This window comes from Pristiophorus japonicus, chromosome 1, assembly GCF_044704955.1.
Source record: "Pristiophorus japonicus isolate sPriJap1 chromosome 1, sPriJap1.hap1, whole genome shotgun sequence".
NCBI classification, from domain to species: Eukaryota; Metazoa; Chordata; class Chondrichthyes; family Pristiophoridae; genus Pristiophorus; species Pristiophorus japonicus.
In genome coordinates, this window is record NC_091977.1 from 259,861,712 (window position 1) to 259,933,800 (window position 72,089).

Genomic DNA, 72,089 nt, shown 5'->3' on the forward strand with positions numbered 1-72,089 from the left:
ACATCCATAGTGAAGAGGAGACAGTTGGGGCCAGGAATCTGGAAACTGGTAAAGTGGTGGAGGGCGTGAGAAGAGTCGCAGATGTAGGTGGGAAGGGACTGGACAAGGGGAGAAAAAATAAAGTTGAGATAGGAAGTAATCAGTTCTGTTGGACAAGAACAGGCTGAAATGATAGGCCAATCAGGGCAATTGTTTGTGGATCTAGAGAAGTAGGTAGAAGTGGGCTATGTGGGGTTGGGGGCTATGCGGTTTGAGGTGGTGGAGGGAAAATCTCCAGAGGAGATGAGGTCAGTGACAGTCTTGGAAAATTACCTGATGTTCGGTAGTGGGGTCATGGTCCAAGGGGAAGGAGGAGGAGGTGTCAGGGAGTTGGCGTTAAGCCTCCACCAGGTAGAGGCTAGTTCACTAAACACCAACAGTGCCACCCTTGTTGGCAGGGTTAATGACAATATTGGGGTTGGATCAAAGACAGCGGGGTGCTGCAAGTTCAGAGAGAGGCAGGTTAGAGTGAGTGAGGGGAGCAGAGAAATTGAGACAACTGATGTCCTGTCGGCAGTTTGCCATGAAGAGATCGAGAGAGGGGAAGTGACCAAAGGGAGGGGTCCAGGTAGAGCGAAAATTCTGAAAATAGGAGAGAGGATCAGCTGTGCGGCGGTAAGATTCCTTGCCAAAGAATAAGGCATGGAGACAAAGGCAATGGAAGAAGAGCTCAGCATCGTGCCGAGCTCAAAATTTATTGAGGTGGTGGTGAAGCTCAAGCCTTTGCTGAGGACTGATTGTTCAGAGTCAGAGAGGAGAAGGTCAGAGGGGATAGTAAAAACATGGCAAAGGGTGAGATTGGAGTGAAGAAGGTATGGGGCCAGAGGAATGTGAAGGGGAAGAAGGTTCCGGAGGGGCTTTGGTGTCCAAGGATCGTTGAAGGTTTGATCCTTGACACCTGGATTTGCCTGTTTGGTGCTGAAATTAGTATATCATCTAAATAACATACTACCCCTTCAATACCTTGCTCAAATCTGGTTCATCACCTCTTAAATATGGCGGGGGCAGAAGACACTCCAAATGGTAGCCTATTAGATTGATATAGGCCGAGATGAATATTTATAGTTAAGCATGAATTGGACTCCTCATCTAGTTCAAGTTGTAAGTAGGCATTTGTAAGATCCAACTTTGAGAAGATCTGACCACCTGTCAGTGATGTGAACAAATCTTCTACATTTAGCAATGTATTGGGGAGACTAACCTCTAGAACCTGGTTTACGGTTACTTTATAATCACCACACAACCTTACCTTACCATCGGACTTAGGTACAAGAACAATGGGTATAGCCCAATTACATAGATTTATCTTAGAGTTAATGTTCTCAGTCTCTAGTCTTTTTAGTTCTTGCTCAACTTTCTCCTTGAATGCATATGGTATGGGACGTGGCATACAGTAAACTGGTCTTGCGTCCTTCTGTACCATGACACTCGCATTGAAGCCTTGGATCGGACTGCCTGTTTCACAGAACACCTTTGGATACTTCTTGATGACATCATCCTTCGATGCAAATCTCGTTTCAACCATGAAAAGTCTCACTCCAATCCAGCTACAGTGACCCAGCCAATTTCTTTCTAGTATGGCTGGCTTGTCTCCTGCCACTACGAAGAGAGGCAAGCTCTGAAATTGCTCCTTATATTTCACCGGTACGGTGATTCGACCTCCCACAGGAATTTGCTCACCTGAGTAGCCTCGCAGCTCTATCTTGGATTTCTCCAATGGGAAATCACGCAATTTGTCGAGATATAGCCATTCTGGTACTACGCTCACAGATGCACCAGTGTTGATTTCCATGGGTATCCTGGTTCCTGCAACATCTACTTGGATGATGATACTTTTCGAATCGTTGTTAGATACCCTCGTGCTCCTGATGATGTGTAGTTCCTAACCCTGTTGCTTTTCTTCCATGCTGTGTAGTCTCTGGGATTCCTAATTATAGCCTTGAAAGTTGGTTTACTCTTCAGTCGGCATGACTTTGCAAGATGCCCAGTTTTCCTGCAGAAGAAACACTCTACCTTCACATGTGGACAACTTTGAGCAATGTGTTGTCCCAGGCACCGATAGCATGACTTCAATGTATTTTTACTTTGGCCAGTTGCTGAGGCCTTGGGGCCCAACTGCCTTATTCTTTTAACCTGCAGGCGATTCACCTTGGTTGTCTGATAACTGGAAATAGCTCGAAATTCACGGGAATATTGGTCGACCATGTCCATTGACATAGTTGTCTGGCAAGCTAAATCCAAAGTCAAGTTAGGAGTTGTTAACAACTTTGTTCTGATTGCTTCATTTTTCATCCCACAAACAAAGTGGTCACGCAATGCTCGGTCCTGAAAGTTTCAGAAATGACAATGAGTGGATAGCTATTTTAATGCTACAGTGTACTCACTGATACTCTCATCAGGTAATTGATTTCATATTCCAAAATGTTAACTTTCAGCAATTTCCAGGGGCTCAGGACTGTAGTGCTGTTAGAACCTGCTTAAGTGATGTATCCTTTGGCTTGACGGGATCAAGAACATTTTTCAGGGTTTCTTACACCTCGTGGCCTGCTTCTTTCAAGAAAATAGCCTGTTTTCTTTCTAACACCACCCATTACTGTTTTCATCATCGGGGACTTCGATGATAATATTTGCGGCGAAAAACATTTCTAGCCGCTCCACATATACTCCGAAAGTCTCTCGGTTGCGTTGAAATGCATCCAAGCAGCCTATTATTCCCATAGGCGCAGCCATCTGGACTCTTCAGTTTAGCCAAGTGTGCTTGTAATTTACATTGGATTTTTTGCTGTTCTGCCAGCAAAGGATCTCACTAGTCTCTCTGTTGTTTGGCTGGAATCAGCCACCAACAAAAATTACAGCTAGGGAATCCGATTCTCCTATCCTCATCGCCAATGTGATATATTCTTTACGCCATCACAGCACACAGACTTTACAAGATGGCTCTTAACACAGGTGCTTGTCAGGTGACCTGACCTTTTTATTGTAAACATCAATGGTTGCATTACTACAGTAGTCCACTAGGTGGAGCAGTCATCCACTAGATGGAGCTATATATTACAGGTAAGTCCTGCACACTCCCTGGGCTAGGTTGGGGCAATGTCATGTAGTGTCTCTGGACTGGATATCATGGAGTAGCGGCAGTCCTTCAAATGAGCATATGCTATGCGACCTTCCTCATGTCACCCTTCCCCTTCCCCTGCTGCTAACCACTCATTTGTTGCATTCTACTTCTAGATGACCAGCCACAACCACAGCATCCCTTAAGGCAACACTCCACGTCAGGCCATCGTCTGGAGCAGGAGGAGGAGGAGGATACCGATCAGCCGACTCCGGCACAGATGCAATCCAGCCCCGTTCTACCATCGGCACGCAGCTCCTCTGAGGACGATGTGACATTCTCAGGGTTTGACAACTCCGAGTCTCCTGGGACCAGTGGCGTGCAACGCAGTTCTGAGGTCGAATCCCGTATGCTATCTCTCCGGAGAGTGATTCGGCAAAGTCGGTCTGCTGACAGACAGGCAGATGTGGAACTGGACATGGTGGGACTGTCCAGGGAGAGAATCCATCTCACCCGTCAGCTCCTTGATGTCTTGGGTAGGATTCCCGCGAGCATTGAGAATCTCACTGCGACCATTACAGAGGTAGGTAAGGTTGCAGTTTGTCGGAGCAAGCCGTGAAACCTGCGAGGCTATCACTACCCACATGAGGCTGGTGGCCTCCAGCAGTGACAGTGGAGTCCAGGAGAGTGTGGCGTGAACCCTTGCCGAATATGATGCATCACAGGCACAGCTCTGCTTCAGCTTGGACAGGTGATGCAGTTCATAAACCCTCCCGCCATACTCTCTGTGTTCCCCACTGGCACACCCAGACTCACACCACCAGTGACTGGCGACGCCAATGAAGAGGCTCGCCAGTCAGAAGCCGGGCTTTCCATGCCACGAGCTGGTTCAGTCTGTCTCCAGGCGACATCTCCATTGTCTCTTCCCTCCAACACAGCAGTGCTTTGGCAACTTTGCTGCACGCCATCTTGGTGCCACTTGGGTAGGAGCAGCAAGCAAGGGAGGGGAAGGGGAAAAGCCGGTGGTAAAAAATATTGGGGCAGGGGTTGTTGCATTATGTTGTTGATGCTGGATGCATCCTATTGTGTTGTTGATAATGTTGCTGTTGTTGTTGAATGATCACACTGCTGGATGCAGCTAACTTCAAGTAAAGTGTTCAATTATGAGCTAGTGACATAAGGCTTTTGCAGCGGTGAAATTTCCACGATGCCTCCCCTGTGGTTGTGGGGAGGGTGGTGGTTGCACGGATTCCTCGCCAGGCTCCTCTTCCTTGTCTTCCTCCTCTTCCTTCCCACTCCCGACCCCCACCCCCCACAATCCACCCCACTCTCTTGAGGTGGTTCTGCAATCCCCATTGGCAAATCCTGTCCCTTCATGATGGCTAAGTTGTGTAGCATGCAGCACACTACAATGAACTCAGAGACCTGCTGAGGGGAGTATTGTAGGCAGCCTCCAGAGTGGTCCAGGCATCGGAAGCACAGCTTGAGCACTTCAATTGTCTGTTTGACGATGTTGCATGTGGCTGCATGGCTCTCATGATAGCGATGCTCGGCTTCTGTCTGAGGGTACCGGAGGGGGGTCATGAGCCAGGTGGCGAGGTCGTAATCTTTGTCCCCAAACATCCAGCTCTGGCCTTGCGGTTGACCCTGGAACATGCTTGAGACACTGCTCTCACGCAAGATGAAAGCATCATGGATGCTCTCTAGATATTGAGCATTTACTGCCATGATGCATTGAATATGGTCGCAGTCGATCTGTATGTTCAAGAAGTGAAATCCCTTTCAGTTTCGGTGAACCTCTGGACTCTTTAAAGGTGATCACACGCTGATAGGTGTACAGTCAAGGGCACCCTGAATCTTGGAGAAGCCAGCTAACTGTCCAAAGCCTATAGCTCTCTGATTTTGGGTCTCATTGGTCTTTAGGAAGTTTATGAAGTCCATCCTGCGTGCGTACAGTGCAGTAGTCACCTGACGAATGCAGCAATGTGTAGCGTGCTGCAAGATGGAGCATATGTCCCCCGCTAATGCATAGAAGGCAAGTGCCGCAGTCACCTTCACCTCGACGGGCAATGCAGTCCTGTTGCTGCTGGTAGGCTGTAGGTCTGCCTGTATGAGCTGGCATATCTCTGTGACCAGCACTTTTTGGAAACAGAGCCTTCTAACGCACTGTGCCTTAGAGATCTGCAGGTATGAGTGATGTTCCCTGTAAACTCGTGGTTGGTAAGGCCTCCTCCCCATAGGTCTGCGACCCTTTGATTACTTTGAAAACGATCATTGATAATCCTTCTTCCAGCTTGATGCCATATGAAAATAGCAGCCAGGATTATTGACACCCATAGCATGGCCCCATCTTTTAAAATGTCCTTAAATGTCCTTTAAAACAAAGTAGAAATTCACATAAACCTCACAATCAAAAGTATGCAGCAACACAGCGTTCTACTCCCAATGCTTTTAATCACTCACAACTGTGACTTTCTCCTCCGTTTTCAAGATGGCGCCGTTAGCGCTTGGTGCGCCCTGAGTCCGACTGTTGTTTCTTGGCGGGTTCCCAGGCAGACGCTAAATCGAGCAAAATGCTCGAAAGATCCGCCCGGGATGCTAGTGCACGCCAATGATTTATATCATCCAAATGATCAATACATCGGCGAGGCGCTAAGTTTTAGTGCCGCTGCATAACCATTGGTGAAAATTGCGCCCGGGCGCAAAATCTTGTGCAACTTGTTTCACGCCAAAAAAATCATTTTTGCGCCCCACCGAGGCGCTAAGTGGGGCACTAGTGAGCCGAAACTTGAACTCCCGGAGTACTGTTAGCAGTTCTGGGCACCACACCTTAGGAAGGATATATTGGCGTTGGATAGAGTGCAGCCAAGGTTTACCAGAATGATACTCGGACTTCAGGGTTTAAATTATGAGGCAAGATTACACAAATTATGGTTTTATTTCCTTGAATTTAGAGGTTAAGGATTAGTCTGATTGAAGTTTTCAAGATATTTAGAGGAACAGATAAGGTAGATCGAGAGAAAATATTTCTGCTGGTTAGGGAGTCTCGGACTAAGGGACACCGTCTAAATATTAGAGCCAGACCTTTCAGGAGTGAAGTGAGGAAACACTTCTACACACAATGGGCTCAAAATTGCCCAGGAGTTGCTCTTTTTTTTGGAGCAACTTGATTTTTCTGGAGTATCTTAAAAATCCCCATTTTGCACATTCAATTTGTGCCAGTGTAAGTGAGATAGTTAGGATTTGTTTAGTTTAGTTTAGTTTTTTTCAAAGGGGGCGTTACCAGCCACTTACGCCCGTTTTGACCTGATAGACCACTTTGGATAGCTAATAGTTGTTCCAAACTAACTTAGGCAAGCGTATGTGGCCACTTGTGGCCACACAGAAAACCCTTGCGGAGAGTTAAGAAACCAGCTCAGGTAGGTACTAATGACTTGAGTAAAGAATGTGAATAGGATCAAACAGCTATACAGGTCATCATATGACAAACTTTGTAAAGTTAATTTACTATACAACAAAAGCATCCATGGAAGCTTAAACTACAAAAATAAAAGAAGTAAAAAGAAAAAACATATTTACATAATTTTTTCAAAATATCCAACTGAAAAATAGAAGTACCTCCTGCTCGTAATTCGTATGTTCTTATGTAGGAAAGTATTTTCATCAACAGGGTTAAGGAAAGTCTTGAGTAAGCTCATTAAATTTACTGATATCACACAGAAATCACACCCGGTATTAAGGGATATTGCTCACAGGCGGGTATATGGAGTTAGATCGCAGATCAGCCATGATCTCATTGAATGGTGGAACAGGCTCGAGGGGCTGAATGACCGACTCTGTTCCTATGTTCCTGCGTTTCGAAGATGAACAAGGTGAAAGAGACAAATGGAAATCCCATTGGAGAGAAGAGCAGAACATCTTCAAGGTAGACATTTCTATTTTTTGTTACTTGTCCCACTACCGTCTCCTTTTGCCTTGCACCATCATCGCTTTTGTCATTTCATCTCCTGCCTTCCACCCTGTCACAGATCTTCGCTTTTGTTTTTTCATCCCCTCCCTCCTTTCCCAGCCTCTTAACTTGCTTAAAATCTGTCACATCTCTTACTTTTTCCAGTTCTGCCTTTACACTTCCCTCCTGAATCCAGCATCATTACCTAACTAACACCCCGCAGTTGGAGACCTTCACGTGAGGCCTCTGATACCGCCCCCCCGCCTCCAATTCTCCCCCCAGGTCTCCGATCCCTCCCCTCCCTCCAGGACTCCAATCCCCCCATTAGACCTTCTCCCACCATGCTCTTTCTGCCCCTCTGATATCATCTGCCTCCCCCCCGCCCTGCCCCATTCTCCTCCTCACCCTCCCGTGCTCCTCCAGCCCCAGCCCCAATCTGGTGCTCTGGCCCACCAACGTTGCCGACTCCACCCTGCTCATCCATCCCTCTCGCTTCTTCCCCAACCCCCCTCTGGTCCCCAATCGTTCCCACTCTCGCCCCCCACCACACCCCCCTACCGTGCTGCTCCTGGCCCCCGATTGTTCAGACCTACTTCCCATGCTTCTACTCAACCACCCCCTGGCCTCCACTAAATTCGACAGGGCTTGCGGGAAACCCATTCCCCGGGATTCTCGATTCAGAGTCCAGCCACCCCACCCCCCTCCCACCGCACTCCTGCTCCCAACCCCCTTCCCTATTAAAATTCAAGCCATTTTTACACCAAATAAAACATATTTTGTGCCTAAGAGATGGAAGTTATTCAGATGATTGAGACAATGCTGCACTATTTTGTGGATTTGTGCCTCATTAATTGACACAGGAAATCTGGTTTTAGCAATGTAAATGTAGGAAGTGACAGACTTTGGTCTCCTGTGAATCAAACTAGAGAAGTGTTATATATAAAAGCCGCTTATTGGAAATGTTGGCTTGCCCAGTGTATTTTCTCCAAGTCTTGCTGTGCTCCCAGCAGCAACCAGTGTCAAAGTTTGTGTGACATCTGTATTTCTTGCATTTTCATCCAGCCATGTAACATTAAAATAAAAACATAAAGTATACACCCTTTTCCAAATGTAGACAAATTGAAATAAAAAAGCAAAATACGTCATAATTTATGGCTTATCTTTGGGCTTCAAGTTCCTTTTCTAGCTGTTACTGATAACGTGTACAATTAGGAGGTTATGAACACCATTGTGGTGACTTATTTCTTGAACTATTATTGCCTTGTTTACTGTAATGGATAGTTGCTCTGAGATTATTGAGGACAATCTTTAACACATTGCTTTTCAATCAAAGGGAAAAGACATCCCAAATAAGAGAGGGAATGCCTCAACACAAAAGTGAAATACTGCGGATGCTGGAAATCTGAAACAAAAACAGAAAATGCTGGAAATACTCAGCAGGTCAGGCAGCATCTGTGGTAACGTTTCAGGCTGATCGCCTTTTGTCATTAAATATTATAAAGAGACCTGAACAGTACTGAGGGAGTGCTACGCTGTCAGAGGTGCTGTCTTTCAGATGAAACGTTAAACCGAGGCCGTATCTTCTCTCTGAAGTGGATGTAAAATATCTACTATTTGAAGAAGAGTAGGGGAGTTATCCCCGGTGTCCTGGCCAATAATAATCCCTCAAGCAATGTCACTAAAACAGATTACCTGCTCATTATCTCTGCATTTTTTGGGCCTAATTTTGCTCAAATTAGCTACCGCATTTCCAACAGTGACTATACTTCAAAAGTACTTCATTGGCCATGGAGCGCTTTGAGACGTCCTGAAGTTGTGAACGGTGCTATATAAATGCAAATCTGTCTTTCTTGTTCTGCAAAAGTCCTTGGGCCCAAAAGCTAAGTTCCGCTCAAGTACCGCCCAAAGGACTGCTGAGATCCTGACGGTACTTTAGGCGGAAGTTTCATGGAAAAATCTTGGAAAGACCGCCCATTGGCAAAAATGGGACTTGCATGCTGAATCTAGGCAGCAGCAGGCAGTAGCTCCCATTCTCGACAGCAAATGCAATCCTCGGCAAAGTATCACCGAGGATTGATCGGGTCCAGGGAGGGGGGAACTGATGAAATTAAAACATTTGAAAAAAAAACACTCGAAATCTTTCAGGGGATCTCTTCCACCTGAAGACCTGCAAAAAAATAAAGAAAATAAGTGCACTAACATTTTTTTGCAGGTTTTCATAATTCCCGTTAAGGTTAGACCTCCCTCCACGTGGCGGTCTTTTCCCCTGCTGGAGCGGAGGACCGCCCAGACTAAACTGGCAATTCAGCGGGCGGGAGCATTCTTGTGGGCGATGCACGCTGGCACATGCCAGCGCAGGTCAGTGGGCGGTACCCAGCGGTCTTCTCTCCCTGCCGGCGGGAGGCCGCCATCAAACTCGCTCGGAGGGGAGACCGCACAGAAAACTCGGCAGCAGCGGACGGTAAGTCCACCAATTTCAGCCCCCTTGGTTATCTATGAGTTTCTGCAGCCCGTAATTGCCAACAACCGCCTGTGTTCAATTTTGAAATGATGTTGTAATTATTGTCACTTTTGTTGCCATTGAGGCTTCCAACCATAAGAACAAAAGAAATAGGAGCAGGAGTAGGCCATTTGGCCACTCGAGCCTGTTCTGGCATTCAATAAGATCATGGCTGATCTGATCATGGCCTCAACTCCACTTTCCCGCCCACTCCCCATAACCCTTGACTCCCCTATCATTCTAAACTCTGGGGTAGAGAACTCCAAAGATTCACAATCCTCTGAGAGAAGAAATTTCTCCCCATCTCCGTTTTAAATCGGCGACCCCTTATTCTGAAACTATGCCACCTAGTTCTAGATTCCCCCATGAGGGGAAACATCCTCTCTGCATCTACCCTGTCAAGCCCCCTCAGAATCTTATACGTCTCAATAAGATCACCTCTCATTCTTCTAAACTCCAACCTTTCTTCATAACACAACCCCTTCATCTCAGGAATCAACCTAGTTAACCTTTTCTGAACTGCCTCCAATGCAATTATATCCCTCCTTAAATAAGGAGACCAAAACTGTACGCTGTACTCCAGGTTTGGTCTCACCAATGCCCTGTACAGTTGTAGTAAGGCTTCCCTACTTTTTTACTCCACCCCCTTGCAATAAAGGCCAACATTCCATTTGCCTTCCTAATTACTTGCTGTACCTGCATACTAACTTTTTGTGTTACAAGTTACAAGGCCTCCTGCAGCTTTAGGAGTTGTAAGCCTGTAGAATTCTGCCTCGGCTCAGAAAACATCATAAATCATAAGAGCTGAACGAATATTCCCTGGACCCAAAGGTTAAACCATAACCTTGGACCATAAGCACCTGATAGTTTTTAATATATATGTATATATATCAATTTTATTTGCTATAAAGGAAGAACAAATTAATAATGATCATTATGGTTGTGTGGTGGATGTTCAGTGATTCAGAAGAGAATATAATGAAAGAGCTATTTTAAAGTTCCAATGAAAAATTTCAGAGTTATTAAGAGCCTAATATGTGCACTACACCAATTGTTTTCGCAATGTTTGGGACCTCGGATAATCTAACACAAGACTACTTAAACTTGCACTGTGTATTCACTTTCAAAACGCTGTTCATTACAATAATATATTAGTGCATAAATCTGGATTATGCTGGACTTGTATGTGTTGAGCAACCTCCTTTCTCCTCTGGTTCACAACTTACGTTTCGAGTAAGTGCGAGACTTCATGGTGGAGTGTATGGAACAGAATTTATTGGTATACAGTAAGGTGATCAGTAAAGGTGATCGGTCTTTAACTGCATACAGAGAGTGACTTTACAGCTTTCTGTATCTATTGAGTAAACTCTGACAAACTGGTGAAACCTTACACCTTTATACACAATGGACCTGAAATCGTGGCCATTGATGCTTTACAAGTTCCGGGTTTAGGCATGTACTGTACTTGCACCTAAACCTAGCACTTGTGATCTGTCAAAATGTCCAAAATGTCTTTTGACAGATCGCACGCATTCCCGGGAGAAGGGCATTTGTGGGCAGAGATTTGGGCTATTTACCCAACTCCTGCCCTTCAAATTCTTACACAAGAACGTAACAACATAAAAAATAGGAACAGGAGTAGGCCATACGGCCCCTCGAGCCTGCTCTGCCATTCAATAAGATCACGGCTGATCTGATCATGGACTCAGCTCCACTTCCCTGTCTGCCCCCCCATAACCCCTTATCCCCTTACCGTTTAAGAAACTGTCTATTTCTGTCTTAAATGTATTCAATGTCCCAGCTTCCACAGCTCTCTGAGGCAGCGAATTCCACAGATTTACAACCCTCTGAGAGAAGAAATTTCTCCTCATCTCTGTTTTAAATGGGCGGCACCTTATTCTAAAATCATGCCCCCTTCAGTGGAAACATCCTCTCTGCATCCACCTTATCAAGCCCGCTCATAATCTTATACGTTTCGATAAAATCACTTCTCATTCTTCTGAATTCCAATGAGTAGAGGCCCAACCTATTCAACCTTTCCTCATAATTCAACCCCTTCATCCCCGGAATCAACCTAGTGAACCTTCTCTGAACTGCCTCTAAAGCAAGTATATCCTTTCTTAAATATGGAAACCAAAACTGCACACAGTATTCCAGGTATGGCCTCACCAATACCTTATATAGCTGTAGCAAGACTTCCCTGCTTTTATACTCCATCCCCTTTGCAATAAAGGCCAAGATACCATTGGCCTTCCTGATCACTTGCTGTACTTGCATACTAACCTTTTGTGTGTCATGCACAAGTACACCCAGGTCTCGCTGTACTGGAGCACTTTGCAAACTTTCTCCATTTAAATGATAACTTGCTCTTTAATTTTTTTCTGCCAAAGTGAATGACCTCACACTTTCCGACATCTGCCAAATTTTTGCCTACTCACTTAGCCAGTGTATGTCCGTTTGCAGATTTTTTGTGTCCTCCTCTGACTTTGCTTTTGCTCCCATCTTTGTATCGTCGGGAAACTTGGCTATGTTGCACTCAGTCCCTTCTTCCAAGTGCTTAATATAGATTGTAATTAGTTGGGGTCCCAGCACTGATCCCTTAGGCACCCCACTAGTTACTGGTTGCCAACCAGAGAATGAACCATTTATCCCGACTCTCTATTCTCTGTTAGTTAGCCAATCCTTTATCCATACTAATATATTACCCCCAACCCTGTGAACTCTTAGCTTGTGCAGTAACCTTTTATGTGGCACCTTTCAAATGCCTTCTGGAAGTCCAAATACACCACATCCACTGGTTCCCCTTTATCCACCCTGTTCCTACATCCTGAAAGAACTCCAGCAAATTTGTCAAACCTGACTTCCCCTTCATAAATCCATGCTGATCTGCCTGACCGAGTTTTGCTTTTCCAAATGTCTGCTACTGCTTCTTTAATAATGGACTGCAACATTTTCCCAACCACAGATGTAAGGCTAACTGGTCTATAGTTTCCTGCTTTTTGTCTGCCTCCTTTTTTAAATAGGGATAATACATTTGCAGTTTTCAAATCTGCTGGTACCTCCCCAGAATCCAGGGAATTTTGGTAAATTACAACCAATGCATCCACAATCCCTGCTGCTACTTCTCTTAAGACCCTAGGATGCAAGCCATCAGGTCCAGGGGATTTATCTGCCTACAGTCCCATTATCTTACTGAGTACCACCTCCTTAGTGATTGTGATTGTGTTAAGTTCCTCTCCCACTATAATCCCTTGACTATCCACTGTCGGAATATTGTTCGTGTCCTCTACCGCAAAGACTGATACAAAATATTTGTTCAGTGTTTCTGCCATCTTCATGCACCTGGTAAAAGCAAACGTAAGGCCTGTTTTTACCAGTATAAGAGTTTTAAAAGATAGGAAAATAAAATGTTATCAATAATTTTTCTGTTAAAAACCCTGTCCATTAAGGTAAGTTTATTTTTATCCCAATTAAAACATATAAAAAAAAATTCAAAAAAATACATTTTGGGTGAAAACATTCAAGTCAATTTCAATTAATTTTAAAAATGTGAAGTGTTTTTCTTATTTATTTTAAATGTTTATGTCTTTTAGGGGGTAACCCATTCATAGAAATGGTGATCTCCATACAAATGGAACTCACCAGTCATTGGAATGGGAATATGCAGTTTTCAATGGTTGCTCCAGCCCACGTGATCCCAGGTTGCACATACACTCCTGGGCTACACATGGAGGCCTCGTAGCGCAACTATTCATTCCTCCGGGACCACCAGGTACATTCGTAAATATGTTTGTGATCAGAGGCATCCATCCGCAGGAAGTCTCCGACCACAATTTCAAGGCCCAAATTATGACTACATCAAAGGAAAATGTCAAAATGACGTACCTATTTCCAAAATCCTCTTAAAACAGTCTATCTATGTAATCAGTTTGCAATTGTTTACCTCAGAACCATTTCCCCAACACCAGACTTCCTGACATGACATTTTGTAGCATCTTTGGCCAATTGTTATCTGTACCCAATAATATCGACCTCGCATGTTTATTACCCTCAAACTAAACATTAAGTATTCATGAGTGATGTCAGCACTAAAACTTAGGGGGAGAAATTTGCATAGTTTGTGCCTCCCATTAATACCCTCGGGGGATGGGGCTGCTACCGCTTCTTGCAAAATTCCACAGGACTTTAGTAGTGGCTCTAACTGGTAGCACCCCACTCCTGCTGATTGTGTGCCGAGCTGCTGCATTGGTGATGACAACGTCACCACCGTGCGTAGTGACCCGTTTTAATCCTGGAGTGAAAATTATGAAGCGCCCCTTGAGCAATTTCCGCGCCAGCTTCACAGGCCACGAACCAGGCTTCAGTCCACTTGTGGAGCGAAAATTAAAGGGGAAATGGCCAACTTACCGGTCGCGGCATCGCTCTCTTGAAATCACGGAGTCCGTGGCGTGATGTTGCAGCCCGGCTCGCCCCGATGCACAAGGGGAGTGCCCTGTGCTCCCGCCAGCACTACACGCCTCTCTGTGTCGCGCTGGACAATTCCCACGGTTAACGCCCTAATCCCGCCCCTGAGAGGAAGTGAATTGCGCGACATTGCGTTCCACTTCCTCTCGGGGGTGGTAATCCCAAATTAGCTGCCGGGGCGGGACTTCTGCGCGGATGCAGGAAGACCCACTCTGTACCGAACATTGGGCCCTCATTCCCTTATTTCCTTACACAAGTACTTTACATTTCAGAAAACAAGTAGTGCCCTCTCCTCAGACATTTCAATATCATCCTGCTTATATTGGAAAGCCTGACAATGCATTCCTTTTACGACACTTCCAGGAAAACCAGTTGCTTTAAGATAAAAAGTAGTTTGACTGTTAAACTTTTAACTTTCACGATCTCCAACAGTATGAAGGGCCAGTAAGGGAATGGCTGAATGGCCACTGTGACTACACTTGCCCTATCCATGTAATCAATGCCCAGTTTCTGACACTAAATTCCACAGAAGCAGTAGCAATGGAGAAACAGTTGTACTTGAACACACTTGCAGTTGTTTCAAAATTGCTCTTATGTGACTGCTCAGATCACCCACAGTGAGCAGAAATGGTACCTTGAAAAATCAACAACTGAGGCAGTTCTTGCGTGCTCCTTTAGCAATAGGACCTCACTAATTGTGACAATGCCATTCAAGTATGTAAACTCTCAACCTTCCTTTCGCAAATGAAAAGATCCACTTTTGAGTTGTCCTCATAACGTAAGTTCTAGAAGTTATTCTTGTTGTTAGGGCTAAGGAATAATTTATTTCAGTTACTGCTGGTCATGTCAGGATTTTGTGACAATGTGCATTTTGTTGTCTGACATCTATGTAAAATATCTTCAATCTTTGAATCATGGAGTGAAACTCTATGCCGGGATTTTCCATTGGAAATCCATCTGATTTTCAGCAGATTTGGGAAATTGATGAGAGAACTGTCTTGCCAGCCTCCCAGTGGCTGCCATAATTTCCAGGATTTTCCAGTGGAAACAACAGTGGCCGTTGAGGATATGGTAGCATAGAGGTTGTGTTACTGGACTAGTAATCCAAAGGCCTGGACTAATAATCCAGAGGCATGAGTTCAAATCCCACCCCAGCAGCTGGGGAATTTAAAATAATTAAATAAATCTGGAATAAAAACCTACTATCAGTAATGGTGACAATGAAACGACCGGATTGTTGTAAAAGCCCATCTGGTTCACTAATGCCCTCTAGGGAAGGAAACTTGCCATCCTTACCCGGTCTGCCCTATATGTGACTCCAGAGTCACAGCAATGTGGTTGACTCTTAACAGCCCTCTGAAATGGCCGAGCAAGCCACGCAGTTGTACTCAAGAAGGCGGCTCACCACCACCTTCTCGAGGGCGATTATGGATGGGCAATAAATGCTGGCCTTGCCGGTGATGACCACATCCCGAGAATGAATAAAACAATTATGGACAGGTGTACTTAAATGACATCACTAAAAATGTCATACACAAAATATTTCTCATCATTAACGTCATAGCATTGTTGGATCCTCTGAACACCAATTTCTGGCATATGGCATTGCTATGGCAGATGTAGAGATTTAAAATTGAAATTATCCCCCCTTTTAATCACAAGGCAATCAGCTAATGTTAACCCTATATATTTCACTCCACAGATGCTCGCTGACCTGCTCAGCATTTTCTGCTTTTTTTTCCAATACTTGAACCACTCTGGGGGAATGGGAGAGGGGGGAAGGGGTGGGGGTAAGCTGCAATATGCTCCAGGATCTATCTGAATGTCTCTGCACCTAAATTCCTCCTATGTGTCCTCCTTGTCGAAAGCTCTGTGTTGGGAGTGCTACTTGAAAGTATCTATTCTTCCTTATAAAAGCGGTAAATGAAACAAATACTGCAATAATTAAATTAAATAACAAACGTTGGTTGCAGTAACAATGAGTGCTTGTGTTGTACATAGTTAGATGCCCCACTGTGTTATCACCTCATAACTGATCATGCATTCTGTACTGTGAAATACATTGACATGTATTTTTCACAGAAGGAATAAATGTGGATGGTGCCTGCAAGTTTTTCTGTGTATAGCTTTGAGATTCTGCTAGCACCTGACCTTCTGGTGCTAAAGACCCAGCAGATGTGCCAGGAATGTTCTGTGTTGCTGGAACAGCACTGGTTTCAGGGCCACCTTGTGTCACTTATGCTGAGCTTGGTGCTGGCACAGTCCTTGCATCATAATAAGACGCAGATGCCTCTTTTTGTGTTGTTGCACACACAGCGCTGCTTGAAGCCGAGTCCTCGTGATGCCCAGTATTTGTTTCAATCATAACACACTTTACATGTACAAAATCTTTGACTCCCAAGGTGATAGTTGCTTTCAACTTGTCTCCAAGCTCAGTAAAGCTAGCCACTGGAGAGTTTTGGATCCAATGCCTCAATAATAGCAGAGAGGTCACCCGTGAGTAATACCTCTTCTGCGCATTAAAGGTCAGACTGCAGATTCCATGGATGTTGCCAAATGCTCATTAGTACTGTGCAGGGTAGATAGCTGCTCTGCCAAGCACTACCAGTGTTATTTATAACAGCACAGATGTAGCCACTGAACTCCTACACATGCCTCTGACCAGCATGAAGCATTTGGCATGTAGAGACAAGCAACTGCTTGGTCTGTTGGTGTTCATACAGCATTTTCCTTTGAGTTCCTGTAAGTGCTCTTCTCCACCAGAGTCTCCATCCCATAATGTTTGATCTGTTCACAGTTTATAGCGCTTCCTCTTCATACATGGTGTATTACAGTGATCCCCATCTCAATGCATTAATGCTTGCAGAATACAATGTGGTCACTGTGTGATGTGATTGCAGGTGCACCAATGGTAGGGTTTCCCTACCGCATCCATGGATTCAGCTTGCTCTGTGTGATGAAAAGAGAGCACAGAGTGACTACATATGCAGGTTTATGGAAACATCTGCAGCTTATACATTGCTTGCAATAGTCACCACTGCTGTTGACACTGTCTGCATGTCCATGATACATTCCTATCATGTCAGCTGTGGCTCAGTGGGTAGCACACTCACCTCTGAGTCAGAAGGTTGTAGCTTCAAGTCCCACTCCAGGCACTTGAGCACAAATGTCCAGGCTGATACTCCAGTGCAGCACTGAGGGAGTGCTGCACTGTTGGAGGTGCTGTCTTTCAGATGAGACATTAAAATAAGGCTCCTCTCTTACGTCTGCCCTCTCAGGTGGACGTCAAAGATCCCATGGTATTATTTCAAAGAAGAGCAGGGGCGTTATCCCCTGTGTCCTGGCCAATATTTATCCCTCAATCAACATTACTAAAACAGACTATCTGGTCATTATCACATTGCTATTTGTGGGAGCTTGCTGTGCGAAAATTGGCTGCTATGTTTCCCACATTACAACAGTGACTACACTCCAAAAGTACTTAATTGGCTGCAAACGGTTTTGAGATGTCCGGTGGTCATGAAAGGTGCTATATAAATCCAAGTCTTTCTTTCTTTTCTTTTATTAAAGTATGTGCGTAAAGTGGTCCAAACCAAGGGTTTTTGCACTGGCCCAATTTCTGCCTCCTGCATTCTTTTCAAGACCTCAGTATTAGGAATATGCACAATCATGTCCTAATAGGGGAACAGTGCACACGATTGCACTGCAGTTGTTCTCTTTTCTATGGAATGCTTGCTGCCACTGCAGAGATCGGAAGTGCCAGCATTTATTATGTATTCATCATGCTACTACCAAGGATGGCTTCGTCCTTGTGCTTGTGTTGGGCCCAAGTTTCAAATGTCCTCCCAGTACGGCACACACCGAGAGGCCCGTGTGCGTACGCAGTAGCTCCTGGCCCTCCCAGCGCGTCCTGTCTCCAGGCGACCCTATCCCTAGCTGAAGGGACGTTGCCCCTATCCTGGGCCGAGTGGCCTGCCTGCCCTTACCTCCTCAGTGGCGGGGCCCACCCATCCAGCAGCTCTTCGGTGGCGGGTCCCGTCTGAACTCTTCCCTGGTGGCGGGCCCGGCCCGAACACCTCCCTGGTGGCGGGTCCCGCCTGAACACCTCCTCGGTGGCGGGTCCCACCCGAACACCTCCCCAGTGGCGGGGCCCGAACTCCTCGTTGGCGGTGAGGCTCGCCTCAGCACCTCGTTGGTGGCGGGGTCCGTCCGACCTGCTCTTCAGCACGCTGTTGGAGGGCTCCCGGTGCTGCAGTAGGTGAGTAGAAATTTTTAATTTTTTATTTGATAGAAACATAGAAACATAGAAAATAGATGCAGGAGTAGGCCATTCGGCCCTTCAAGCCTGCACCGCCATTCAATGAGTTCATGGCTGAACATGCAACCTCAGTAACCATTCCTGCTTTCTCGCCATACCCCTTGATCCCCCAAGTCGTAAGGACTATATCTAACTCCTTTTTGAATATATTTAGTGAATTGGCCTCAACAACTTTCTGTGGTAGAGAATTCCACAGGTTCACCACTCTCTGGGTGAAGAGGTTTCTCCTCATCTCGGTCCTAAATGGCTTACCCCTTATCCTTAGACTGTGACCGCTGGTTCTGGACTTCCCCAACATTGGGAACATTCTTCCTGCATCTAACCTGTCTAAACCCGTCAGAATTTTAAACGTTTCTATGAGATCCCCTCTCATTCTTCTGAACTCCAGTGAATACAAGCCCAGTTGATCCAGTCTTTCTTGATAGGTCAGTCCCGCCATCCCGGGAATCAGTCTGGTGAACCTTCGTTGCACTCCCTCAATCGCAAGAATGTCCTTCCTCAAGTTAGGAGACCAAAACTGTACACAATACTCCAGGTGTGGCCTCACCAAGGCCCTGCACAACTGCAGCAATACCCCCCCGCCACCGTACTCAAATCCCCCCGCTATGAAGGCCAACATGCCATTTGCTTTCTTAACCACCTGCTGTACCTGCATGCCAACCTTCAATGACAGATGTACCATGACACCCAGGTCTCGTTGCACCTCCCCTTTTCCGAATCTGTCACCATTCAAATAATAGTCTGTCTCTCTGTTTTTACCACCAAAGTGGATAACCTCACATTTATCCACATTATACTTCATCTGCCATGCATTTTCCCACTCACCTAACCTATCCAAGTCACTCTTCAGCCTCATAGCATCCTCCTCGCAGCTCACACTGCCACCCAACTTAGTGTCATCCGCAAATTTGGAGATACTACATTTAATCCCCTCGTCCAAATCATTAATGTAGAATGTAAACAGCTGGGGCCCCAGCACAGAACCTTGCGGTACCCCATTAGTCATTGCCTGCCATTCTGAAAAGTACCCATTTACTCCTACTCTTTACTTCCTGTCTGACAACCAGTTCTCAATCCATGTCAGCACACTACCCCCAATCCCATGTGCTTTAACTTTGCACATTAATCTCTTGTGTGGGACCTTGTCGAAAGCCTTCTGAAAGTCCAAATATACCACATCAACTGGTTCTCCCTTGTCCACTCTACTGGAAACATCCTCAAAAAATTCCAGAAGATTTGTCAAGCATGATTTCCCTTTCATAAATCCATGCTGACTTGGACCTATCATGTCACCTCTTTCCAAATGCGCTGCTATGACATTCTTTATAATTGATTCCATCATTTTACCCACTACTGATGTCAAGCTGACTGGTCTATAATTCCCTGTTTTCTCTCTCCCTCCTTTTTTAAAAAGTGGGGTTTCATTGGCTACCCTCCACTCCATAGGAACTGATCCAGAGTCTATGGAATTTTGGAAAATGACTGTCAATGCATCCGCTATTTCCAAGGCCATCTCCTTAAGTACTCTGGGATACAGTCCATCATGCCCTGGGGATTTATCGGCCTTCAATCCCATCAATTTCCCCAACACAATTTCCCGACTAATAAGGATTTCCCTCAGTTCCTCCTTCTTACTAGACCCTCTGACCCCTTTTATATCCGGAAGGTTGTTTGTGTCCTCCTTAGTGAATACCGAACCAAAGTACTTGTTCAATTGGTCTGGCATTTCTTTGTTCCCCATTATGACTTCCCCTGATTCTGACTGCAGAGGACCTACGTTTGTCTTTACTAACCTTTTTCTCTTTACATATCTATAGAAACTTTTGCAGTCCATCTTAATGTTTCCTGCAAGCTTCCTCTCAAACTCTATTTTCCCTGCCCTAATCAAACCCTTTGTCCTCCTCTGCTGAGTTCTAAATTTCTCCCAGTCCCCAAGTTCACTGCTAGTTCTGGCCAATTTGTATGCCACTTCCTTGGCTTTAATACTATCCCTGATTTCCCTTGATAGCCACGGTTGAGCCACCTTCCCTTTTTTATTTTTATGCCAGACAGGGATGTACAATTGTTGTAGTTCATCCATGCGGTCTCTAAATGTCTGCCATTGCCCATCCACTGTCAACCCCTTAAGTATCATTTGCCAATCTATCCTAGCCAATTCACGCCTCATACTTTCAAAGTTACCCTTCTTTAAGTTCTGGACCATGGTCTCTGAATTAATTGTTTCAATCGCCATCCTCATGTAGAATTCCACCATATTATGGTCACTCTGCCCCAAGGGGCCTCGCACAATGAGATTACTAATTAATCCTCTCTCATTACACAGCACCCAGTCTAAGATGGCCTCCCCCCTAGTTGGTTCCTCGACATATTGGTCTAGAAAACCCTTATGCACTCCAGGAAATCCTCCTCCACCGTATTGCTTCCAGTTTGGTTAGCCCAATCTATATGCATATTAAAGTCACCCATGATACCTGCTGTACCTTTATTACATGCACCCCTAATTTCCTGTTCGATGCTTTCCCCAACATCACTACTACTGTTTGGAGGTCTGTACACAACACCCACTAACGTTTTTTGCCCTTTGGTGTTCTGCAGCTCTACCAAAATAGATTCCACATCATCCAAGCTAATGTCCTTCCTAACTATTGCATTAATCTCCTCTTTAACCAGCAATGCTACTCCACCTCCTTTTCTTTTTATTCTATCCTTCCTGAATGTTGAATACCCATGGATGTTGAGTTCCCCGCCCTGATCATCCTGGAGCCACGTCTCCGTAACCCCAATCACATCATATCCGTTAACATCTATTTGCACAGTTAATTCATCCACTTTATTATGGATACTCCTTGCATTAAGACACAAAGCCATCAGGCTTGTTTTTTTAACACCCTTTGTCCTTTTAGAATTATGATGTAGTGTGGCCCTTTTTGTTTCTTGCCTTTGTTTACTCAGTCTTCCACTATTGCTTTTTACCTTTCTACCATCTGTTTCTGACTCCATATTACTTCGCCCTATCTCGCTGCATAGGTTCCCATCCCCCTGCCATATTAGTTTAAACACTCCCGAACTGCATTAGCAAATGTTATCCCTAGGACATCAGTTCCAGTCCTGCCCAAGTGCAGACCGTCCCTTTTGTACAGGTCCCACTTCCTTAGAACTGGTTCCAATGTCCCAGGAATTTGAATCCCTCGATTGATTTTTTATTATTTTTTTATTTTTTATTTTTAAATTTTTTTTTGATTGATTGATTTATTGGTTGTTTTATTGATTTATTTATCATTTATTATTGATGATGGCTCTTTATTGGTAAAAGTGAAGTGTTTAATGCTTTGTAAAGTCCTCTAACTTCCCTTCTCCCCCATCTCTCGCTACCTGCGCCTAATTTATAAAGTGTCGTCAAGGTTTTTCTGAGCAAACAAAAATTGACACTTACTCCATTCTAAGTTAGTTTGGAGTAACTTTTCGCTGCCTTAACTTGAAAAACAGGCGTAAGTGGCACGCCCCTGTTTGAAAAAAATGGTATTAAAACAAAACTATTCTAACTGACTAGAACTGGAGCAAACTAAATGCCGAGAATTGCAATTTCTAAGAAACTTCATACTAAATTAGTTGCTCCAAAAAAAAGGAGCAACTCGAGCCGAAACTTGGGCCCAGAAACTTGCTCCTGTACACTTATCCTGACCTTACCTTCCTCATTTCAATTGGGATCTTGTCCAGTCTCCTCTCATGAGGAGTTCTGAAAGTCATACATGCACCTTGGCACCCTGAATAGGCATATCATTTGCATACACTGTTATAGACGTTCTCACTAGTTTAGCTGACAGAAGAAACAGGTGCTGCTGTAATTCACCTTCGTACCACCAGCTGGACATTTAAAATGACATTTGTAGCCTTGACTCAGTTTCCTTACAGTTACCTTTGCCGGATGCTTGTTTTGCCTGTGGCAAATTATCCTTGACCCACTAACAGCTGAGTTGGCACAGCCCAGGATAGTATGACCTGGAGTTTCCTCTGCATTTGAGCCCAGAGAGATGTGTAATCTGTGAGCAAATCAATTACGTGGCTTGAAAGATCGTGGAATTTGGGGTGTAAGTGAGTCACTTGGGTAACTACGATACGCCCATGTCGCCTTTGATCTTTTACATCTGTCCATCAATCCCTTCATCTGAATGAATTTCCACCCATAAAACTGGCTATGCCCCAACTCTCAAATATGAGTATCTCCAATCGCACTTGTTCAGGGTGCTTTTTAATATGGTGAGTGGATTTTCAGGGGCAGCGGAATAGAATATCATCCTGCTGGTGTTTGATTGCAATTTTTTGAGCATATTTTTCTTAATTTATCCTCATTGCATCCTGCTCTGTATTTTCTGTTTCTGGATTTTGATTACATCAGTAGAAGTCACTTTAAAAAATGGAAAAGTTTTCCCGATTGCAGGTTCCTCAACATTCTGTACCTGTTTGCATGTATGATGATTAAATGGCATGAAATTTCAATTTTCATCCTTACAGAAAAAATATATGTTGTGCGTTTGGCAATTTCATTGGCCTCCTATTATTTACATTGATTTCTGCCCATTTTTAATTCAAAAGGATAGATTTTCCGGTCCTTTGCGCTCCGAGTTTCTCCCCGGAGTGGCATGAAAGGCAGCATTGAGGTTTCCTGCGTCCCATTGCGAACCTCTGATCGGGTTTTGCGGCGGTGATGCTTCGCAGCACCGCCCGGAACAGCTGCGCCAGATGTGCAATGCCCCTAGTTGTGACACGTCTGTGACTTTTGACTCTTGCCCGACCAGTCCGTCCGGACGTGCGCCCGCCATGTCCACCTGGGAAATCAGTGCGATCCAGCATAGTCAGCGGCACAGAGTAAGACAAAGTGCTGTAAAGGTAAGTGTGAGTGTTTGTTCTTTAATTCTTTCAGCGATTTATATTGTGGTGGCCTGGGCAATGTTTTGGGAATGTTTTTGTGGGGTTTTTTAAGGTTTCCCCCCACCCCAGGTCTCTCCCGGAGCACACACAGTTTAGTTTGCGAGTTTCCAATCCTTGCACCACGAAAAGTGTACAACACCTCCCTTAGTGCTGTGCCCCCTGACGCAGGGCCCAGATGCCCAAACTTACATATTAAAGCGCAAACTATTCTCGCCCGATAATTTTCCATTTTTGTCCGAGAACAGAAAAGCCTAATATTTGGGCCTAACTTGCTTTCGGTAAAATGGGCACAACATTGAGTGCATGTTTGGGTCTTCTGAGCTGCAACCAGGAAGTTAACTCATGGCCCATATGTTTTACATATTTCTCCTTTATATCAATTGTAAGGAATTACCTGGGTGTGCTTTTTTTTCTCACTTCAGCCCAAGTACCCTGCGCTATTTACACTAACAGTGACAGCCCCTCTTGCTTAGCAGCTGTACGGTGACATTGTCATCTAGCCAGCTGGACCCAACATATCAATTCTATGTTGGATCATCATGGCTGTAATTCTCTTGAGTGCTTCATCTGTGAACTGTGCTGTGCATTGCTGCCTAGCAGCTGCTATTGCTGATCATCGCTACTCCTCAGCCATTGTCAGGAACTTTCTGCCTTTGAGTGTCAATAAAATGCATGATTTTAGCTGGAACAGGTAGTTTTGTGATGTTAATGCAGCCTATGCACACCGTCCATTGAAAATGTTGTGACCAGCAATGGACTGCACTGAATGTTCTACCAGCAAAGTGAAAAGCAGGTACTAACTTGAGGACTACAAGAAACAATTTCACTTTGAAACAGCTATTTTGTGAGTGAAGCCTAATTTCCTTTGAGTCAGAGGCTTATGGCTTTCAGCCTCACTGCAGACAACCCCAGTGAGTGGAGACGGGTGTTCTGGTTTTTGAATACTGGGTTCAGAGCCAGCAAGGTACCCACATCTGATGGAAGGGGGATGGCGAACTACCACATCGCATCCAGCTGGTTCTTCTGTTGGGGATTTGTGTCAGGCCAACAACAGAAAGAAGAAAGGAAAGAAAGAACGAAAGACTTGCATTAATATAGCACCTTTCATGGCCACCGGATGTCTCAAAGCGCTTTACAACCAATGAAGTACTTTTTTTTTTGAAGTACAGTCACTGTTGCATGGTAGGAAACTCGCCAGCCAATTTGTGCACAGCAAGCACCCACAAACAGCAATAAGATAATGAGCAGATAATCTGTTTTTGTTATGTAGATTTAGGGATAAATATTGGCACAGGACACCGGGGATAACTCCCCTGCTCTTCTTTGAAATAGTGCCATGGGATCCTTTACATCCACCTGAGATGGGCCTTGGTTTAACATCTCTGAAAGATGGTACCTCTGACAGTGTAGCGCTCCCTCAGCACTGCACTGGAGTGTCAGCCTAAATTTATGTGCTCAAGTCCCTGGAGTAGAACTTGAACCCACAACCTTCTGACCCAGAGGCGAGAGTGCTACCCACTGAGCCATGGAACGTCATTACGGAAAAAACTCTTCAGCCTGATCTGCTGGATATAAAGAAGTGGAACCATTGCGTTGCCTCATGTGTTGCTGGATCACCTTAGTGGATATTAGAGAACATCAGACACATTCATCGGAAGGGATCAGAGCCTAGAAACTATATAATCTTTTCTGCAGGCGAAAATGTATGAGAGTAGCCCAAAATATCAAGAGTGCATTCTATTGCATTCTAGCTTCTGCGTGTTCAGACATTGCAGGGTGTTGTGTGCTACTGGAGTTAGGACATGTGTCAGCCTTGCACCAGCTACTGCTGTGATAATTGCTCATAAGGAGCTAGGGCATCAAGTTAGTCTTCATGCAGCCCGTGTCCAATGGCCTCATATTGCTCAAATGAAAAGACAATGCAGTTGAGCCAATGTCTTGCCTGATGGGAAACTGAAGGCAATTGCTGGGTGCAAAATTGGGATCAGTAGTGCCCATTTTTTGGATCCGCACTTTTGGGGCGAATCGAGCCATATTGGTGAGGGCTTTAGGGCACGCACACTGAACATCTGTCGGAAGTATGCAAGCAGGCAGATCACAGTGTCAATTAGCATGCAATGCTGATTTGACGCCAGCGGTGCCATTTTGCTGCTCAACACTTCAGTGAATATCCTCTCTTAACCTCCCACAGCTGAACACACATTTAGCAGCAGGAAGAACCCCCACCAGCGCTATTTAAATAAATCAACAACTACTTACAGGTTAGTAGCTAGTTGATTTCTTCTAGCTGTAGGTACGATTGTTCAAGTGTTTGGTGCTTTCAAATAGTTGTTTCAAATTGCAGAGGTCTGCAGGGAGTGGTGTACCAGGTGCTGAAGGAGTTTGTCCTGACATCTGTATATACCCGTTGTTCCGAGACCTGGGTGCACTAGTAGGAATTCCCCTTGGAATGCAGCATGATTTGGAAAATGAACAGAAGGAATGCAGGGCAGGGTAAGCTTCTGTAAGAGAGAGGAGGAGGAAGGGGAGAAGGGCTCTCAGCAAGAGGTCATATCTGCCCAGGGTGTTCAGGGAGAAATTCAGGTTCCTACCTGAGCCTCAGCAAGGAACAATGTGTGAGAAATCTGCACTTCAGTAAGGAGGTCCTCAACGAAATCTGCCACATTGCTGCAGTCACAACTCCAACCTCAGAGCGGGGCAAGGACCACATTGCCAGTGGCTGTGAAGGTGACTGTGGTGATGAACTTTTACATGTCTGTTCCTTCCAGGCTGGAGCTGGAGATAGTTGCAATATCTCCCAGTTTGCCGTACACTGCTGCGTAAGGAAGGTTGCGTAAGGATGGGCACTAAGCTCTCTGAAAACCTCTGTGCCAAGTTGGTCTGACCAAGGTTCGATACAGGTTTAGCATAATTAAAGTGCAGTATTAGGCAACACAGTGTCTGTCTACCATTTTTGCATAAAATTAATATTTACCTATGTCTTCTTGACTATAAACAAAACATGGCAAGTATGAAGTAGAAACATTGAATTCTTATGTACAGGAGCCATTTATATTCTAAGTTATTGATATGTAAAGTTGACTACATTTTACCTGATGACTGAGTAAAGCACTAAGAAGATAATTGATCATGGCCCATTGACGTGGATTATCTAGCTTGTGCTTGTCGCACGCTGCAGTGAGCACATTGCACTGACAGCTACTTGTCCTGGGAGACCAAACAATTTTGCTCAATTGCTTCAATGTCAATAATTTCAGTTTGCTGCTTATTAGCAATTCATTATTGTGCGTCGAGGTGCGGTTAAGAGTAATGAAGTGCGTAATTTCTTTGATACTAAATATTGAAGCTAAAAAGATGCAAATCTACTTCAGGGGCTGAAGCACTGTGGAAAAAAAAAGTGGAAGGCCAAATGCTGGAGAATTCTATTGGCCTAGAAATGCCAGCAGAGTTGTCCACAGGGCATTTGGAAAGCACTTCAGTCTGTCAGCATTACCGTCAAGAGTTTCTTGCAGCATTAAATCCAGGAACAGTCGTGGAATTTTTAAATATCACATTCATAACAGATCTGGATTCCCATTTAGAGATAAATGAATCCCTGAGTTAAATTGTCTAATTGAAATGCGGTACTTAAAAAAGTCTAAAATATAACAAATCATTCTATGCCAACTTCAAGTATTCCAGGCTCGCTAATTGTGGAGTGTGTGTGTGAAAATGGATTCATTTTAGCACGGATCTCTTTTTTTGCATTCTTTGACTGAATATTCCATGTGGATTGATGGGATGAGACAAAATGGTTTCAGTACATTGGACTGTGAAACTGATTGCATCTAAAAATAACCCAGAATATTGAACTGTGTTCTGTAAAATGTCTTCCATTCACCACAACTTTAAACATTGGTAAAGGGAGAGGAATTGCCCTGGTTGTTATGTGTAGTGACACCCTAAGCATGTTATATTTTTAATGTATTTACAATGTCACTGTGCAAAGCAGCCAGAGCAAGTTTTTTCTCCAAGTTGGGACCTTGATTATTCCCATCACCTATGAAACGTATTAACTACAACAACAACTTGTATTTATATAGCACCTTTAATGTACTGAAACGTCCCAAGGCGCTTCACAGGAGTATTATGAGATAAAAATTTGACACCGAGCCGCATAAGTAAAAATTAGCGCAGGTGACCAAAAGCTTGGTCGAACAAGTAAGTTTTAAGGAGTGTCTTGAAGGAGGAAAGAGAGATGGAGAGGTGGAGAGGTTTAGGCAGGGAGTTCCAGAGTTTGGGGCGTAGGCAACAGAAGGCAAGGCCACCAATGGTTGAGCGATTATAATCAGGGATGCTCAAGAGGGCAGAATTAGAGGAGTGCAGGTATCTCATGGGATTGTAGGGCTGGAGGAGATTACACAGATAGGGAGGGGTGAGACTATGGAGGGATTTGAAAATAAGGGTGAGAATTTTGAAATCGAGGCCAATGTAGTTCAGCGAGCACAGGGGTTATGGTGAGTGGAACTAATAACCAATGATTTTGAAGGTCAGAGGCTGCATTACTGCTCAAAATAATGATTGCATTGTATCACAGTGGGAACAGGAAGAAGAATTTGCGCCATTAAGTAGGACGCAGTCCTGTGCAATAACTTAGATGGCATGTAAAACATATAGGGGCCGATTTTGGTGGAAGTTGCGCCCGCAACCGGCAGAAATGTAGTTTTTCTGGCCGATTCCTCCAGAACCGCCCATCTGCCGTCCACGTTCTGCCAGGTGGGAGGTTGGTCACGTAGGTTCCGCAATCGTCATGTCCTGCCGCCCGCCCTTGCCAGAGGATGGAAATTTGGCATTTTCCTCAGGGATGATGGACTCAGATCGATCTGACGCGCGCCAGAAGGACCGTTGGCAAAAAGCAGGTGTGAGCTGGCTGTGAGTCGGGCAGCAGGGACAATGGCTTAGATTGCTGCTGCGCTGCACATCCTGGTATTGTGCAGATGCTGCAGCATTATCAGTGGTACTGTTAGAAAAAACGTTGCTGGATTTTGCTTTATTTCATTGATAATGTTTTTGTTGAAGTGGTATCTGATAAAAGCAAATAAAATATGTGCAAGCTCATGGTGACCACTTTCTTTTCACCTTGCTGAAACACCTTCATTTAAAACCAGAATGGGCAAAGCCAAATAACGATCAGTAACAGCAAAGTATGCAGCATGTCACATTTTGTCAAGCCAAGCTCATTAATTAATTCTGTGACACAGTCATTGTAAGGGTTCTCAGAAAGGAACTAGAGATAACATAGAAGGTCAGAGGCACAGATTTAGAATTATCTATTGTAAGCTTGAGTCTGCTGCAGACTCTCACAGCATTTGTATGGGAGGGAAAGGGTATAAAGTTCCAGCTATTCGACTTTGGGGTCAGCGCTAATACAGAGGAATCTGAGGAAGGACTACGGTCACAGAACACAGCAAGAGACAAGCGCCACAATGAATCAGTGACCTACTGTTGAGGTTTCAAGGAAGAAACTCACTATCGCCTTGTTAAGTTTTATTTCTTTGTACTGCAAGGAAACTACTTAATAAAATCTGTTCTGCTTAATCACAAAATACCTGTACCCAGTTGTGGTCACGGACATAAAGAGTAATGTGATGGACCTTAACCCACACAGAGAGAGTTCAGACATGTTACCCCATATGACTCCTTGAAGGAAAGGTGTGATAGAGGAAGCGGGAATGAGTAGCGGAAGATGGTAAAGGCTCACTGGAGATGCCCTCAATGGATGAGACGATTTAATACGAGACATATTTAGGGACATATTGTGAATATGCAGACAGTTTGGGATATGTCAGGGTGAATAAGCAAAAGTTTGAGGATATAAAGATATGGCACAGCGCTGAAACTGATAGTCAGAAGAGCATTACATGAGGTGTGGATGACAGGGAAATACATTTCTAGGAATGCAATGTAACTGATTAACATGACATCTCAGGGGTGGCATTCCACCATGTTTGGCCTCTGAAAAAGTGGGTTGAAGTGCAAGCCTTAAGGTTTGCCCTGCAAGTAGTTCAAGTGAGTGTTGTTGAATGGCAGCCTTACTGCATTGGTGACCCTTCCTTGTCATGTCGCGCTGGCCTGATGACAGGACCCATTATACAACGCAGTCATATGTGGATGGCAAGATATTCGTGATAAAGCTCATTACCTGAGGGACAGATGTGTGTTTCTCATAAGGCACCACACATGACGTCAAAATGAGACACTGACCAGAAGAGGGTGAACATTGTGATTGTATTTAAAAGTGCATAATTACAAAAGTGACATAACATAATAATATTCATAAACATCTCCACCACCAACACTCACCCCTCTATCCGCAACCACCATCTCTCTTTCTCCCTGCCTTGATGTAAGGCCCATGTTTCTCTTCTTCACCCCGCCTTCTTCACGGTGTCCCGCTCCCCAGCCTCTCACTGCCTCTGCTTGACCATCTCTGCAGTCATGTGCGTCTTAGCGAGATGGTAGGGGGCGTGACTGAAGGCGCCGGGATCTCCTGCTCCTCGGGATCTGTCTGCCTTGAGGGTGTGGGGTCAGGGGCTTGCACGACCTGTCCAGAAGCCATCCTGTATAATGAGACAGGAATAATAAACGATCTCCTAGTAAAAGATCCTCTCGGAATGAGTGATCACAGTATGGTTGAATTTGTAATGCAGATTGAGGGTGAGAGAGAAGTGTCTCAAACGAGCGTACTATGCTTAAACAAAGGGGACTACAGTGGGATGAGGGAAGAGTTGGCTAAAGTATACTGGAAACAAGGACTAAACGGTGGCACAATTGAGGAACAGTGGAGGACTTTTAAGGAGCTCTTTCATAGTGCTCAACAAAAATATATTCCAGTGAAAAAGAAGGGTGGTAAGAGAAGGGATAACCAGCCGTGGATAACCAAAGAAATAAAGGAGAGTATCAAATTAAAAACCAATGCGTATAAGGTGGCCAAGGTTAGTGGAAAACTAGAAGATTGGGAAAATTTTAAACGACAGCAAAGAATGACTAAGAAAGCAATAAAGAAAGGAAAGATAGATTACAAAAGTAAACTTGCACAAAACATAAAAACAGATTAAAAGCTTTTACCGATATATAAAACGGAAAAGAGTGACTAAAGTAAATGTTGGTCCCTTAGAAGATGAGAAGGGGGATTTAATAATGGGAAATGTGGAAATGGCTGAGACCTTAAACAATTATTTTGCTTCGGTCTTCACATTGGAAGACACAAAAACCATGCCAAAAATTGCTGGTCACGGGAATGTGGGAAGGGAGGACCTTGAGATAATCACTATCACTAAGGGGGTAGTGCTGGACAGGCAAATGGGACTCAAGGTAGACAAGTCCCCTGGTCCTGATGAAATGCATCCCAGGACATTAAAAGAGATGGCGGAAGTTATAGCAGTTATAATCTACCAAAATTCTCTGGACTCTGGGGAGGTACCAGCGGATTGGAAAGCAGCTAATGTAACGCCTCTGTTTAAAAAAGGGAGCAGACAAAAGGCAGGTAACTATAGGCCGGTTAGTTTAACATCTGTAGTGGGGAAAATGCTTGAAGCTATCATTAAGGAAGAAATAGCAGGACATCCAGATAGGAATAGTGCAATCTAGCAGACGCAACATGGATTCATGAAGGGGAAATCATGTTTAACTAATTTACTGGAATTCTTTGAGAATATAACGAGCATGGTGGATAGAGGCGTACCGATGGATGTGGTGTATTTAGATTTCCAAAAGGCATTCGATAAGGTGCCACACAAAAGGTTACTGCAAAAGATAAAGGTACGCGGAGTCAGAGGAAATGGATTAGCATGGATAGAGAATTAGCTGGCTAACAGAAAGCAGAGAGTCGGGATAAATGGGTCCTTTTTGGGTTGGAAATCGGTGGTTAGTGGTGTGCCACAAGGATTGGTGCTGGGACCACAACTGTTTACAATATACATAGATGACCTGGAAGAGGGGACAGAGTGTAGTGTAACAAAATTTGCAGATGACACAAAGATTAGTGGGAAAGCGGGTTGTGTAGAGGACACAGAGAGGCTGCAAAGACATTTAGATAGGTTAAACGAATGGGCTAAGGTTTGTCAGATGGAATACAATGTCGGAAAATGTTAGGTCATCCACCTTGGAAAAAAAAACAGTAAAAGGGAATATTATTTGAATGGGGAGAAATTACAACATGCTGCGGTGCAGAGGGACCTGGGGGTCCTTGTGCATGAATCCCAAAAAATTAGTTTGCAGGTGCAGCTGGTAATCAGGAAGGCGAATTAAATGTTGGCCTTCATTGCGAGAGGACTGGAGTACAAAAGCAGGGAGGTCCTGCTGCAACTGTACAGGGAATTGGTGAGGCTGCACCTCGAGTACTGCGTGCAGTTTTGGTCACCTTACTTAAGGAAGGATATACTAGCTTTGGTGGGGGTACAGAGACGATTCACTAGGCTGATTCCGGAGATGAGGGGGTTACCTTATGATGATAGATTGAGTAGACTGGGTCTTTACTCGTTGGAGTTCAGAAGGATGAGGGTATTATCGAAACATTTAAAATAATGAAAGGGATAGACAAGATAGAGGCAGAGAGGTTGTTTCCACTGGTCGGGGAATCTAGAACTAGGGGGCACAGCCTCAAAATACTGGGGAGCCAATTTAAAACCGAGTTGAGAAGGAATTTCTTCTCCCAGAGGGTTGTGAATCTGTGGAATTCTCTGCCCAGGGAAGCAGTTGAGGCTAGCTCATTGAATGTATTCAAATCACAGATAGATAGATTTTTAACCAATAAGGGAATTAAGGATTATGGGGAGCGGGCGGGTAAGTGGAGCTGAGTCCACGGCCAGATCAGCCATGATCTTGTTGAATGGCGGAGCAAGCTCGAGGGACTAGATGGCCTACTCCTGTTCCTAATTCTTATGTTCTTATTATGTTCGAATGTTGCCTCATCACCTCAGCTGACTCAATTGTGCGCTCCACCGCACTAATGAGCTGGTCCATGCTGTCCGCATGGTGCTGAGTGAAGGTCGCGAAGCTGGCAGCTATCCCAGCCATGGTCTGGAGCAAATCGCGACCTATCTGCACGCTTGTCCGTGATAGCGGGAACATCTCCTGAATTGCAGAGAGCGGTGCTGCATCCTCAGCTGATTGCTCGGTCCTGGTGGGTTCAGGCGCTTTGGTTGCCTTCGCGCCACGGCCTCTGCACTTGGAAGCGCTTTCTCGTGTGTTGTCCGTTTCAAACCCCACGAACTCGGTGCGCGACGCCGAGATTCTCCAGACAGTTGGCATACATGGCAGGAGGCTGGTGTCATCCTCTTCCAGCTCCTCGAGCTCAAGGGGCTCTGGGTGGCTGAGTTGGGAGTGGTGGATATGGGTGATCTGGGTGGGAGGGTGTGGATGAAAGAGCTGCTGTATTGGGCTGAGGACAACATCGGGGTGGGAGACGTTGGGGTCTGATGGCTCCTTTGCGTGCCAGAGGTGGATGGTGTGCATTGATCCGTGCTGTCCGACCCATCATCTGCAAGTAGAGGACAGCATTTCAGTCTGTAGTTGGGGGGGGGAGTGGGAGGAGGGGGCTGCTGGTCAAGCTGACATATGAGTTGTGCCATCTCGCAGTGTGCCAGCAAGGAGCTCCATCTCTACATGGGCACACCAATTATGGCCGACAAAGTATGCATAAAACCGCGATTGCCTTACCATTGCATGACCTTTCATGCCATGAGCGTTGCTCACACCACAGATTATTATACCCTTACCATGCTCCAGTACGGGTTCTGCATCATCCTTTGTGGTTGCACGGTGGCGGTCATCCACCAATGCCAACGCACACTCCTCCAACCTGCTCAATTCTATCACCTCTGCTGGGCCCCCTCCCGTGGCACTCAGGCTTGCTGCCTTGGATGTATTTTTCTTCTGTTCAAAGAAACGTTGCAGCCTTTAGCCACTTTGCTGATGCCCCACACACACACTCCCACACACACACATCTGGCGCAGAACCTTTTTGGAGTTGGACAGGAGGGGTGCACTAAATTTATGTTCACTCTTGCTGACACCACCAAATCGTTCCAACGATTCCTGTATTGGTCCCCACCTTTCACAATGTTGCCCGTTGAGGACACGGCCTCACCGATCTCCCTCCAAATGTGTCGGTATTGGGGTGGTGGAGGTTTTCCACGACCATCCCGGATGAGGTCTTTATATCTGCACTCCATCACTGATAATAGCTCCTCCAATTTGTCTTCATTAAACCAGGAAGCTCTGGGCCTGGTTTTGAAAGTCTTCATTGAAACTTTTTTCCCACTCATCCTCAATGATTAAAGGAATTGCTGCTGAAGATTTTGTGGCTTTCAATTTACAGCTCTCTCCTGTTATATATATTAATGTGTGTACTGTAACATTAGACCACTGAATGTATCTTCACACAGTGTACACCATACCTGTACCACCACAGGGTGCTACTGGTGGAGACTTAAGGGTTCGCTGCACACTGCAGGTAACCAAGTATAAAAGGGAACTCACCTCTTGGTGTCCTCACTCAAGGAGCTGCAATAAACGGACTAAGGCCACTACAGTTCAAGTACTATACTCTTACCTCATGGAGTCATTATTAGAGTGCTTACATATGCCACATCTCCCGTCTCCAACTCACAGGTGCAGGCGAGTGCTGTGCCTTTAAGCGAATGTGCAGATTTCCCATGAGCCTCAAACGTGGCCAAAGTGATGTCAGGTGGGTGAAAAGATTTTAAAAAAAACAAATCTCGCGCATGCGCATTGCAGGACCTCCAAAGTTCTCCGATTCGAGACGCCTGCACCTGCCGCCCACTGATGCCGCTGCCCGCTGATACCCGCTCCCGCCCGCCGACTCCCGCCACTTGCCGCTGCCGCCCACACAACCTCGCTGAAAATGGCTCCCGACAGAACCCGACAGCAGCGGGCGCCAAAAAGGTAGGTACCGCCCGTGGACCGCCGAAAAATGGGCAGGCCTTACCGGACATCAGTTTCTGGGCTATAGACCAGAGGCCCTGAAATTCATCAACATAGTGCCCACTACCACCCGCTTACCGCCAAAAAATACAAGTCTTGTCAAAAAACAGGTGCCTACCACCGACATACCGCTCGGCGGAAGATACTTAATTGACATACCGCTGAGCAGAATGCACACCATCTGCCATGTAGAACCGCCCGCCTATCGCCCAAAAAGTTCAAGTTTGATGACATACCGCCGACATACCACCGGAGCTGCATACCATCCTGGAGAAGATGGTTTTACTCGATCTTAAGTGGGTGGGAATGGGCGGTAGTGTTCGGTGCCACCATTTTGAAATCGGCAACAGTCAACAAAAGCAACACCTCAGTATTCCGAGGTGAACAGTAACTTTACAGTGCGATTTACAGTGGAAAAGGTATTTATATTGGTACTGAGTACATTATTAAGATAGAAGGCATTTGAGTTAATATTTTTTTAATTGAAAAATCATTTGAGTTTATCTCAGGATATTTGAGGAGATTCTGGAGATTTAAAAAGAATGGGGCCTGTACTAGAAACATAGAAACATAGAAAATAGGTGCAGGAGTAGGCCATTCAGCCCTTCGAGCCTGCACCACCATTCAATATAATCATGGCTGATCATTCCCGCTTTCTCTCCATACCCCTTGATCCCTTTATCCGTAAGGACCACATTTAACTCCCTTTTGAATATATCTAACGAATGGCCTCAAAAACTTTCTGTGGTAGAGAATTCCACAGGTTCACAATTCTCTGAGTGAAGAAGTTTCTCCTCATCTCGGTCCTAAATGGCTTGCCTCTTATTCTTAGCCTGTGACCCCTGGTTCTGGACTTCCCCAACATCAGGAACATTCTTCCTGCATCTAACCTGTCCAATCCAATCAGAATTTTATATGTTTCTATGAGATCCCCTCTCATTCTTCTAAATTCCAGTGAATATAAGCCTAATCGATTCAATCTTTTTTCATATGTCAGTCCTGCCATCCCGGGAATCAGTCTGGTGAACCTTTGCTGCACTCCCTCAATAGCAAGAATATCCTTCCTCAGATTAGGAGACCAAAACTGTACACAATGTTTAAAGTGTGGTCTTACCAAGGCCCTGTACAACTGCAGTAAGACCTCCCTGCTCCTATACTCAAATCCTCTCGCTATGAAGGCCAACATGTCATTTTCCTTCTTCACCACCTGCTGTACCTGCATGCCAACTTTCAATGACCGATGTACCATGACACCCAGGTCTCGTTGCACCTCCCTTTTTCCTAATCTGTCACCATTCAAATAATATTCTGCCTTCCTGTTTTTGCCACCAAAGTGAATAACCTCACATTTATCTACATTATGCTGCATCTGCTATGCATTTGCCCACTCACCTAACCTGTCCAAGTCACCCTGCAGCCTCTTAGCATCCTCCTCACAGCTCACACTGTCACCCAGCTTAGTGTCATCTGCAAACTTGGAGATATTACATTCAATTCCTTTGTTTAAATCATTCATGTATATTGTTGTACTGCTGAATACCTGTCTAATGCAGGATCTAAATGGAAGAAGGTTTATTGAGCAGAATTATCACAGTAATGGAGGAGGTCGCAGTCTGATGCGAAGGAGGAGGCCTTACCCCCAAAGGATTTTCAGGGAGAAGAGCTTGTATTTGGACCTGACCGATCGACAGTGCATTCAAAGGCTGTGCTTCCAAAAAGAGGTGATAAATGAGATTTACCAGCTTATTTAGGCAGCCCAGTACCACTAACATTACTGCACTCTCTGTCGAGATGAAGGTGACTGCGGCACTTTCCTTTTATGTATGCGGCACTTTTCAGGCATCAGCTCGGGACATGTAGTGCATTTCTTAGCAAACTGCTCATCGTTGCATTCGACAGGTAACCAAAACACTGTATGCACGCCGGATGGAATTTATAAACTTCCCAATGGCCAGGGAGGCACAGAGTGAGAGGACTTTGGGTTTTGCACACATTGCCGGCTTCCCCAAGGTGCAGGGTGCTGTTGACTGTACCCATATTGCCCTGCGAACACAATTACAGGAGGCAGAGATGTACCGAAACTGTAAGGGATTCCACTCTCTCAATGTGCAGCTCGTCTGCGACTATACACAGCGCATAATGGCAGTGAATGCCTACTTTCCAGGGAGCATCCATGAATGTGCACATCGTGTGTGAGAGCACTGTGTCTGACCTGTTGAAGTCTGAGCCACAAGTTAAATGCTGGTTGCTGGGGGACAAAGTGTATGGCTTCCCCACCTGGCTCTTGCCCCCGCTGCGTAACCCTCAAACAGAAACCGAGCAACGATATAGTAAGAGCCATATAGCCACACGTAATATTATCGAAAAGACAATTGGAGCGCTGAAGCAGAGCTTTCGATGCTAGGACCACTGGGGTGGCAGGCTGCAATATTACCCTCAGCAGGTTGCTCAGTTCACAGTGGTGTGCTGCATTTACATAATTTAGCAATAATGCGGGGACAGGAATTGCCACAGGGGACTGCGGACCACCTGAGGAGAGAGTGCAGGAGACGGAGGAGGAAGAAGAGGAAAATGAGGGGGAGGAGGAGCTTCGCAATGAACCCATGGCACCAACCTCCCAACACCGCAGCGGAGGGCATGCGGAACGTATGCCACTGCAAAATTGTTACGTCAACAGCTCATAAATAAACGCTTAGCTTGAATGTAGAGAGCTGCGCTTCATCTTTTCCTGCACAGTGTGTGGGACCCTGATGAATGTTACCTCAAAAGTTTGATACTGTACAAGAATGCTTCAATTCAATTAAAACGTTTATGTAAAAATGTAAAAAATATAGAACAATTGTAAAACTTTGTAAAACTTACAACTTTTAAAAACTGTAACAACTTTAATAACTTTAACAACTTCAAATAAACTTTTAAAAATCAAGCTGCAACTGTTTTAAATTAACAAAGAATAATTGACTATACAACAAAGCATCCTTTACTGTCCTCGACCTCGATTGCGTAATCCCCCACTCTTCGCACTCAACCCCACTTTCTTACTCCCGCCCTTCCTTTTCCCATGCCCCGAAGCTCAGACCTCCCCGTGGGCCCCTGAGCCTGGACCTACCCATGGTGGTACCAAGCCGGTGTGTAGCAATGCACCCCAAGTGCTGTTGCTGTCATTGGGGGTCAGACATTGCAGGTGCACTGAATGGTGCCTGGGAGAAGTTTGTGATCCGGAAGGCACGTCTTCAGGGCTGGAAGCTGCTGGCAGCTCCTCACGCTCAAGTACTGTCAACCCAACTGGGGGTGATTCCCAATCCCATCGATTACCGCACGGCAAGAACGGAGTCGGCTGTTCACTCCATCACGGTGATTATTCGCGACATATCCTCTGACTGTTGTTCTTTAAGCGCCGCGATGTTTGCGGCTACCGTAGCCATGGCCTTGAGCAACTCTCGACCTATGTTGACGCTGGCCTGTGCCAGACGCATCATGCCCTGGTAAGCGCCTATCTGTCTTGCAGCAACAGACCTTTGCTGCACCAACCTCCATCGCTGCGGCAAAGGCGCTGCAACACTGGGGGTGCATTGCTGTACATCGCTGGTCTCACAGAATCAGAGGAGCCATAGGGGAATCCCCTGAATACAGACTCAGTGGTGGAGGATGTTCCAGCTGGCCCAGATGTAACTGTTATATCCTCCTCTGTCTCCACCCACACCTGCACCTCCACTGGCTCCAGGATAAGCTGCTATTCCTCGTCCTCTTTCTCTTCCTCATCTCTAGCAGGGGTGAAGTCAGGAGAGGGCTGGGTGATGCAGTGGAGGCAGTGGGTCTGTCATCTGGTCTCTCTGCAGAGGTCTGGTCTGAATCCTCCGAGTCAGGAAGTACAAAACAACATTTTAAAGTGCTTGACATTAGGGGATGGGTCAGGGTTACATGAGTACATGAGTACAGTGAAGTAGCGCAGTCTTACTTAATGTCCACCACTGCTGCATTACATATTGCACACAGTCAATACATATATGCATTACATTACATGCCCCCAACATTGCAGTACATCACATGAGTCCAAATTATAATACAATAAACTTACATTACATTACATGAGGCCAATGTTACAATTAAATTACATGACATTACATGACCACAACAAGACCAGGGGTTGTATTGAACTGACTGACCATCCTGTGTGAGTGGGTCAGCTCCAACGCCAGTGGTGGCACGATTGCTATCCCCGACAGGGCATGGATCTCGATTTCCATTAAGGGTTCTTGCATTGTGGGTCCTCCCACCATGCGCCACTGATCCACTGCTATTGCAGCTGTCTTCTTCTGCAGAAAGTAAAGTAAACAAAAGTAAAAATCTTCAATCCATTTAACATCGCACACACACAGATTCACACACACACATCAAAACACTGGGTTGATCCTTTTGTCATTGCCTGAAAGCACAAATACATGACTGTAACTGTAAGGGGTGGTGAATCTGTCAGCTTGCCTTCCTGACCAGATCGGTTTCGAGTCGCTCCCACTCCCTGGTTCTCGACCTTGGATTTATTAATCAGGGTATGATAAAATACAGCAGACAACTGATTTGTACAAAGAAGGTTTGGGTTTCATTCAAGAAAGCAAATAACACAAATACACTCCAATAAAAATGTAACATCTTACAAAAAGGTTCTAAACAATGGGGAATACTTTATTACAGATTTTAAACACAACAAATGTACCTCCCACCTCCCAATTACTCTCTAACTAGGTCAAACTCTAGGGCTCCAGGGATTTATGCTCACCAGATCCTTCCTTTAATAGGCTGTTTCATGGTTTTGGGGTTCTTTGGTTATAGCCGGTTTGCCTTGCCGTACCCCAGATGTGGTAGAAGACCTCTGCTGTGTATTGAAGCCAGTTGGGGTGAGTCCGCTAATGCGGTTAGACACGTTTTGGATTTATCTCTGATGAGTACCCAATTTTCTTTGTTATCAATAGGGTTTTAAGTTCTTTAGGTAATTTTTACCCGCTGGACAGTCTAGGCACAAATTGTAGTGGAAAACTTGTGTGGACCCCGGTTTTTGTGGTGGTTGATTTTCCTGGTTACTTTCGTTGGTCGCGGTGGTCCGGTTGATGGCTGTTACCAAGTCAGCTGGTATTGATGTTCCACTGATTGGTTTTAGAAGTTCTTTTCAACGACGTCGCAATATTTCTTCCTGTGTTTTCTCGCCGTGTGCTCTCAATCTTGATCTTGTTGTTCCGAAGTAATGGTCAGAAAGTTCTTCTTTTTTTGGTACGATAGGCCCTCAGTTATACTCTGAGAGGCTGCTTAATCTTCTCACCAAATCTAACATTTATTTTGTCTAAATTTTGCTGCCCATTGATTTTAAATGGTCTTCTTTGTTTAAGTTTTTGCGGGCTAGCTAACTGAAGCTTGATTAAGTGTTTTAACCTGGCGTTGATAGACTTTGGGATTGTGGTACTCCTTATTTCTGAGTTGATGAGCTCTTGTCCATTGTAATAGCATTGCTTTGGCTTCGGGAAGTCTGAGCTGAGCCAGATATTTCTATGCAAGTTGAAAAGGTGTTGGAATATGTATGTTATATTTGGGTCCTGTGGGTGGGGTGGATAATGTTTCTTCCGTGGTCGAATGTTTAAATGCTAATGTTTTCTGGGGACCTGATTATGGTTAAACAGCTCCCCCAGACAAACTGATTAGCTACAATATCCAAATTCTAAAGGTAAAAGTTAATCCCACCCCTCTGTTTCTGCAGCTTTTCCTCACAGACCCAAACATACCTTTTAAAATCCCAAACTTGGTTACGATTCATAGATTCCTTCCATATGGCATTTTAGGATCCCCAACTTTCTGTTTGATAGGCCTAAATCGAATTTCCTTTTCAGTGAGTCCAAACACTGGGAGGTTTCCATGAATTTTGGAATCTTACATAATCTTATCATTATCCATGTGACACTGAACCTACATTTACATGGTACACAGCACATGGAGGGTGCATTAATAAAATCATTACTTACTCTTACTACCCTCACCAAGTCATCCCACCTCTTAAGACACCTTTCTCCAGTACGTACCATTGTACTTGTGGAGGAGACAGCCTCCCCGATCTCGTACCATATTTTGTTGTACAGCTTTAGGGGGACTTTCCACGACCACCCTTGGTTAAGTCGAGTATCTCTCCGTGATATTCTCCAGCAGGGCAGGTAGCTCCGTCTCATCGAAGGTGGGAGCCCTCAACCTCCCGTCCTTCTGGATGTTCCTGCGCTTAGACTTCTTTTTCAGCATTTCCATTATATTTGTAAAATTTATTATATGATTTTTTATTTATAAAATATATATTATTATTGATATTGTATTATTATTTGTTATTAATATTATTTGACTATGGAATCTCTGATGAAAACCACCAACCCTCGAATACCTTGCTGTTCCTTCTCACACTCTCTCCCTTGACTCCAACTCTCTGTGTATGCGCAGGTAACCCCTGACCCCCGAAATCATGGGGAAAAAGCATCTGTAAAAAAATGGCAACAAAAAAAAATTTGCTCATGCGCAGTGCAGTGCTGCACCGTCCATCGAGAAGAAAGTCAATATTGATCAACTATAATGCTGCATACTGCTCACTGCACAGCACTTACATATCGCTCGCATATCGGCAAAAAAATGGATGAAACTAGCAGACTTCGGTCTCGGCGGTATTCCGGCGATTTTAAACCATGCACCGTCGGAATACCGCCGAGAAATGGGCGGACCTTACATCTTGATGAATTTCGGGCCCAATAAATAAAGAAAGAAAGTGCATTTATATATTGCCTTTCATGACCTCAGGACATCCTAAAGCTCTTTACAGCTAATTAAATACTTTTATGAAGTGTTGTAACTGTTGTAACGTAGAACACACAATAGCCAATTTATACACAGCAAGTTCCCACTAATAGCTACGAGATAATGACGAGATAATTTTTAAGTGATGTTGGTTGATAGTGGACACTGGGGAGAACTTCCCTACTCTCCATCATATAATGCGATGGGATCTTGGGCGTCTACCTGAGCGGGTAGAAGGGGCCTCGATTTAACATCCCATCTGAAAGATGGCACCTTCAACTGTACAGCACCTCCTCAGTATTGCACTGAAGAGTCAACGTGGATTATGTGCTCAAGTGCATGGAGTGGGATTTGAAGCCACAACCTTCTGACTCAGAGCTGAGAGTGCCACTCACGGAGCCAAGGCTGATACCTCAACAGAATGTTCAGAGAGGTGCAAGTAGAATAATTCTAGGATTTAGGCCTCAAAGAATTGGAAGTTACATTTCTCCTTCTACCTTTTCCTTTTTCTTCATCATCTTCTCTTCCGTGCCCTGTGTCACATGAGGCAACGCAATGGTTCCATTGCTTTATATCCAGCAGATCAGGCTGGATGGGTTTTTTCTGTAACGACGTTCCGTAGGTCAGTGGGTAGCACTCTCGCCTCTGAGTCAGAAGGTTGTGGGTTCAAATCCTACTCCAGGGAGTTGAGCACATAAATCTAGGCTGACACTCCAATGCAGTGCTGAAGGAGCGCTGCACTGTCGGAGATGCCGTCTTTCAGAGGAGACGTTAAACCGAGGCCCCGTCTGCTCTCTCAGGTGGACGTAAAAGATCCCATGGCACTATTTCGAAGAAGAGCAGGGGAGTTATCCCTTGTGGCCTGGGCCAATAGTTATCCCCGAATCAACATAACAAAAACAGATTATCCGGTCATTATCACATTGTTGTTTGTGGGAGCTTGCTTGTTCTGCCACATTTCATACATTACAACAGTGATTACACTTCAAAAAGTACTTCATTGGCTTTAAAGTGCTTTGAGACATCCGGTGGTCATGAAAGGCGCTATAAAAATGCAACTCTTTCTGTCTTTCTTTACTTATAAAACAACAGGAAGCACACACTGAATTTTCCCCAGGAGCATGTTTCCCATCAGAGGAAGGTTGGGGATGTGGTTTCTGCCCAATGCAGCGTGACCCGGAACCATTTTCTGAGGTTGGAGCTGTAAATGATACAGTGTAGGCTCCCGCTGGGTTCCCCAGTATACAGTGGGAGTCTGCTGCTGCAGTCAAGGAAAATTCAGTGGTGTTGGAGTGGTACACTCAATTTCCTGCTATTATCTGGACACAGCTTGTTCGCTTCTGGCCAAGAAATTCGTTGCATTTGCGCTTCTCGTTAGCGCCCTCCGGGGACCTTTCACGACAGCCAGACCAAGTTGCACACAGCAATCTTCCACAAGCAGCAAGGTGATAATAACCAGATAATTTGTTTTTTCATGATACTGATTGGGGGATAAATATTGCTAACTCTCCTGCTTTTCTTTGAAATAGTGACATGGGATCTTTTACATCCACCTGAGAGAACAGGCGAGGCCTCGGTTTAACATCTCATCTGAAAGACGGCACCTCTGACAGTGCAGCACTCCCTCAGTACTGCACTGGAGTGTCAGCCTAGATTTATGTGCTCAGGTCCCTGGAGTGGGACTTGAACCCACAACCTTCTGAATCAGAGGCAAGAGTGATATCCACTGAGCCACAGCTGAAACTGTAGAAATGCCTGCTTAGACACATAGGAGTAGATTTGCAACTTGCCACCCAGGTGTCAAACTGGAATCTCAGATCAACTGCCCATTATAGTCTCTCTATAATAAATGGACAATCTACAACAGTGGTTTTACACATTTACTCCACAGGTTTCTACTATACTCCGAGGTCAATTCAAAGAACAACTCATAGCGGTTACATTGGATATTTTTGTGACAAACTAAATGACTAAACAGGTTCACTGATTTACTGTCATTTACTGAAGAGAGCAGCAACAGCTTGTTGTTGAAGTCAATTGCAATAACAAAGAGCTTTAAAGAATAACAATTTGCCTTCATGGCCTAGAAGTTGAGTCATGTAGCAGTCTTTTTTCAGATACTATGCTGCCTCCTAAGTGCCCAAAGTAGTGCGAGTAGGCTTACAGATGATAATGGTTAATAGCCTATCCCCAGAAATGTCGATAGAGAAGTCAAGGAAGGGAAGGGAAGAGACAGAGATGGACCATGTGAAGGTGAGGGAGGGATTGAAATTGGAAACAAAGTTGATTACATTTTCCAGTTCGGGGTGAGAGCAGGAAGTGGCATCAATACAATCATCCATTTGCCACATAAAGAAGTGAGGGAGGGGACCCGAATAGGACCGGAACAAAGCATGTTTTCATATCCCACGAATAGGCAGGCATAGCTCGGACCCAATGCGGGTTCCCATCTTTTATTTGATTGGAGTCAAAGTAGAAATTGTTCAATGTAAAAACAAGTTCAGCCAGGCGGGGGAGGGTGGTTGTAGATGGGGACTGGTTGGGCCACCATTCAAGGAAGAAGCGGAGCGCCCTCAGGCCATCCTGGTGGGGGCTGGAAAGTAAGAGGCATAGGACGTCCATTGTGAAAAGGAGAAGGTTGGGACCAGGAAACTGGAAACTGTTAAAGTGACGGAGGGCATCGGAAGAGTTGCAGATGTAGGTGGGAAGTGACTGGACAAGGGGAGAATAAATAGAGTTGAGATAGGGAGAACTAAATTCTGTGGGGCAGGACTAGGCTGAAACAATGGGTCTACCAGGACAGTCCTGTTTGTGGATCTTAAGAAAGAGGTAGGCGTGGGCAGTGCGAGGTTGGGGAACAATGAGTTTGGCGACGTCGAGGGAAAATCTCCAGAGATTATGCTACTATTATCCTGGTTTAGATTATTTTATCAATTATTAATCTGGTCATACATTTTTCTTATTTACAGCACATAAATGTGTGTAGTGACTATTCAGACATATATTTTAAATAACTTATATCAACATAACTGCCTTTCCTTATGTAGTTCACGTAGCGCCAAAAGAATAGAAACAAATTTTCCAGCATTCAGTTGCAGAAGCCATTTTGAGGGTGGTACCTTTCTGGCACCAAATATGCAAAGTGAGAGCACTGGCATATTGTGGTCTTGGATTCTCCACCCCTGCCTCAGCTCATACGCTGCTGAAGCCTTTGTTACCTCTAGGCTTGACTATTCCAATGCACTCCTGGTTGGCCTCTCACATTTGACTCTACGTAAACTTGAGGTCATCCAAAACTTGGCTGCCCACGTCCTAACTCACACCAAGTCTCTTCAACTAAAATCCTCACTGAGCCACACAGAGTCTAAACCAGGAAGTATTCATAATTCAATGTAAAATCATGTACAGAAAGCAAAATAAAGAGAGGGAAAGAAAGCTGAAATTAGGAGGGAGATAAAAGAGACAGAAAGAAAAAGTTAAAAATAAGTTTTTGTTCTCCAACAATAATTAAATTCTGAAGGAATGAGACTCCACACTTGTAAAATTAAATTTTCTGGGCCAGAGAGATTGTTTGCTTGTAAATAAGGGCTAGACTTTCCATTATTGTGCAGATCGCCCCAAACTGGGCATTATTTCCAGCATTGGCGTTTATTATGGGTTTTGAGATCGCCGGATTTTCGCTCATTTTCAAAACCCCAATTTTCCACTTTATAAAATGGGCATTACCGCAAGCGATTTGAAATGGGCGTTCGTGGTAAAATTTTTTTCCCTTCTACCGTGAAATGTCGGCGTCCATAGCAATGCTATGGCAACGGTCGTTTCCCCCGTTTCAGGCGGTCAGGGGTCATCAATACAAGCGCAGAAGAGGTGAGAGAGAGAAAGGGAGCAGAGAGGAACTGAAAGCGTGTGTGGGTGTGTTGTGTGGTTGTTTGGCTGTTGTGGGAGGTAGGAAAGAGATTTAGCAGCAGTAAAAATAATTGAGAGCATAAATAACTTTGTTTGTACTGAGATTTTTGGGAAAAAATATAATTAAAATGGAAGGTATGGAGGAGGTGACACACCACGATGTGGAGGTTGAGGACGCTAGCAAAAGCGGTGAGGTGGGAGAGGAACTAGAAATGGGAGGATGAAAACAAGTTCGGAGATTCTCCAATGAGGCAAATGCCTCCCTCCTGCAGGAGGTGCAGTCATGCTGGGAACATTTGATCCGGGTTGGATGTGGGAGCCCACCTCAAAGATTTACCAGAAGATATGGGCCGACATAGCCGAGGTGGTGTCGTCGGCGACGAACGAGGTGTGAGGGGGCAACGAGTGCCACAAGCGCTGGAACGACCTTGTCGGCTCTGCCAAAGTATTACATTTATTTATATTTAGTTATATATTTATATAATTTGAGTTGTCAGTGTAATGAGTGATTAAAATCAGATGTGATGTCTTGCACTTATACCGCAAATGTTTTACTCAAAGCCTGCGCTTACGGTGTACATCTTGAGGTAGATAATGATAATTATCATAATAATCATGATTACATCTTTCGGTTATGTGTTGTATCATTCTCTGTGACAGTACCTAGCAATGATCTTATGCAATGATCTCATGCCATGTTGTGCTGTTGTTACCTTTTGCAGAAGAAGCTTTCGAAGAATAGGGCAGAGCAGCGGTACGCGGATGGGGGGCCACCAGTCATCAGCGAGCTCACCGACATTGAGGAGCCGGTGCTGGCACTAGTGTGGGGGCCACCCCTGGTCGGCCACGCAAGCAGCAGCAGAACCTGATGTGAGTAAAGTATACACCATTGCGTGATGTGAAGTCAAGAGATGACACACCCACTCATATCCGAACAATAATATATGATAGATGATTGAAAAAAGTGTTATCTAAATAATGATGGCCTCATGAAAATCATTGTAATGCATAATTTGGTCATGATCATGAAATGTGATGTCTGTGATGATTTTGATAGCGGTAGTGCTTTTGTCGTGCATATGCTGTGTGTAGCGTTTGAATCACCTTGTGACCCTAGTACCCTCTTCTCCTCTAATAACCTCATTTATGGTTTGTAGCTCAGCCCGGCCCTCTGCAACACCACCGAGCCTAGAAGCTGCAGGTCCAGCGCCGAACTCGCTTGGGAATCATCAATCTGGTGATAAGGAGCCCCAAATCTCGCCTATGGAGCTGCAGGGTGTCTTCTCCACTGATGACAGTGCCGACTTTGAGGACCCTGCATCAACAAGCTCCATCATCTATGCAACCCGGATGACATCTAGTGCTCCTGCGGCCATATTCTCCTCCCCGTGGATGTAGCGGGCCCAAGCACCTTGCCGCAGGGCACCTCGAGTGTCTCCATGACGGCTCGGACCCCGCGGAGGTTGGTTCGATGCAGCAGGTCTGCTCCATGAGTTGCGGATCTGAGCGGGGACATGGTACACTTGTCCAGGAGGAGTGTTGACATAGGTCAGCAGATCCCAACAGCTGGCCAACATGTCCGCCACCATTACTGAGTACGTGCTGCAGGTGGCAGAGGCCCTGGAGGTGATAGCCAGGAACACTGGTGCCAAAGGGCTACCAGTGATCCCTAAGCGCGGCACTGCACCCCAAGGTGCCGTACCCCCATTGCCAATGACACATGCGAGCCAGGATGAAGATCTTGTTTCTGGCTCAGAGGACGTTCCCACCTCGGGACCGTACTCTCCAGTATACAACCAACCAGTGGTTCTGCCGTCATGTCCCTCAATGAAGCAGTGCATGATGAGCAGTTCGACAAGGCGGCTTGGAGTCGGAAGATGAAGGGGTAGAGATGGGGAGGAGAAGCAGGGGGAAGGAAAGTGTGGTGCATGGCTGCAGGAGTTGTGTTGGTCACAGTATTTTTATGTTGTTTTTGTTATTTTGTTAGGAGATTTGGGGGAAGGGGGGAGGGGGCTATCTTGTTTTTTTAGCATTTGTGTTCTATGTTTATGAAGTTTTGTTGGAAATGGTAAAAATGTAATGAATGATATAAATATTATAAATTTGCTGTGGGATGGGGTGGTGTGTTTTTTACAGTTATAATTATGATTTAATACAAATGTTCTCATTAAATGTTTTTTTATTTCACATAACCTTGTTACGTATTGTCTCAGATAGCTACACCGTTACACACTGGTGATTCCTTAACATGAAAGGGGATAATTCAACATCACTTGAATCAACTTAAACTTTAACTGTCACAAAGGTAATGCACACCATTCATTCATTTATGAGCTACAGACACAGCAGTCTTGTAGCTTTGTAAATATTACCAACGTTATTTCAAGCAAAGCTGACGTTGGAGTCTTGCAGCTATGTAGCCACAACAGGCCCTTTCCTGCGGTCTAGAGGGGGGGCAGGGGCATGAACTCATTGTCAGCCTGATTGTCTGGCCCGAGGTCAGCGTCCACCTCCTCATCCTCCTCTTCCTCTCTCTCCTGAGGTGGACCTTGCAGTCCCTTCTGGCAATTCTCCTCCCCTCCTGATAGCCAAGTTGTGCAGCATGCAGCACACCACCACAAATTGAGCTACCTGCTCAGGGTGGTATTATAACTCGCCTCCTGAGTGGTTGAGGCATCTAAAGTGCTGCTTAAGCACTCCAATGGTATTCTCGACGGTATTACATGTGGCTCAGTGACTCTCGTTGTATCACTTCTCGGCTTCTGTGTGGGTGTCACACAGTGGGGTCATCAGCCAGGTGGCGAGGCCATATCCTTTGTCACCAAGAATCCAGCATTGACATTGCGGCTGATTGGTAAACATGTCAGATACAGCGCTCTAACACAGGATGTGAGCATCATGGAAGCTGCCTGGAAATTTTGCATTTACTGCTATTATAATTTGCTGGTGGTCGACAATGAGTTGCACATTCAGGGAGTGGAATCTCTTTTGGTTCCGAAAAACCTCTGCATCCTGAAAAAGTGCCCGCATGGTGATGTGCGTACAGTCTATCGCTCCCTGTATCTTGGGGAAGTTAGCAATTCTGGAGAACCCTGGAGCCCTCTAAGTCACTGCCTCCCTGGTTATAGGGAAGCTGGTAAAGACCATCCTGTGTTAGAGTCACCTTCAGTCACCTGTCGAATGCAGCAATGTGTGGCATGCTGAGATATAACACTAATATCACCAGCTGAGGCCTGAAAGGAACCTGATGCGTAGAAGGAAAGTGCTGCAGTGACCTTGACCGCAACGGACAGTGCGGTCCTGATGGTGCTGGCAGATTGCAGCTCTCCCCTAATGAGCTGGCATATCTCACTGATAACCTCTTTGTGGAAGCGCAGTCTCCTAAGGCACTTGTTATTGGACAAGTTCAGGTAAGACCGCTTCACCTGTAAGTATGTGGGGTGTTAGTTTTCATCCTCCTCAGCAGCCTGCCACCTCTTTGATTGGGCACATAATTCTCGAATATACCTTCTGCCATCTCTAGTCTGCATCATGTGCATAGTTATTAAGACAGGCTGAGAAATTACAGGCCCCATTACAATAACAATCAGTATTATACCTATTGTTCACAAACAATAAATTGACCTAGTAAGACACCTAAAATAAATTCAAATTGTCCACAGTATGATAAGATGTTTGTTCAGATGTTCAAATCACCTTAAAAAGAACTCCACAGTACATCAAAGCTTGTGGAGGAGCAGGGTAAATCGGACAACAACCTCTGGATTTTCACATTTAACTGCACATGTGTGCCTGCCAGAAGTTGCTGTCCATTTATCCCACATTAACGGAGAGCTCTGATAGCCACACTGCTATTTCAGTCGCCAAATTCAGGCCTTATAACTTTGCCAGCACTTTGCTGTACTCATCAAATGAATCACCCCAAATAACACACACATTAAACGTAATGTCAACCATTGGTTCAAGGCAGTAGTCATCACCTATTAATCTTCAACCTATTTTGAAATAAAAAATGTAAAAAGCTGCTACTGCTGCAAAAAAAGTAATAGTTCCAAACCTTGATTTTGAAATTAGCTTCAACAAAAACTTATTTTAAAATTGGCACTCCAACTTTTATGGATCTACAAATAAAAGTGTGGGATAGGTTCTGTGTTCTGCTGCCAGTCTCTTAGATGCAATTTACTTCCAATATCCTGAATATTATGGTAAAATTGATGCAAGTAAAGGGAGCATTTAGTGCAGATTTGATTGCCAGTTACTTTAAAATCTAATCTCCACAGGCCAATAAAAGGGACAGTAAATTACCTTTCAACCACATTCCACTGACAGCATGAATAAATATACATTTGATTTAATTAGAATCTTATTCCATCGTAATTGATTTTTTTCACAGATTGATGCAAAAATATGACCCAAAATACTTCCCCATTTCAGCTACAAAAATTGGAGCCTTTAACTATCGGTCCTGTTAGTTTCCCTGACATAGAAATTTTAGATAATGCACAAACAATTAGGAACATAGGAACAGGAGTAGGCAATTCAACCCCTCAAGCTTGTTCTTCCATTCAATTAGATCATGGCTGATCTGCATCTTACACCATTTACCCACCTTGAATCCATATCCCTTAATACCCTTGCTTAACCTAACAATCTCAGTTTTGAAATTTTCAATTGAACCCCCAAGCTCAACAGCCATTTGAGGAAGGGGGGAGAGAGTTACAGATTTCCACTACCCCTTGTGTGACGAAATGCTTCCTGATATCACAATTCCTGAATGGCCTAGTTCTAAGAATAAGGCCAGTCCCCATGTTCTAGAATTCCCTACCAGAGGAAATAGTTTCTGTCGATTTACCCTGTTAAAGAACAGCAGAGATCCCAAGGAGTGGGAGGGATACAAAGAACAGCAAAGGGATAGAAAGAAAGTGCAAAAGCTGTAAACAAATTTGCAAAGAATATCAAGTACAATTCTAAAGGAACCAAGGCAGGTAGATGAAGTTAAGATACAGATCAGCCACAATCTAACTGATTAATGGAACAAACTGAAGGGGCTGAATGGCCTACTACTGATTCTATGATCCTATGTGTTATGTCTTGGAAAAGGAGTCAGACTAGATACTGCAATCTCAAAGTAAGGTGTGACCATATTCCTTTATTACAGATCTCAGAGTGCCTCTCCAGCCTGTGAGGCCTGCTTATATACAGGTGCCCCCAAGGGATTGTGAGATCCCTTGGGACTCCAGGGGATAAGGCCTCTGGTGATTAGACATAGTAATTACAGGTTTACATACATAACAATACTCCCCCCCCTCCCCAAAGTCAATAGTGTAACTATTTACAATGTGAGTCGATCTGGGGTCTTCCTTTCACTGGTTGATCATCTAGTTGCAAATGCTGGTGCTGGTGAGTCATTTGTTGGGCCTTCGCTGTGCTGCTGCGCAGCTAGCCTTGCTGGACTGCTGGGGTGGTGACTCAAGCTGGACTGCTGTGGGTGATGGGTTCTGCTTCGTGGTCAACCGCTGGGTCGGTTGCAACTTGTGTGTGTGTTGGAGGATCGCAAAAGGTAGCGTATACTGTGGGATGTTCTGGATAGTCCGTAAATCTGAGTTTGGTTTGGTCCAAGTGTTTTCTGCAGGTGAGTCCATTTGCGAGTTTGACCACAAACACCCTTATCCCCTCTTTGGAAAACCAGTGTCGTGTCAGCAATCCCCTTGGGACCTTGTCCATAGTTCAACACAAATACAGGATCATATACTTCAATTTCTCGTGACACATTTGTGCGATCATGATATGTATTCTGTTGAAGCCGCCTGCTCTCTACCTGTTCGTGTAGATCAGGGTGGACTAACGAGAGCCTTATTTTAAGTGCCCTTTTCAGGAGCAGTTCAGCGGGAGGGACCCCAGTGAGCGAGTGGACTATTGAGTGGGCTAACCAAACTGGTAGCAATATGGTGGAGGAGGATTTCCTGGAGTGTATTAGGGATGGTTTTCTTGTCCAATATGTCGAGGAACCAACCAGGGAGCTGGCCATCCTAGACTGGGTGATGTGTAATGAGAAAGGACTAATTAGCAATCTTGTTGTGCGAGACCCCTTGGGGAAGAGTGACCATAACATGGTAGAATTCTTTATTAGGATGGAGAATGACACAGTTAATTCAGAACCGAGGATCCTGAATTTAAGGAAAGGTAACTTTGATGGTTTGAGGCATGAATTGGCTAGAATAGACTGGCAAATAATACTTAAAGGGTTGACGGTGGATAGGCAATGGCAAACATTTAAAGATCACATGGATGAACTTCAACAATTGTACATCCCTGTCTGGAGTAAAAATAAAACGGCGAAGGTGGCTCAAGGGAAATTAAAGACAGTGTTAAATCCAAGGAAGAGGCATATAAATTGGCTAGAAAAGGCAGCAAACCTGAGGACTGGGAGAAATTTAGAATACAGCAGAGGAGGACAAAGGGTTAAATTAAGAGGGGAGAAATAGATTACGAGAAGAAGCTTGCCGGGAACATAAAAACTGACTGAAAAAGCTTCTATAGAAATGTGAAGAGATAAAACTTAGTGAAGACAAACGTAGGTCCCTTGCAGTCGGATTCAGGTGAATTTATAATGGGGAACAAAGAAATGGCAGACCAATTGAACAAATACTTTGGTTCTGTCTTCACGAAGGAAGACACAAATAACCTTCCGAAAGTACTAGGGGACCGAGGGTCTAGCGAGAAGGAGGAACTGAAGAATATCCTTATTAGATGGGAAATTGTGTTTGGCAAATTGATGGGAATGAATGGCGATAAATTCCCAGGGCCTGGTAGTCTGCATCCCAGAGTACTTAAGGAAGTGGCCCTTGAAATAGTGGATGCATTGCTGATCATTTTCCATCAGTCGATCGACTCTGGATCAGTTCCTATGGATTGGAGGGTAGCTAATGTAACACCACTTTTTAAAAAGAGAGGGAGAGAGAAAGCAAGTAATTATAGACTGGTTAACCTGACATCAGTAGTGGGGAAAATGTTGGAATCAATTATTAAAGATGAAATAGCAGCGCATTTGGAAAGCAGTGACAGGATCGGTCCAAGTCAGCATGGATTTATGAAAGGAAAATCATGCTTGACAAATCTTCTGGAATTTTTTGAGGATGTAACTAGCAGAGTGGACAAGGGAGAACCAGTGGATGTGGTGTATTTGGACTTTCAAAAGGCTTTTGACACGGTCCCACACAAGAGATTGGTGTGCAAAATCAAAGCACATGATATTGGGGGTAATATACTGACGTGGATAGAGAACCAGTTGGCAGAGAGGAAGCAGAGAGTAGGCATAAATGGGTCCTTTTCAGAATGGCAGGCAGTGACTAGTGGAGTGCTGCAGGGCTCAGTGCTGGGACCCCAGCTCTTAACAATATACATCAATGATTTGGATGAAGGAATTCAGTGTAAATATTTCTAAATTTGCAGATGACACTAAACTGGGTGGCGGTGTGAGCTGTGAGGGGGACGCTAAGAGGCTGCAGGGTGACTTGGACAGGTTAGGTGAGTGGGTAATGCATGGCAGATGCAGTATAATGTGGATAAATGTGAGGTTATCCGCTTTGGGGGTAAAAACGCGAAGACAGCATATTATCTGAATAGTGGCAGATTAGGAAAAGGGGAGGTGCAACGAGACCTGGGTGTCATGGTTTATCAGTCATTGAAAATTGGCATGCAGGTACAACAGGCGGTGAAGAAGGTAAATGGTATGTTGGCCTTCATAGCGAGGGGATTTGAGTATAGGAGCAGGGAGGTCTTTCTGCAGTTGTACAGGGCCTTGGTGAGGCCTCACCTGGAATATTGTGTTCAGTTTTGGTGGCCTAATCTGAGGAAGGACGTTCTTGCTATTGAGGGAGTGCAGCGAAGGTTCACCAGACCTATTCCCCGGATGGCTGGACTGACATATGAGGAGAGACTGGATCAACTGGGCCTTTATACACTGGAGTTTAGAAAGATGAGAGGGATCTCATAGAAACATACAAGATTCTGACGGGACGGCACAGGTTAGATGCATGTAGATTGTTCCCGATGTTGGGGAAGTCCAGAATCAGGGGACAAAGACTTAGGATAAGGGGTAGGCCATTTAGGACTGAGATGAGGAGAAACTTCTTCACTCAGAAAGTTGTTAACCTGTGGAATTCCCTGCCGCAGAGAGTTGTTGACGCCAGTTCAATGGATATATTCAAGAGGGAGTTAGATATGGCCCTTACGGCTAAGGGAATCAAGGGGTATGGAGTGAAAGCAGGAAAGGGATACTGAGGGAATGATCAGCCATGATCTTATTGAATGGTGGTGCAGGCTCGACGGGCCAAATGCCCTACTCCTGCACCTATTTTCTATGTTTCTATGTTTCTATGCCTTGTGCGGTAACTAAGCAGGACTCGGGATAAGCGAGTCTGCACTGAGTCTTCAGTTACCCTTTTCAAGCTCTGCTTGATTGTTTGAATGGCTCATTCTGCCTGACCATTGAATGCTGACTTAAACAGGGTGGAGCTGACATGTTTGACCCCATTGCCGGTCATGAATTCCTTGTATTCAGCATTGGTAAAGCACGGCCCATTGTCACTTACAAGGACATCAGGCAGGCCGTGTTGGCAAACATGGCCCGATGGCTTTCAATTTTGGCAGCGGACATGCTTGCCGACGTTATCACATATTTAATCCACTTGGAGTACGCATCTACAACCACTAAAAACATTTTTCCCAAGAATGGGCCTGCATAGTCGACATGAACCCTAGACCACGGTTTAGAGGGCCAAGACCATAAACTTAGTGGCACCTCCCTGGGTGCATTGCTTAATTGGGAACATGTATTACATTTGTGCACACAGGACTCTAACTCTGCATCAATACCGGGCCACCACACGTGGGATCTGGCTATTGCTTTCATCATTACAATGCCTGTTTGGGTACTGTGGAGATCACTAATGAAATGGCTCTGCCCTTTTTTGGCACAACTACCTGATTACCCCATAGGAGGCAGTCTGCCTGTATAGACATTTCACCTTTGTGCCGCTGGTACGACTTTATTTCTTCCTGCATCTCTAACGGGACACTCGACCAACTCCCGTGGAGCACACAGTTTTTCACTAAGGACAGTAAGGGGTCCTGGCTCGTCCAGGTTCTAATCTGTCGGGCTGTGACGGGTGATTGCTCACTCTCAAATGCTTCCATTACCATAACTAAATCTGCAGGCTGTGCCATCTCTACCCCCGTGGTGGGCAATGGCAGCCTACTGAGAGCATCGGCACAGTTTTCTGTGCCTGGCCTATGGCGGATGGCGTAGTTGTATCTGGACAACCTGAGCGCCCATCTCTGGATGCGGACTGATGCATTAGTTTTTATCCTCTTATTTTCAGAAAAGAGAGATATAAGCGGCTTATGGTCGGTTTCCAATTCAAATTTGAGCCCGAACAGATATCAATGCATTTTCTTTACCCCGTAAACACACGCTAACGCTTCTTTTTTGATCATACTGTGGGCCCTCTCGGCCTTCGACAGCCTTCTGGATGCATAAGCAACTGTTGCAATTTCCCTAATTTATTAGCTTGTTGCAATACACATCCGACCCTGTACGATGACGCATCACATGCTAGTACCAAACGTTTACATGGATCGTACAACACAATCAATTTGTTTGACCATAACAGCTTCCCAGCTTTTTCAAAGGCATTTTCTTGGCTTTTACCCCATACCCAGTCACCTCCTTTATGCAGTAAAGAGTGCTGGGCTTCTAACAATGTGCTAAGACCCGGTAAGAAGCTGGCAAAATAGTTCAGGAGTCCTAGAAGCGACCACAGCTCCGTCACATTCTGTGGTCTTGGTGCATTTTTGATTGCCTCCATCTTCGAATTGATGGGCCTGATGCCATCCGTCGTGATTCTTCTCCCCACGAACTCCACTTCAGGTGCCAGGAAAATGCACTTTGCGTGTTTTAGCCTGAGCCCCACACAATTAAGCCGACTAAGAACCTCCTCCAGGTTCTGCAGGTGCTTGACGGTGTCCCGACCTGTAACCAAGATATTATCCTGGAAGACCACGGTGCACGAGACCAACTTCAGCAAACTTTCATGTTCCTCTGGAATATCGCCGCGGCCGATCGAATCCCAAATGGACATCTGTTGAAAACGAAAAGATCTTTGTGCGTATTAATGCAGGTGAGGCCTTTGGAAGATTCCTCCAGCTTCTGCATCATGTAGGCCGAGGTCAAGTCCAGTTTCCTGAATGTTTTCCCTCCCACCAGCGTCGCAAATAGGTCATCTGCCTTTGGTAGCGGTTATTGATCCTGCAGTGAGAATCGATTGATAGTTACATTGTAATCACCACAGAGTCTGACGGTGCTGTCTCCCTTGAGGACTGGAACAATCGGACTGGCCCACTCATTGAATTCGATCGGCGAAATGATGCCCTCTCATTGCAGCCTGTCCAGCTCGATCACCACCCTCTCTCTCATCATGTAAGGTACCACTCTCGCCTTGTGATGGATGGGTTGTGCCCCCGGAATCAAATGGATCTGCACTTTTGTTCCTTGGAACTTCCTGATGCCTGGTTCGAACAGTGAGGGGATCTTGCTTAGGACCTGGGCACATGATGTGCTGTCGACGGACGAAAGCGCTCAGACCTCGTCCCATTTCCAGCATAATTTTCCCAGCCAGCTCCTGCTGAACAGCGTGGGGCCATCGCCCGGTACCACCCGGAGTGGTAAATCGTGCACCGCTCCATCATAGACCTTTATGGTAACACTGCCAATTACGGGAATCAGTTCCTTTGTGTATGTTCTACGTTTGGTATGAATGGGAGTCAAGACTGGCCTTGAAGCCTTGTTGCACTACAACTTTTACTCATTATGGTCTTGCTGGCGCCCGTGTCCAACTCCATAGATACCGGGAGTCCATTTAATTCAACCTTCAGCATAATCGGGGACACTTTGTGGTAAATGTGTGCACCCCATATACCTCTGCCTCCTCGATCTGAGGCTGTGGTTCATCATGATCCACCATGGATCTGTCCTCCTCTGCAATGTGGTGGTTTGCAGGATTAGCAGGGTTTGCAGCTCGCCTGCACATACGTTGGAGGTGTCCCATTGTTCCACAGCCCTTGCAGATGTATCCTTTGAAGCAGTATGAATGGAATCGATGATCACCCCCGCAGCGCCAACAAGGTGTTAATTGCCTTGTATTTACCCACTCTTGATGGCGGACTCTGAGTCATCTGCGGACGTGCAGCTACTGGCGTGTAAGTCCTGCCATGTGCATTTTGATTCGAAAACATTACTTTGTTCACAGTACTTGCAGCAGCACTAGTGTGCTGGGAAATTTATTTGGTATTGTCACTGGTGGAGATAAATGCTGGGGCTATCGCTATGGCTTTACTCAAGGTTGGGGTCTCTACAGTCAAAAGTTTGCGAAGTATTACTTCATCGCCAATGCCAAGTACAAAGAAGTCCCTGAGAATATGCTCCAAGTGTCCTTCAAATTCGCAATGTCCTGCAAGGTGCTTTAGCTCGGTGACATAGCTTGCCACTTCCTGGCCTTCAGACCTCTTGTACATGTAGAACCGATGCCTCGTCATTAGAACGCTTTTCTTCGGGTTTAGATGCTCCTGGACCAATGTGCACAACTCATCGTATGACTTGTCTGTGGGTTTTGCTGGAGCGAGCAGGCTTTTCATGAGGCCATACGTTGGTGCCCCGCAAACGGTGAGGAGGATCGCCCTTCGTTTGGCAGCGTTTCCTTCTCCTTCCAGCTCGTTGGCCATGAAGTATTGGTCAAGTCACTCCATGAAGGTTTCCCAATCATCTCTCTCTGAAAATTTCTCCAGGATGCCCACAGTTCTCTGCATTGTTGCATTGGGGTTCGTCATCTGTGTCTCGTCGGCAGTTGTCATGTCTTGGATAAAGAGTCAGACTAGATACTGCAAGCTCAAAGTAAGTGTGACTGTAGTCTTTTATTACAGATCTCAGAGTGTCTCTCCACCTGTGAGGCCTCTTTATATGCAGGTACTCCCAAGGAATTGTGGGATCCCTTGGGACTCCAGAGGATAAGCCCTCTGGTGGTTAGACATGGTAATTACAGGCTTACATACATAACACTATGTTCCTATGCTTTTGAATCATCTTAAACATCTCAATTAGATTATCCCTTGGGGGGAAAAGTTCATCCCCTTATTGCCTCCCATTAGCATCAGTAGATGGTACTAATGGGGTGCAAGGACAGTATCGCTGGGATAAGGTGAATCCAGCGAAACATATCAAATCCACCCCCGCCCGTAACACTGCCGCTAAGAGGTATCGCCGGGAACGTTAACTCCAGGGTAGATCGTGACGTCAATGAATCTGCAATGCTCACTGACCGCCTGATTTGCAAAATTGATTCCCGCCACTTACCTCACCGCCTGGAGTAAACACCAACAGGGAGAGCTAGTGTGCAGCATCAGGAAGCCAACTCCAGGGACATTATTTAAATGGATCATCAGTAATCACTCACAGCTGTCAGGTTAGTGTGGTTTCAGTGTTTTTTTGCTGGTTTCACCCACTGCAACAGTTTCATTCAGTAATTTCAAGGTTGTTTTGTATCAGGAGTCCTCTGGCAACTAAAAAGTCGCTACACATATTCTTCAAAGATTCAAACTGCTACACTTGGTAACATTAATGGGGACTGTACCGGCATATCACCTCGCACTCCGGCGGAGGGAGCGGAGGCAGCGAGAAAGATGGGACCATGTGGCCAGAGGGAGGAGGAGGGCCATCAGGTCTCTCAATAGGAGGCCTTACCCTCTGATGGTATTCTGAGAGCACGTCTGGTACCTTCAATTAAGCAAGGAGCAGTGTATTAGAAGGCTTCGCTTCACCAAGGAGGTGGTCACAGAACTCTGCCACCTCTTGCAACCAAACCTCCAGCCTCAGACCATGACGACCACACTCTCCCAGTGTAAGATAAGGTCTCTGTGGCCCTCAATTTTTTTGCCAGCAAATCGTTCCACTTTTCAACAGTAAACATCGCTAACATCTCACAGTTTGCATGCATTGCTGCATCTGGGAGGTCACTCAGCCTCTCTACAGCAGGAGAAGAGATTACATTGGCTTCCCAATCACCAGCAAGAAGCAGGACGAGCATGCATGTGGCTTTGCCAGGATACCGGGCATCCCCATGGTGCAGGGCGCCATCGACTGCACCCACGTGGCTTTGTGGGCACCGCATAACAATCCTGAGATCTTCTGTATCTGCAAAGGCTGCCACTCACGTAACGTGCAGTTCGTGTACGCAAATACTTAATGTTATTGCCAGCTATCCTGGTAGTTGCCTTTATCCTGTGCCAGACTGGTGTGCAAACACTCTTACAGCCACCACATCAAGCTCGAGGGTGTTTGCTCGGTGACAAAGGCTATCTGCTCTCCACCTGGCTCCACCTCCGCAACCCTTACACTCATGCCCAACACTCCTGTATATGAGAGTCATGCTGCCACCAGGAACATCATCAAGCAGACCATCAGCTAATTTAAACAATGGTTCCGCTGACTTGACTATTCTGGAGAAGTCCTCCAGTACTCGGCTGAGTGGGTGTCCCGTTTCATGGTGGTCTGCTGCATGCTCCAGACCTTGGCCATCATGAAGCTGTAGCCCTTGCCAGCAGGGCTTGCGGGACCACCTCTGGAGGAGGACGAGGCAGACAAGAATGAGGAGAAGAGGATGAGGAGGAAGTGGAGGAGAAGGAGGAGGAACAGGAGGGAGGGCGGAGGCAGCAAGACAATCGGCCTTCTGGACAGGATGTCCATGACTGGCTCATCAGACTCTGATACACATGAATGAAACCCCAGATCCCCTTAGCTCATCACATCCCCATTCTACAATCCCTGTCTCATGGCGCATCACAGCGTCCTCTTGGGCACAAAGGTGAAATGAGAGAAACCACAAAATATTCCAAGCCCCATTAATAAATGTATCTACAAACATAACACACATATCACATGAATTTTAATAACTAATGACCCTTGTGCCTGTCATAGTTGAATAGCTGTCATTGCGTGCAAGGTGTGAGATGTGAGTGCGAGTGTTGGTAGATAGAGATTGTTGATGGATGAGTGCTGGGGGTGTGGAGCTGTGGGCATTGTGTGAAGATTGTGGTTCAGATGGTTGTGTGTAGCATTTGTTGAAAAATTTAAAACCTTGGTTGATATCATGTCAAGCTACATTAAAGGGTAACGAGAGAGTTAAAACAAAGACTCTACAGAACTAATTATATATGTTGAGTAGGACAGGATACCACATGGCCAAATAGCATGCTCACTTTCTGTGTCAGATCACTCAAAAACCATTGCCAGGGTATTGGTGAGCTGCTGAAATTCGCAGTGCCATGTCTTATTACCCCAGCATGAGCGAACACTTTCAGGAGGCACGAAAATAGGAAAAAAAATGTATCTGTTTTTCAAAGGAAAAACAGGTTATGTGTGAAGCTCGTTATCAAATGGCAGGTGTCACTCTTGCAGGCTGAGCATTGTACCTCAAAGTGGTAGCTTGTGGGTTCATGTCCACAATTTCCCAAATCTCAGCTGTGCCTTCTGGACAGGTGATGCATGAGATTTGGAGGTGGATAAGTAAACTAGAGGTGATCCAAAACTCGGCTGCCCATGTCCTAACTCGCACCAAGTCCCGCTCACCTATTACCCCCTGTGCTCGCTGACCTACATTAGCTCCTGGTTAAGCATCGCCTGGATTTAAAAATTTTCATCCTTGTTTTCAAATCCCTCTATGGCCTCACCCCTCCCTAGCTCTGTAATCTCCTTCATCCCCACAGCCCCCTGAGATGTCTGCGCTCCTCTAATTCTGCCCTCTTGAGCGGTCCTGATTATAATTGCTCAGCCATTGGTGGCTGTGCCTTCTGTTGCCAAGGCCCCAAACTCTGGTGCTCCCTGCCTAAACGTCTCCGCCTCTCTACCTTTTTCCTCCTTCAAGATGCTTCTTAAAAGCTACCTCTTTGACCAAGCTTTTGGTCACCTGTCCTAATTTCTCCTTCTGTGGCTCGGTGTCAAATTTTTTGTCTCATAATACTCCTGTGAAGCGCCTTGGGACGTGTCACTACATTAAAGGCAGTATACAAATATAGGTTGTTGTTGTTATTGGATAAGGTTGGTAGCTATGCCTGCAGGTAATAATCAGACTGCACAATACAAATGCACCAAGGAAAGTATGGAAATAATTCAATTGTTCTGATATTTTTTAAGTCGTGAAATTGTACAGCTGGTTGAACACTAATGTACCCCATTAAATATGATACCCCATTTCTTTACTGGTTGTATGAATTGAAAAGAGCTATTTTGTTGATGCTTGGCCACATTCTAGAGTGGATATCCTATTTGTTCTGTTTTGCACACATTGTAATGTTCCAGTTTAACATTGACTTCAGTCTGTTAACGAACTATTAGTGGGACATCAAGGCATATGTTTCTCACTCTGGGATTCATATTTTTGCATATTACAAACTTTTCATGAATCTAGGCTGACACTCCAATGCAGTACTGAGAGAGTGCTGCACTGTCAGAGGTGCCATCTTTCAGATGAGACGTTAAACCGAAGCCCCATCTGATCTCTCAGGTGGACGTAAAAGATCCCATGGCACTATTTCAAAAAAGAGCAGGGGAGTTATCCCCGGTATCCTGGCCACCATTTATCCCTCAACCAACATCACTAAAACAGATTATCTGCTCATTAACACATTGCTGTTTGTGGGAGCTTGCTGTGTGCATATTGACTGCCGTGTTTCCCACATTACAAAAGTGACTACATTCCAAAATAATTTCATTGGCTGTAAAGCACTTTGAGACGTTCGGTTATCAAGAAAGGCGAAAGTAAGTCTTACTTTCTTTCAATGAGTTTATGACCAAATCTTTATGCTAGAACTTTATACACTGCAGATCTCAAATCATTGCAAAGTGCAAGTTACCTGAAGCACGCTCATGTACCACCCGGTACTTGGCTCAAGTGTCGCAGAGGACTATTTAGAATTTTCAGTGGCCGATCAACATCTGCATCATCGGTGTTAACGGGGCAGTAAAGACTACCAACCCCATTGTGAGGCCATTTATACCATTAACACCAGGCAAAGGGGATGAAAATCGATCCCACATAGTCAGAGTTCAGGGAAGCAAGACATCTCTAGTCAGGGAGCCTCTGAATCTGGAAATAGGTGAAAAATAAATCAATAAAATATCAAACATTTCTGAAGATTGAAAATGGAATACAAAAGTAGTGTGACAAAAAAACAGAGTATCTTCTTTTTCTTAGGCAGTCCCGCGGAGTCGAGGATGACTTGCCCCCACACTAAAATGAGTTCTAAGGTGACTGATGAAATCAATGTGGGATCTACAGTCTCTGTCACAGTGGGGCAGACGGTGGTTGGAGGGACGCGGGGGTGGGGTGCTTGATTTGCCGTACGCTCCTTCCACTGTTTATACTTGGCTTCCGTGTACTCCCGGCGAAGGGATTTGAAGTGTTCGGTGTCTTCTCGGATGCTCCTTCTCCACTTTGAGCGGTTTTGGGCCAGGGTACCCAAGAGTTGGTGGGGCTGTTTCATTTTTTCAAAGAAGCTTTGAGGGTGTCCTTGAAGCGTTTTCGCTGCTCTCCTGGGGCTCTCCTGCTGTGACGTAGCTTAGAGTAGAGTGCTTGTTTTGGAAGTCTATTATCGGGCATTCAGAAAATATGGCCCACCCATCGAAGCTGATCAAGTGTGGTCAATGCCTCGATGCTGGGGATGTTGGCCTGAGAGAGAATGTTGACGTTGGTGCGCCTATCCTGCCAATGAATTTGCAGGATTTTGCAGAGGCAGCATTGGTGGTACTTCTCCAGTGCTTTGAGGTACCTACTCTACATAGTCCATATCTCTGAAGCATATATCTTCAGAGGTATCACTACTGCTCTGTAGATCATGAGCTTGGTGCTGGGTTTGAGATCCCGGTCTTCGAACACACTTTTCCTCAGGTGACCAAAGGCTGCAGTGGGACACTGGACTTCTACCATATTCATATTATATTTAATTTAAGCTTCTGAATTTTTCTATTCAACATGAACCTACTTTTCTGATTGTGTATCAATTATTGCATTCAGAAACGGTCATATTTGAACAGATAGGATATCCATAGCAACCTGGTTAATGCTGTCTTTGTGTGACAGACAAGTGGAAAACTTGAGTGTTTGATTTGGATGATTCTTTGAGTGATATAAATGTATCATATTTTTATGCTCTTTCAGCCATTTTGCTCTCTCTCCGTATATATTAATGTCAATTTTCTCTTTCCTAAATGAATTTCAGTTGTAGGGACATTTTAGAAATGTGTCTTATTTTGAAGTGTAATATAATCCTGTAACATAGTTTGACATACAATTGCTATAGGAAGTTGCTATGACACTTTAATTGTCTATAAAAACAGTAGCTATTTCATATTTAGTAGAAATGGATCTCTTAACATGTAGCTTCTTGAATAGAATATAACCAATCTGCTAGTCAAAATCCCTGAGCCAATGCTTATCATCAGATGGCAACAGTTCGATTTCTGTGGCTCTATTAATGTTCCAGTAATTCTATACTAACAGATCTGGTTATGTTTAACGTAATTGCAAATGCTGGAGCTGCACGTTCACTGATGGATTCACGCCAATGTAATTTAACACTCCTTATGTTCCATGACAGTATTTCAAACGTCAGTCCTTCATCCCCCGTGTCATCAGCTGTAAGTAACAGCACTGTCCTCTTTTTAATTGCAATACTAATCCACTGAATGGAATAGAGTCAGAAAGAGGAACTGGTTAAAATAGGGCCTGGGATTCACACATTCAAAGATGATTGCAACATGCTGAATTTATTATTTCATTCCATCACAGTTTGGTTTTTCATTTGTGCGCTTTGTATTATTTTGTTGATGCTTATTTTGGTTCAATCTCGAACAAAATGTTCAGCATTCTGATCTGTTCTTGCAGATTTGCAGTTGTGCTGTAGACTTGCCATTCAGGTGGTCATGTGCTGAAGTTCCAACATAAATCAGCTCTTGGTTAGTCCACGAGGAAACTAGAAAGGGAGTCAAGGGTTATGGGGAGAGGGCGGGAAGTGGAGTTGAGGCCAAGTACAGATCAGCCATGATCTTATTGATTGGCAGAGCAGGCTCGAGGGACCAAATGGCCCACTCCTGCTCCTATTTCTTATGTTTTTATGTTAACAAGTGAAGAGCTCCAACCTGGGAGAAGGGAAAGTCTCACATTGTTTGGTCCAACCAGGCGTCTTCTATTTAAAGACTAAACAATATATGTAGTGGTTGTGCATGTGACCTTGACCTGAGTTAGCCCTTGCCCCTCCTCAAAGTTCAAATGGACACAATATAAAGCAAAAGGTGTCATGGGATAAAAATTGAGATTTTTAAAATATTGCTGCCGTCATCTCACAGTGGACTCTATAATGCACCCCTCAGAACCTAGCATACATGCATGAATAATTCATTATTCTAACATCCTGTGCCGTCTGAGCCCAGGTGACATAGGTCTGGGGTAAAAAATGAGTGATGCACAGGGCTGTATTTACATGGTGCTGATGCATGCGCTAAGCCAGTATAAATCCATGACACAGTGTTGGATCTTTCAATTAGAAATACAGTGGTATGAATGGTTTGCGTGATCAAATTCATTCCAGAGTAGAGTCCATCCTGGATTCATTGCAAAATAAACTTAGTAGTTCAAAAGGCCTTCTAGGTTGCAATTGGACCAAATGATGAGGGTTGTACTTCAAGGATTTAATACATAGGATTACTTAGGAAATACGGCACAGAAACAGGCCATTCGGCCCAACTAGTCCATGCCGGCGTTTATGCTCCACTCCAGCCTCTTTGCATCTTTCCTCATCTAACTCTATCTGTATAACCCTCTATTCCCTTCTCCCTCATATGCTTCTCTAGCCTCCCCTTAAATGCATCTATACTATTCGCTTCAACCACTCCCTGTGTTAGCGAGTTCCACATTCTCAACACTCTCTGGGTAAAGAAGTTCGTTCTGAATTCCCTATTGGGTTTCTTGGTGACCATCTTATATTGATGGCCTCTAGTTTTGTTCTTCCTAACAAGTGGAGAAAAGACCTGTATAAGATTACCCCTCAGCGTTCTCTTTTCAAGAGAAAAGAGACCCAGCCTTTTTATCCTTTCCTGATATGTATACCCTAGCATTTCTGATGTCACCCTTGTAAATCATTTTTGAATCCTCTCCAGTGCCTCTCTATCTCCTCTATTACGTATTCATAGTAAGGAGTTTTGTAGACAAGCAGAAGCAGAAACAGCCAGGAGTAACCTTTGAATAAGCCCATCATGATTGTTAACTAAAGAAAAAGGAAAACTTAATAACACAGAAACATTTTTAATTATTCTTGGGTCATAGGTGACATTGGCAAAGCTACATTTATTGCCTTTCCCTAAGCAATTAATTTTACAACTGAATGGCTTGCTAGGTCTCTTCAGAACACATACAGAGTCAACCATGTACGATGGGACTGGAATCACATGTAGGCCAGGCCAGATGGCCTGAAGGACATTAATGAGCCAGTTGTTGTTTTTTTCAAAAAAACTGAGTAGCTTTCATGGTCAATTTCCTCTAGTGCTAGCCCAAAATGTATTAGATTTATTGAATTCAGTTTCACAACTTACCATCATAGGATTTGAACTCATAGTCCCTGGGTTGCAAGTCCAGTCCCATAAGCACTAAGCATGTTCACAATTGAGAATTGTTCCCTATCCTGCAGCAATAATTGCAATAAGGTTTCTTTGAAATTATGCATGCTATAAAAGTCAAGGATGTGAAAGAGCCTCTCGGTTCATCAAAAGCGAAATTGCGTACCACCCCGGTTGTTGTCGGTAACAGCTACGAGGCGGGACTTCCTGCGCCAGGCTCAGCAGTCCCATCCCATGAGTACAATTTGGATTATCCACTTCCTCTCGGGATCAGGTCCGGGCTCTAACTAACGCTGGCGGGAGCACAGCCCCTCCCCTGCCATTAAAGGGGAGGACCAAGCTGCCGAATCTGCAGCAGGGAGAAAGGACCACAGCTAGAGCACCAGGGAACAGGGTGCCATGGCAGCAGCTCGGCACAGAAACAGAGTGCCGGGTTGCATCATCGCGGCACGGACCCCGCGATCTGAAGTGGAGAAGGCCCCGACTGGTAAGTTGGACATTTTTTAATTTTTCATCACCGTACCTCCCATTTAATGTTCGCCCCACGAGTGGCCTAAAGCCCCACAGCGGCCTCACGGGGCGCGACCAAATTTTTGCTCTGGTGCGAAAACGGGTCACTGTGCAGGGGCCTGGGCCATTACCGGCAGAAGCAGGGCGCTACCGATTAGCGTCACCGCTAAACTCCCGCAGAACATCGCAGCAGTCGGTAGCGGCGCTGCGCCCGGGGGAAAAATCGTTTACCCTCGGGGGCGCTAGCAGAAGGTGCAAATAACCTGAATTTTTCCCGCATCTCTCTGATACTCAAACACACAGCTTCATCTTGAATATCCGCAAAATGACTGCCTTTATTAATCTGCATAGCAGATTGTTACAAACATTCTGAAATAAAGAAAATATTCCAAATATTGTCTTCTGATCTTACTCTTGTGTAATATACAAAGAAAACAAGATATACATAAAATAATACAGTCCAGTTACAAAAGAGCAATGATGTCATCAGTCGCCCTGCAAGGTCTTCGCGCAGGATGATATAGTGGAGTCAATTTTATAATTTTACAAGTGACAGCTTCCATCGTGGGCCGAGCTGAGCCTGCCATCCCTCCTGTGGAAGCAGTAGGAGGCTTTGAACTATTTTCATGTTCCGGCCCCATTATATAGGAACAGGAGTAGGCCATTCAGTCCCTCCACCCTGTTCAATGAGATCATGGCTGATCTGTACCTTAATTCCATCCTCTTGCCATGCCAATTACCATTGAGTCAACAAGCTGTTCATGCTTCTGGAGCAGTTTGGTGACCAGAAAGGCCACCTTAAAGCTCAGCCCACGTATGTTGAGGATAGGGGAAGGCAATCTTGGGAGAGGGCATTGGAAGGTCAGGTATACAGGGCAGGAGCTTGATTTTTGTGGGGCCAGGAGGAGAATTAATGGCCCTTCGGGTTCCACAAAAATCATTTAAAAACCTTTTTTTATACTTTTCTTGAGCAGCTTTCAGTTGTCCCTTCGTTCGCTCTACACCAACTAGCCAAATGGGCAAGCTGCTCACTTGTACTTGAGAATAGCATTGAGCTCCTATTGCTATCAAAGGACCCCAAATCGAACTTTGGTTAGACCACATTTAGAGTAATACGTACAGTTCTGGTCGTCATATTATAAAAAGGATATAGAGGCAGCGCAGAGGGTGCAAAAAAGATTTACAAGGATGATATCAGAAATGCGAGGATATACAGATCAGGAAAGGATGAATAGATTGGGTCTCTTTTCTCTTCAAAAAAAAAGTCTGAGGGGTGATTTAATAGAGGTCTTTAAAATTCTGAAAGGTTTGATAGAGTGGAATCCCCTGGGAGGACAGATGCACCAATGTTAGCATCCTCGAACAGGCCAACATCCCCAGCATTGAAGCACTGACCACACTTTGATCAGCTCCGCTGGGCAGGCGATATAGTTCACTTGCCAGACACGAGACTCTCAAAGCAAGCACTCTACTCGGAACTCCTTCACAGAAAACAAGCCGAAGGTGGGCAGAGGAAAGATTACAAGGGCACCCTCAAAACCTCCCTGATAAAGTGCAACCTGGGAGTCCCTGGCCAAAGATCGCCCTAAGTGAAGGAAGTGCTTCCAGGAGGGAGCTGAGCTCCTCGAGTCTCATCACCAAGAGGATGCAGAAATCAAGTGCAGGCAGCGGAAAGAGCATGTGGCAAACCAGTCCCACCCACCCCTTTCCTCAACCACTGTCTGTCCCACCTGTGACAGAGTCTGTGGTTCTCATATTGGACTGTACAGCCACCTAAGAACTCATGTTAAGAGTGGAAGCAAGTCTTCCTCGATTCCGAGGCACTGCCTATGATGATGATGACAGAAAGAGTGTTTCCACTTGTGAGAAAGAGCATAACTAGAGGCCATCAAGATAAGATAGTTACCAAGTAATCCGATAGGGAAGACCAAAGAAACTGCTTTACCCAAAGAGTGTTGAGAATGTTGAACTCCCTGTCCCAGGGAGTGTTTGAAGCAGATAGTCTAGATGCATTTAAGAGGAAGCTAGACAAGCATATGAGTGAGAAGGGAATAGAGGGTTATGTTGGTAGTGTTAAATGAGGAGGCTCAAGTGGAGCAAAAACGCTGGCATGGACTGGTTGGGCCGAATGGCCTGTTTCTGTACTGTATATCCCATGTAATGGTTTACGTAGGTTAATGAGGTTCTGCTTTTTTCTGGCTGATGCTTTTGTGCTTTGTTTAGTGCTTTGTAAGTCTTGGTGCTTTCCTTGTATTTTTTATTTGATATTGAATGCTTATTTTTGTGCTTTGTTTATTGCTTGGTGCTTTAAATGTACCTATGCTTCTTTAATGTTGTTGTGAAGGTGGTTAGTGCTGTGGAAAATTCTCTAACTTCTATTCCCCCCCCTATCTCTGGCTACCTGCGCCTGATTTCTAAAGTGTCCGCAAGGTTTCTCTGAGCGTACAAAATTGGATACATATGCTGGCCTAAGTTAGTTTGGAATAACTATTGGCTGTCTAAACTTGCTTAAATGGCCAAAACAGGCATAAGTGGCTGGTAACGCCCCCTTTTAAAAAAAAAACTGAACTAAAAAGAAACTGAACTAACTCACTGAAACTGGAGCAAACTAAACGTGGAGAATTGCGATTGTTAAGATACTCCAAAAAAAACTAGCTGCTCCAAAAATATAGGGGCAATTCCTGTGGAAACTTGGCCCCTATGATTCTAGGAATATTTTCATATTTAACTAGATTTTTGAATGACTCAATATCACGTGATCCAAAGGTAAAAGCAAAACGTAAAAGATATAACACATTCTAAATGATTGCAACAATAATGTAATGCAATATTCGTCATTGAAGTAATCAAAATGCATATTTCCTGCTGAATGTACAAATATAGTGCACTATGTTTAAAGTGAGCTATTATGATAATCTGTTAATATAACAGAAGAAAAAGCCATCAGGGTAATTCAAAACTGCTATTGCATCTTGCTGTGTGTGCAGAAATCCAATTATGAAATATTTCCACTATTATCGTAAAGGGTTTTGATTTATACATGTTTTAATCATAAAAGTGCATGTGACCAATAAAGCTGAAATGTGAAAATTGCCTGCTATTGGGAAGTGCAGCAATTAACCCAGGAGAATGACGAATTCCAAGTTTTAGAGCTAAAATCCATTTTTTCTTTCTTTGAAAAGGACACCGAAAACTACTTTAGTGGAAGAAGTTCAGGAAGATGTGCGCATATGTCGTGTCTGTTTATTATTCGGTTCCGTTTTCTCAACTTTCTCTCAGTAGGCTCTAGTGTGCTAATAGGAATTTCTGCAACAGTACAGTGTACAGCTGCACCTCACACATATATTCATGTTAGGGAAAGAAGAAAGGCAATGCAAGGCCCCCTTGCTATGGTTTGGCAGGCCAAGTTTAATTTTAAACTCTCTCTCTCCCTCTTGCCAAATATGCTCAAACTTATTTGACTGGAACAGACAAATGCCCACATGTGGCCCACTGCACCTTCGCACAGCACAGTGACACCACTCAGTTGTGACTAAAGCATCTAGATTAAGATGTGACATATTCTTATGCTGACATTTTCTCCTTTACATTAAAAAATGAGAATTGCACCTACATTGTGACTGCGAGGAAGTGGTTATAAACAACACGAGGGAGTGACAGCAGGAAGAGAGGGAGGCAAACAGAGATTAAAAACTTACCAACGCATGTTAAGGCCATCTAAGCGTCAATTTGCTCCAGCTACTGAGTATTATCTGCAGAATTTTTAACGTGCAGTTTACAGCATGAGCAGTCTTCCACGCATTCATTTTTAGTCCACAGGCACACAAATCACTACTGAGAGAGAACCTAAACTGCACAGGACCCTCACAGTCCTGAGCATTGGATACTTAGAGGAACCCGTTTACAGATGGACGATTTTGTTGCATTTATTGTTTGGCTGTCATTGTGTTTTGATACCGGTAGATTTTCCAATTCATGAGATTGTTCCAGGCTGAGATTGTTCCAGTGGGTTTCAGGCTGGGAACTAATGCGGAGGCACATTTTTCCAGGGCCCATGCTCCACCTGCTGGTCACTGACCTTCTGGATGGAGGACAAGTCCCTTGAGATTCATGATTGCCATTGCATTGTTTTCAAGGGGCAAGATAACCCTCACACAATTGCCTGAAGAGTTCTTTCACAAATTATGCAATAGAATGGTTACGGCACAGAAGGAGGTCATTCGGCCCATCCAGCCCGTGTCAGCTCTCTGCAACCAATCCCACTCCCCCACCCTTTCCCCATAGCCCTTCAATTCAGGCAGTGCATTCCAGATCCTAACCACTCGCTGCGTAAAAAGATTTTTCCTTAGGGCCTAATAGAGACCATAAAGGGATTGTGTGTGTGGAAGAGGAAGATGTAAATATAGTCCTTATGAATACTATGTGTTTGTTTTCACAAAAGAGAGGGGCGATGCAGACATTGCAATTGAGGAGGTCGAGTGTAAAATATTAGATGAAATAAACATAGTGAGAGAGGAAAAATAAGGGGCTTAGCAGCTTTGAAAGTGGATAAATCCCCAGGTCCGGATGAAATATATCCAGGCTGTTAAGGGAAGCAAGAGAGGAAATAACAGAGGCTCTGACCATCATTTTCCAATCCTCTCTGGCTAAAGGTGTGGTACTGGAGGACTGCTAACGTAGTACTTTTGTTTAAGAAGGGAGAAAGGGATAGACAAAGTAGTTACGGGCCAGTCAGCCTAACCTCGGTGGTGGAAAAATGATTGGAAAACATTCTGTGAGACAGTATAAATCTTCATTCAGAAAGAAACAGATTAATCAAGGACAGTCAGCATGGATTTGTTAAGGTGTCTGTCTAACTTCATTGAATTTTTTGAGGAGTTAACAAGGAGGATCAATGAGGGTAGTGCATTTGATGTAGTGTATATGGATTTTAGCAAGGCTTTTGATAAGGTCCACATGGTCGACTGGTTACGAAAGTAAAAACCTATGGGATCCAGGAAAAAGTGGCAAGTTGGATCCAAAATTGGCTCAGAGACAGGAGGCGAAGGGTAATGGTTGATGAGTGTTTCTGTGACTGGAGGGCTGTTTCCAGTGGGGTTCCACAGGGCTCAGTACTAGGGGTCCAAAATTGGTGAAGTCCAAGGGCCACCCAAGTGCCCCCCAAAGGACCGCCGATGGCTGCCGAGATACCTGATGGTACTTTGGCCAGGAATTTTGGCAAGAAGACCTTGAAAGGGCGTCCAGCGGCAAAAGAGGGACTAATGCCATCAATATGGGCGGCAGCGGGCGGGAGCTCTCAATCTCAGCGGCAAAGGCTCTTGCCATCCAAGTGCCACCGAGGATGTAGTCGGGTCCACGGAGGATCGAGGAGCTGAAAAGAAAAATCAATGCAAAAAAAAGAACACCTACAGGGGACCCCATGCAGGTAAGTCATAAGAATTTAAAAAAAAATGTTCACTAACCTTTTTTAAGTTGTATATACCCTTTCAAGTTAAAAAATTACCAGTGTATATCCATCAAGCTATCTGAGACAATGCGCAATAAGGTTCCGTTCAATTAAAAAAATGTTATACCAACATTGGTCTGAAATCATAAGTATCACAGACAATAACACCCAACCCCCGCCTACACCCCACTTATTCCACCATTGACATCAATCAAATTTTCAACACATTGTAGAATTTACCAATGTTTCGCAAAGATTCCTTGTACCTTTCCCCTGCAGAGGAGAAGAATCCCTTTCTGGACTTTTAAAATGGAAGGAAAACTTTGGGACACAAATGAGTTTCAAGGGGCCGACGAGGCCTGCAGGGGATAAAAGGGGATGCATTCATGGAGACCACCCCCCCCCCCCACCCCAGTGTTTAGACTCATAGGAAAGGGAATTTAATTTGGAACTCGATGGACATTTTGGTAACCTAGGTAAAACTCTAAGGAAGATACCGAAGAGCTTTACAAGTTTAAGATCTCTAAAGGAACATATTTGGAACAGACTGCCAGAACAAAGGGCGGGACTTCACTCAGGAATTGGGTATTGGAGCTAATTCAATCTGTCTGGGAAAATGAGTCGATCGATAACTAACAAGAACTGAGAGACATAAAAATTTGCTCCCTAGTGACAAAAAACGCATCAAGAGCTATCAGGCTAATCACTGGAGACCATTAGTGGTATACATGTGCCAATAGACCTATGAAAATCACGGGCCCATCCCAACGGCCCAAGAGTTTATACACTGCTTCAACAATGCCAACAGGTGATTTTCCACATTAACACATCATAATCAAATTACTGCTGAACGAGCCCGACAAATTCTGACAAAGAAGAGAGCTCAAAACTAATGAGCAGCTCCCTTGAAACAAAGAGCTGGGCCAGATTTGGTGGGAGATAAGGAAGCCTTTTTGGGGTATATCTATTCCCAGTTTTACAAGGAAAAGAACACAAGCAGCCGGGGTGGGGAGTGAAGAAATGGAGTAGTGGAGAAAACTACAAGAAATCATCAAGGACCGACCGAGCATGAGGCCCACGAAATGGAAGGTTGTCAGCAACCAAATTGACAACCCGGGCCACCACAACCAGCGAAACAACCAACCAAAACCAGCTCAGCAAAAACCGAAGAATCGACAATCTACTTCTGAATGACCAATGGGTGAGAAATTACCAAAAGGACTAACTAAAACTATTCCTAACCAAAGAAAGTGGGTATTTACCCCATACATCCAAAATGCAACTTATTGCATCAACGGACTTGCCCCAGCTGAAGATTACGCAGTCCGAAGTCCTCTCCTCCGTCCGTGGTACGGCTCGCCTAGAAGGCCAAGTGCAGCGAACCCCAAAACCACGATTCACCGGCAACTGTCAAAACAGTTTGGTGAGCATAGCCCCTGAACCCCCAGAGC